Raw genomic sequence first — 70324 nt, 5'->3', positions numbered from 1 at the left:
TTTCCCAGCAAAATCCCTCCCTCGGGATGGAGCTTCCCGGGGTTGTTTTTGGAGCAGGGAATGTTGAGTTGTCCACGTTGGATTTAATTTCATCTCTTTATTCTTTGGAGCACGACCTGGCTTTGAGCTCAGGAAAGTGCCCTGGGCTGGGAATTCCTCCTTGGATCTTCCTGGAGAGTTCACAGGGTTATTCCTTCTGAAAAATAAAATGTTTTGAGGATGGGGATTCTCACTACGAGGAAAAATGTTGAGTTTCAAAAAACAACCTCAGGCCTCTTCCATTGAGCTGCTCCATGCTGGCCCAACACAAAAAATAAATGGGAATAAACACAGGGATTTTATCCCTACACCAAAAAATGGGAATAAAAACATGAATTAAAAAAAAAAAAATAAATGGGAATAAACACAGGGATTTTATCCCTACACCAAAAATGGGAATAAACACAAAATGGGAATAAACACAGGATTTTATTCTTCCACCAAAAAATGGGAATAAGAACATGAATTTAAAAAAAATAAACGGGAATAAACGCAGGGATTTTATGACTCCACCAAAAAAATGGGAATAAACACAGGGATTCTATCCTTCCACCAAAAAATGGGAATACACACACAGATTTTTTTAAAAATAAATGGGAATAAACACACAGATTTTATCCATCCACCAAAAAATGGGAATAAACACACGGATTTAAAAAAAAATAAATGGGAATAAACACAGGGATTTTATCCATCCACCAAAAAATGGGAATAAACACACGGATTTTAAAAAAATAAATGGGAATAAACACAGGGATTTTATCCATCCACCAAAAATTGGGAATAAACACACGGATTTTATTCTTCCACCAAAATATGGGAATGAACACATGGATTTTATCCCTCCACCAAATAAATGGGAATAAACACATGGGTTTGAAAAAAATAAATGGGAATAAACACAGGGATTCTATCTCTCCACCAAAAAATGGGAATAAACCCACGGATTTTATCCCTCCACCAAAATAAATGGGAATAAACACAGGGATTTTATCCCTCCACCAAAAAAAAAAAAAAAAAATGGGAATAAACACAGGGATTTTATCCCTCTACCAAAAAATGGGAATAAACACAAAATGGGAATAAACACAAAATGGGAATAAGCACAGGGATTTTATCCCTTCACCAAATAAATGGGAATAAACACACGGATTTAAAAAAAATAAATGGGAATAAACACACAGATTTTATCCATCTACCAAAAAATGGGAATAAACACATGGATTAAAAAAAAAAAAAAAAAAAAAAAAAAAAAAAAAAAGGAATAAACACACAGATTTAAAAAAATAAAATAAACGGGAATAAACACAGGGATTTTTATCCCTCCACCAAAACCAGCCAGCCCTGACCAGACTGGCTCCCCGGGAGCCTGGAACAGCTTGGAAAGGAGGTGTTGGAGCAGCTGGCGGGCAGCGCTTCCAACGGGCCCGGGATGCAAAACTGCCACTGAGACATAAATGGCCTTTCCCAACAGGTCCTGGGAGCTTGGAAGGAACCTCTGACCATCTGGATTTGGGGCTCCTGGGAGGAAATCAGCCTTCCTGCCTCAGGAGCCGTGTGAGGAGGGCAAGGTTGGGGGTTTGGAGTTTCCTCGGGGTCCCAGGTTTGGGGTGAAAAGGGAGAAAAATGGGATTTTCACCTGAGGGAGGGGAGCAGCCAAAAATCCGTGTGGGAAATGGGATTCCTGTGTTGTGACAGGCCTGAACAGAGCCAGGAATGGCCCCAGAGCCTCTTTCAGGTCGTGTTTATGGGGAAGGAAAAGGGAAAAGGGAAAAGGGAAAAGAGGAAAGGGGAAAGGGGAAAGGGAAAAAAGGGAAAAAGGGAAAAAGGGAAAAGGGAAAAGGGAAAAGGGGAAAGGGAAAAAGGGAAAAGGGAAAAAGGGAAAAAGGGAAAAGGGAAAAAGGGAAAAGGGAAAAAGGGAAAAAAGGAAAAGGGAAAAAGGGAAAAAGGGAAAAAGGGAAAAAGGGAAAAGGGAAAAAGGGAAAAAGGGAAAAGGGGAAAAGGGAAAAAGGGGAAAAGGGAAAAGGGAAAAAGGGAAAATCCTGGGGTGAGCAGGAGCGTCACCTCTAAGTTGCCATCGTCACCACTGAGCTGTCCCCACACACTCCAGGTGGGGAAAAATCCCTTCAGGGAATATTTTGGGACCCTCTGTGTGTGTGTGTGTGTCACCCACCCCTCCTGCTCCACCCCCTTCAGCCCCCTGCTCCTCCTGGGGGGGTGACAGAGGTGTCCCCACTGCAGTGGGGGCAGGAAGGGGAAGGACAGAGCCCTGAGCCACCCGGAGCTGCAGGAGGGAGGGGACAGGCCTGGAGCAGCTCCAGTGTCACAGCCATGGGGGTGGCAGTGGGGACAGGCCAGATTTGGGGTGACAATGGGACAGGCTGGTTTGGGATGGCAGTGAGGACAGACTGATTTTTGGAGTGACAATGAAGACAGGTTGGATTTGGGGTGATAGTGAGGACAGGTTGGTTTTGGAGTGACAATGGGAAAGGCTGATTTTTGGAGTGGCAGCGGGGACAGGATGGATTTTGTGGTGATAATGGGGAGAGGCTGGTTTAGGATGGCAGTGAGGATGAACTGATTTTTGGGGTTGCAGTGGGGACAGGTTGGTTTGGGGTGACAGTGGGGACAGGCTGGATTTGAGGTGACAATTGGGACAAACCGCATTTGAGGTGGCAGTGGGACAGACTGATTTTTGGGGTGGCAGTGGGGACAGACTGATTTTTGCAGTGACAATGACGACGGGATGGATTTGGAGTGACAGTGGGGACAGGCCAGATTTTGAGGTGACAATGGGACAGACTGATTTTTGGAGTGACAGCGAGGACAGGTTGGTTTGGGGTGACAATGGGGACAGGTTGGATTTTGGAGTGGCAGTGGGGACAGGATGGATTTGGGGTGACAATGGGACAGACTGGTTTGGGATGGCAGTGAGGACGGATTGATTTTTGGGGTGACAGTGAGGACAGGCTGGTTTTTGGGGTTGCAGTGGGGACAGACTGGTTTTTTGGGTGACAATGGGGACAGGCTGATTTGGCTCTGTCAGCAGCTCCCAGCAGAGCTCTGAGGGACATTCTGGATCCCACTGGGAATTCCTACAGGGCTGTGCTGTGCCTTCATCCTCCTCAGATCACAACTGGATCATTAATTATCCCCTATTTTCATGGCTCTGGCCATGGGTGCGGTGACCAAATCCCCTTTCCCAGCTGGGATCCAGCCAGGAGCTCTCTCCTGGATGCAGGAGGGATTCCTGGATGGATTCCTGGATGGATTCTCATTTTCCTTGCACCCAGCACCTGCTGCAGGCTCCTCTGGATCCTGGATCCAAAGGCCTCTCCCTTCCCATTTCCTGGAAAATCATCCAGACTCCCCCAGGGACCAGCAGCACCCGAGTTCTCCATCAGGGACATAAATCCCAATGGGAATTTCTGCTGTTATCCCGGATTTTCCCATCTCTTTTCATCTCCCAGCACTTTGCTCTGGAGGAGAAGCAGAGCAGTGCCCGGCCTGGGCAGTGCCAGGCCTCGAGGAGACATTATTTTACCCCCAGGTTAAATAAATAATCCCAAAATAGAAAACATCTCTCCACCAGGCTCTTCCCTTAAAAAAAAAAAAAAAAAAAAGGAAGAAGAAAAAGGAAAAAAAAATTTTTGACATCCCCAATGATTTCCCTTCAAACCCATCCCCTAATATTTGGATTAATTTGCCTTTAATGCCTCCCAGGCTGGGAAACTTGTAGGTGGAGTTCTTTCAGCCCGAGAAATGAATTCAATCAGCCGAGTTGTATCAGCCAAGTCACAAACCCATCAAAACCCGGGGCCAGATCCTGATCTCATCCCCGGGGGGGGCGAATCCAGCACTCGGGGAAGGTTTTTTTGTCACCGAGCCCAGCTCGGGGCTGGACCCCCCGGGTTTCTCATGGAAACACTGAGTGACTTCTGAGCACAAGGCAGAGTCAGGCGTCTGTAAAAAAATCTCTCTCTCTCTCCATTCAAGGGCTAAAAATAGGGGAAGAGCGAGTGGCTGGTGGTGTTTGGGGGTAAATAAACCCCAGAGAGGCTCTGCCGGGGGGGCCTGGAGGGACCAAGGGGCTGGAGATGCTCCTGCAGCTGCTGGAAAAGATTTATGGGATTTTTCCTGCTTTTTTCCCCCCTCTTTCTGCTCATCCCTGAGCTGCTGCACCCAGAGGATTGGATTCCTGCCTGGAATTTGGGATGCCCATGGGAAAAGGTCCCATCATGGTCCCCATGGAGTCCACAGCAATTCCCAGCCTTTCCCCCTCACTCCAAGGCCTTTGGAGACCCCAAAAATATCAATTCCCGCAGCCAGGGAAGTGCTAATTACCCATCCTGGCACTAATGAACCTCGCCAAGCCCATTCCTGCTCCCAATTACTCCAACAGCCCCGTTAATTCCTAATTAAGCAGCTCCTTCATCGGGGGAAAAGGGGCTTGACAGGAGGAGAGGAGGAATTTGGGGATTGGGAGGGATTTTTATATTTTCTTTTTTTGCTTTATGGCTGTAATTAGGAGACGAAATTGTTTGCTCACCTACGGAATTCATCATCAGAGTGTCTGGGGGCCTTTTCCCTTCCCCAATCCCTGAACTGGAATCACAGGAGGGGTTAAATCTATTCAGGGCCCTTTATTAAACCCCCTAAAATTTGTGACAGCTCAGGAGGAGCCTCTGGGCTGAGCATTCCTGGGCAGGATGAGCCTGGGAGCCTTTTCCCTTCCCAATCCCTGAGCTGGGAGCACGACAGGGGTTAAATCTATTAAACCCCCTAAAATTGGCGACAGAGCTCAGGAGGAGCCTCTGGGCTGCTCCTTCCCGAGCATCCCTGGGTGGGATGAGCCTTTTTGGGAAGGGAAGATTTTCCCTTCCCCAATCCCTGAACTGGAATCACAGGAGGGATTAAATCTGTTTAGGGCCTGTTATTAAACCCCCTAAAATTTGGTGACAGAGCTCAGGAGGAGCCTCTGGGCTGCTCCTTCCTGAGCATCCCTGGGGGGGATGAGCTCGGGAGCCTTTTCCCTTCCCAATCCCTGAGCTGGGAGCACGGCAGGGGTTAAATCTATTTAAGGCCCATTATTAAACTCCCCCCAAAATTTGGTGGCAGCTCAGGAGGAGCCTCTGGGCTGAGCATCCCTGGGTGGGATGAGCCTGGGGGCCTTTTCCCTTCCCCAATCCCTGAACTGGATTCAAGCAGGGGTTAAATCTGTTTAGGGCCCCTTATTAAACTCCCCAAAATTTGTGACAGCTCAGGAGGAGCCTCTGGGCTGCTCCTTCTTGAGCATCCCTGGGGGGGATGAGCTCGGGAGCCTTTTCCCTTCCCAATCCCTGAGCTGGAAGCACGACAGGGGTTAAATCTATTTAAGGCCCATTATTAAACTCCCCCCAAAATTTGTGACAATTTAGGAGGAGCCTCTGAGCTGAGCATCCCTGGGGGGGATGAGCCTGGGAGCCTTTTCCCTTCCCAATCCTTGAACTGGATTCAAGCAGGGGTTAAATCTGTTTAGGGCACATTATTAAACTCCCCCCAAAATTTGTGACAGCTCAGGAGGAGCCTCTGGGCTGCTCCTTCCTGAGCATCCCTGGGTGGGATGAGCCTGGGAACCTTTTCCCTTCCCCATCCCTGAGCTGGGAGCATGTCAGGGGTTAAATCTGTTTAGGGCTCATTATTAAACTCCCCCCAAAATTTTGGTGACAGTTCAGGAGCAGCCTCTGGGCTGTTCCTTCTTGAGCATCCCTGGGGAGCCTTTTCCCTTCCCAATCCCTGAACTGGAATCACAGCAGGGGTTAAATCTGTTTAGGGCCCATCATTAAACCCCCTAAAATTTGTGACAGAGCTCAGGAGGAGCCTCTGAGCTGAGCATCCCTGGGTGGGATGAGCCTGGGGGCCTTTTCCCTTCCCAATCCTTGAACTGGAATCACAGGAGGGGTTAAATCTGTTTAGGGCCCATCATTAAACCTCCCCAAAATTTGTGACAACTCAGGAGGAGCCCCTGGGCTGAGCGTCCCTGGGAGGAATTTCAGGATGCTGGATCCGTGTTTTTTTCCCAGGCAATTCCCAAGGAAACAACTCCAGGGAAAATCCCCCCCCGGAGATCCCCCCTCTCTCTCTCTCTCCCCGAAATGAACATTTCTCCCGCAGTCCCGACCCCGTTTCCCCCGGCGCGGGGTGTTTGCGGTGACAGTCGGGGACCCGCCGGGCCCGGGCGGTGACAGCGGTGGGCGGTGCTGGAGGGACCCGGGAGAACTCACTGCGAGGGGGAGAAAAAACACCGCTCTGCCCGTCACTGCCGAGCTGGCAGAGGCGGGGGAGCTCCCCAGCCCTACTTTGAGGCTTTTTTTACATCAAGGGATGAGCGGGGATAAAAATAAAATAAAGTAAAATAAAATAAAATAGAATAAAATAGAATAAACTAGAATAAAATAAAATAAAATAAAATAAAATAAAATAAAATAAAATCACCTGGAAAAAAAAAAAAAGGTGCACCTGGAAAAAATAAAATAGAATAAAATAAAAAATAATAAAATAAAATAAAATAGAATAAAAATAAAATAAAATAGAATAAAATAAAATAGAATAAAATAAAATAGAATAAAATAAAATAGGTGCACCTGGAAAAATAAAATAAATTTTTTTTAAAAAAATTAAAAAAGTGCACCTGGAAAAAATAAAATAAAATAAAATAAAATAAAATGGAATAAAATGGAATAGGTGCACCTGGAAAAAAATAAAATAAAGTAAAATAAAATAAAATAAAAAAGATGCACCTGGAAAAAATAAAATAAAATAAAATAAAATAGAATAGAATAGAATAAAATAAAAAAAAGATGCACCTAGAAAAATAAAATAAAATAATAAAAAATATATGCACCTGGCAAAAATAAATTAAATTAAATTAAATTAAAATAAAATAAAATAAAATAAAAAGTGCACCTGGAAAAAAATAAAATAAAAATTTAAAAAAAGTGCACCTGGAAAAAATAAAATAAATTTTTTTTAAAAAAAGTGCACCTGGAATAAAATAAAATAAAATAAAATAAAATAAAATAAAATAAAATAAAATAAAAAGTGCACCTGGAAAAAAATAAAATAAAAATTTAAAAAAAGTGCACCTGGAAAAAATAAAATAAATTTTTTTAAAAAAGTGCACCTGGAATAAAATAAAATAAAATAAAATAAAATAAAATAAAATAAAATAAAATAAAATAAAATAGGTGCACCTGGATCCCGGTGAGTGAAGGGCTGAAATCCAGGGATGTGTCAGCCAGGACAGGGGTGACCCAGCCAGGCCACCTTTGTCACCTTCCCAGAGTTGTGGGGTCGGGAGGGGCTTTATCCCCAAAATCCACAATTTGGGGGCCAAACCAGCCCAGGGAGTCCCTGCAGAGCCACCCGGAGCCTCCGGACATTCCCAAACTCCGGGATCCTCCTGATCCTCCTGATCCCTGCCCCAGAAAGGTCCATTTCCCCCTAAACCCACCTTGGGGTGCTGGGGGGACAATGGGTGACAACAAGGGGACATTGACGGTGTGGATGTCACAGGGCAACACACAAAAGAGGGGTGAAATACCCCCAAAATGGGATTAAATACCAAAAAAGGGATGAAATACCCCGAAGAGGGGTGAAATACCCAAAAGAGGGATGGAATATCCAAAAAAGGGGATGAAAAACCCAAAAGAGGGGGTGAAATACCCTCCAAAATGGGGGTGAAGTACCTAAAAAAGGGGGTGAAAGACCCAAAAAAGGGAATGAAAGACCCAAAAAAAGGGGGTGAAATATCCAAAAGAGGGGTGAAATACCCAAAGAGGGGGGAATACCCCAAAGAGGGTTAAAATACCTGAAAAAAGGGATGAAATACCCAAAAGAGGAGTGAAATACCCAAAAAAGAGGGTGAAATACCCAAAAGAGGGGTGGAATATCCAAAAGAAGGGTAAAGTACCCAAAAAGGGGATTAAATACCTAAAAGAGGGATTAAATACCCCAAAAAAGGGATGAAATACCCAAAAAAAGGGGGTGAAACACCCAAAAAAGGGTTGAAAATGGGTGGAAAAATCTGACCCCTTCCCAAACCGGGGAGAAAGAGGGAACAGGGCAAAGCAAACCCGTTTCCGAGCTCTTTCCCTGGAAAAACAAACCAGGAACGGCTCCTTTATTGGAATAATAACCATCAATAATGCATCGCTGAGGAGCTGCAGATGAGTGCAATTAAAAAGAAAAAAAAAAAAAAAAATCAGTGCATTCCCCAAGCAAAAAAACCCTAAAAAATAAAATTATTCCTCGCAGCTTTCCCTGAGATTTATGGAAATGAAGCAGTTCCTGGAGCTGGGGAGCCCAGGGTGGAAAACAAGGAAAAAAAGGGGGGAAAAAAAATTAAAATAAGCAGGAAAAAAAATGAAGAAAAGGCCCTTAATGTAGGGATTTATAAATATTTTACAGCCGAGGAGGAGGAGGAGGAGTGGGGAGCCGCAGATAAAGATGGGATTGAGGGCGGCTGTGGTGGGAGGAAGGAATTAATCAGAAAAAAATAAATATAAACCAAAAAAAAAAAAAAAGAGGAGAAACTTTCCTGCGGGAGCTCACTTTCCTCCTGAGAGGCCCCAAAAAATCAGAGTTTGCTCGGGGAGGTGCAGATTGGAGCCGGAGGTGATGCCCTCCCTCTCTCTCCTCTGGCACCGAGAATTCCTTGGGAGTGCAAATATTGACCGGGAAAAGCTCCTGGATAAGGGCTGAGATGGGAATTCCTTGGGAAAGGTGGAGTGCAAATATTGACCGGGAAAAACTCCTGGATAAAGCCACAGGAATTCCTTGGGGAAAGAGCAGTCAAAATATTGAGGGGAAAAAGCTCCTGGAAAAAGGATGAGGAAGGCACAGGAATTCCTTGGGAAAGGTGGAATGTAAATGTTGACCAGGAAAAGCTCCTGGGTAAGGGCTGGGAAAGCCACGGTGAGGTGGGAGGGGGTGACTTTGTGTCACTGTGACTTTGGGGTCACTCAGACACCCCGGAAATTCCCACCTCAGGGTGGTGGGGCAGGAGAAGGGATCCCGGGAGTGGGATAATCCCGGATCCCGTGGCCTGGTATTCCCAACCCCTGCTGGTGTCACTGTCCAGAGGGGCCCAGGAGCAGCAGCTCCCCCTCACCTCCTGCTGGGAAGGGAGCAAGGAATGAGCTCCAGGAATGTCACCTGGGATGGGGACAGCAAACCCCTGCGGCCCTGGCAGGGAGGGGACTGTCACCCGTTCCCTGGAGGACACCAGAGGGGAGCCAAGGACGTTTCATGGGATCCTGGAATGGTTTGGGTGGGGAGGGACCTTAAAGCTCATCCCCGGGGACAGGGACACCTCTCACTGTCCCAGGTTTGCTCCAAGCTGGCCTGGGACACTTCCAGGGATGGGGCAGAGCTCCAGGTTGGTGGAGCTGGAGCTGTTCCCACCTTCCACAAACAGCTCCATCCCTGGAGCCAGGGGGAGGCTCCTCAGCACCTGCAGGGATCCTGCTCAGGCTGCAATATTTTCCTTTTCCCTCCCAGCACTTGGGTTGTGCTTCTCGGGGACTTTGCAGCAGCTGGAACATCCTGTCCTTGCTTCATCCCGGCTGAGAACAATCCTGCACCAGGGTGGGATCCCATTCCCAGCTGCAAACCTGGCTCTGCTGGGTCCTGGTGCTGAGAGCTCCTCCATCCCTCCATCCATCCATGGATCCATCCATCCTTCCATGGATCCATCCATCCATCCATCCATCCGTCCGTCCGTCCGTCCATCCATCCATCCATCCATCCCTCCATCCATCCATGGATCCATCCATCCTTCCATGGATCCATCCATCCATCCATCCATCCATCCCTCCATCCATCCATCCATCCATCCATCCATCCCTCCATCCATCCATCCATCCATCCATCCATCCATCCATCCCTCCATCCATCCATCCCTCCATCCATCCATCCCTCCATCCATCCATGGATCCATCCATCCTTCCATGGATCCATCCATCCATCCATCCATCCATCCCTCCATCCATCCATCCATCCATCCATCCATCCCTCCATCCATCCATCCATCCATCCCTCCCTCCATCCATCCGTCCATCCATCCCTCCATCCATCCATCCATCCATCCCTCCCTCCATCCATCCGTCCATCCATCCGTCCATCCATCCATCCCTCCATCCATCCATCCATCCATCCATCCATCCATCCTTCATCCCTCCATCCATCCCTCCTCCCGTGCCTGTATCCAGCCTGGAAAAGCTCCATGGCACCTGCTGGGAGCCTCTGTAGGTATAAAAACGCTCCCAGGGCTTCTTTAAAAATCCAAGAATTTCTCTTGGCAGGAGAGAAATGAGTCACAGCAGGGAGAGAGGGAGAGGAGAGGGAGAGGAGAGGGAGAGGGAGAGGAGAGGGAGCTCACGGCAGCAGGAGGGAAGGAGAGCCGACAGCAGGGCTTGGAAAAGGGATGGGAATTCAATGGGAAGCAACCACGGCACGGGACACCTGGAGATTTGGGACACAGCCACTGTCACCCCACCACCTTGCTGAGGACAGGATTTTCCCCGCAGGAATTTCCCTGTAGGATTCTCCTTGCAGGATTTTCCCTCAGGAATTTCCCTGTGGGATTCTCCTTGCAGGATTTTCCTTGCAGGATTTTCCCTGCAGCCCTGAGGACTCAGAGCTTCTGGCACCCAGGAGTGCCAGGCTTGGAAAAGCAGATCTCTCTGCCTTGCTTGGGAAGGTGACAGGGACATCTGTCCCCAAACACAGGGTGGGGTCACGTTGGTCACAAGGAGGAATTTTTCCATGGGAAAGGCAGGATTGGGGCTGCCCAGGGAGCTTTGGAGTCCCCAGCCCTGGAGGTGTCCAGGGGAGGCCTGGGTGTGACACTCCGGGTGACACCGTGGGGACTCAGACTCTGCCATCCTGCAGGGACTGTCCATCCCCGCCAAGTCTGGGACTCTGGGAACACGTCGGGCTGCGGGAATCACCTCGGGCTGGGCGGGAGGGTCCGCGCTGCGGCTCTGGCACAGACACACATGTCCCTCCCTCTCTCCTGTGCCTGTGTCGCACATCAGCGGTGACGCCAGCAGCTCCTGTCCCCGCTGGCTGCTGAGACAGCCCATCCCAGCTCGCGGCTCTGACGTGGGAACCTGCCCTTCATTTCCAGTGACACCGAGCTGTTTTCTCCCTTTTTTTTTTTCTTAATTTCTTTTTTTTTTTATCTCCCTGCCGAGCCCCACTTTGCTCGGCACAGGAGGTGACAGGCGGTGATGGAGCACAGGGAGGCCCCAGGCTTGGCACGTCCTGGTTTCCCCAGGAGAAATTAAACTAACGAGGGGCCACGGGCTGGGCTGGCAGCGTCCCTGGTGAACCCGGGTCAGGAATGACACATCTCATCCATAAAGGATGGAGATGGATGAGGCTGAGCTCCTGGGGAGGAGGAAAAAAAATAACCGAGGAAGGGCAGGAGAGGAGGGAGAATCTGTCCCCAAAGGAGAGGGAGAATCTGTCCCCAAAGGCCGGGCAGGGGATGAGGGATGAAGGGGTGAAGGGTCTCTGCAGGGTTGGGGTGCTGTGGGTTGGGAATTGAAGGGGTAAAGATCCAGGGTAGGTGTTGGAGGTGGGGATGCAAACCTGGTCCCAGGTGTGTTCCAGATCCAAACCTCTGTCCAGGTGTGTTCCAGATCCAAACCTGTCCAGGTGTGTTCCAGGATCCAAACCTGAGCCCAGATGTGTTCCAGAGCCAAACCTGAGCCCAGGTGTGTTCCAGGATCCAAACCTGAGTCCAGGTGTGTTCCAGATCCAAACCTGAGCCCAGGTGTGTTCCAGGATCCAAACCTGAGTCCAGGTGTGTTCCAGATCCAAACCTGAGCCCAGGTGTGTTCCAGAGCCAAACCTGTCCAGGTGTGTTCCAGGATCCAAACCTGAGCCCAGGTGTGTTCCAGAGCCAAACCTGAGCCCAGGTGTGTTCCAGGATCCAAACCTGAGTCCAGGTGTGTTCCAGATCCAAACCTGAGCCCAGGTGTGTTCCAGATCCAAACCCCCATCCAAGTGTGTTCCAGAGCCAAACTCTTGTCCAAGTGTGCTCTGAGATCCAAACCTGAGCCCAGGTGTGCTCCACTGGCTGACCCCAGGAAGGACATTTGGCTCTGGAAATGTTTCTGGCAAGAGCCCCCTGTGCAGGGGGGGCTTCAGGGGGTGGCGAAGGGCACCTGGGCTGACCAGGCATCTGGAGGAGGTTTCTGGATGGGAGAGCTTGGAGCTTTTCCAGGGCCTCAAGGGGCTCCAGGAGAGCTGGGGAGGGGCTGGGGACAAGGCCTGGAGGGACAGGACACAGGGAATGGCTTCTCACTGCCCAGAGCAGGGATGGGTGGGAGATGGGAAGGTCCCTCGGGGCACCACGGCTGCAAAGCCAGGCAGGGGGGAATCCAGCAGGGATATGAGGCAGGGAGGAATCCAGTGGGATATGAGGCAGGGGGGAATCCAGTGGGATATGAGGCAGGGGGGAATCCAGTGGGATATGAGGCAGGGGGGAATCCAGCAGGGATATGAGGCAGAGATTCCCATCCAGGAGGGACTGGGAGGGATTGAACCCTCCAGCCCTGCCCAACTCCTCACAGCCCCTCCAGCCTCCTTTGTCCCTGTCCCCCTGTGACAAACATCCTTCCTCTCGTTCTCCCTGAAATCCCAGCCTGTGCTGAGCCAGGATTGGGATCGAGGCTTTCCAGCCCAGATCCTGGGGGAGAACGAGCAGCTCAGAGTCCAGACTGTGGGGACAGATCAGTGTCCAGCCTGTGGGGACATCAGTGTCTGACCTGTGGGGACACATCATTGTCCAGCCTGTGGGGACATCAGTGTCTGACCTGTGGGGACAGATCAGTGTCCAGCCTGTGGGGACATCAGTGTCTGCCTATGGGGACAGATCAGTGTCCAGCCTGTGGGGACATCAGTGTCTGCCTATGGGGACAGATCAGTGTCCAGCCTGTGGGGACATCAGTGTCTGCCTATGGGGACAGATCAGTGTCCAGACTGTGGGGACATCATTGTCCAGCCTGGGGACAGAAAGGCATCCAGACTGTGGGGACAGATCAGTGTCCAGCCTGGGGACAGATCAGAATCCAAACTGTGGGGACATCAGAGTCTGGCCTGGGGACAGATCAGTGTCCAGACTGGGACATCTCAGTGTCCGGCCTGGGGACAGATCAGAATCCAGACTGTGGGGACATCATTGTCCAGCCTGGGGACACCTCAGTGTCCAGACTGTGGGGACAGATCAGTGTCCATCCTCTGGACACCTCAGCTGCTGTTTGTCCCTCGTTATCAGCGCAGCAGCAGCAGCAGCTCCCGGGATCCTCATTCCGGGGGAGTTTTTGGAGGGAAGGGGAGCCTGGGGAAGAGCCCGAGGGCGGCAGCGCTGTGAGCCCTGATGATGATTCTCCCTCCCTCCCTCCCTCCTTCCCTCGCAGGAGCTCTCGGGAAGCAGAAGTTCGCTCCTTCCCTCTCTCCCCACTCAGATTTTCCAGTGACCCAGCGCTGATGGAAACTCAGCCGCTCTCTGGCCCTTTTTTCTTTTTTTTTTTTTTTTTTTCCTCCAGGGCGTTCGGGTGTTGATTTTTTTTTTTTTTTAATTTTTTTTTTTTTTTTTTTTTTTTTTTTTTAATTTCCAGCTTCCCCCCAGCCCTGAGTGACCCTTGGAGGACAAAGCATCACCCCCGGCAGTGGCACAGCCCAGGGCTCGCCCGGCTCTGCTCCGAGCACGGGAAATCTGTGGGGAAAGGGGAAAATTCCCGTCCCCAACAACATTGGGAATCCCAAGGAATGAAGCCCTAAACAGAGCGCACAGGGGCCGGGCCCAGCCTGGCCAGGGACAGGGAGGGGACAGGGATGCAGCATTTCCCTTTTCTTTGGGATTTGGCAGGGAAATCCGGAACAATATCCCCTTTTCTGGGATTTGACAGGAAAAGATGGAGCAGGATCCCCTTTTCTTTGGGATTTGTCTGGGACAGCCAGGAGCAGAATCCCCTTTTCCTTGGGATTTGTCAGGGACAGCTGCACCCCTTTTTTCTTTGGGATTTGTCAGGAAAAGCCAGAACAGTATTCCTTTTTCTTTGGGATTGCTTAGGGAAAGCCTCACCAGTATCCCCCTTTTCTTTGGGATTTGACAGAGAAATCTGAAAGAACATCCCCTTTTCTTTGAGATTTCTCAGGGAAAGCTGCATCCCCCTTTTCCTTTGTTATTTGTCAGAGACAGCCACGAACAGCATCCCTTTTATTTGGGATTTGTCAGGGAAACCTGTAGCAGCATCCTGCTTTTCTTTGGGATTGCTTAGGGAAATCTGCATCCCCTTTTCCTTGGGATTTGTCAGGCCCAGCAGGAGCAGCAGAGGCGAAGCTGCTGCCCAAAGGGGACAGGCAGGGCCCACCCTGGAGCACCCAAACATCCAAAAGGGACATCCCCGTCCCCGCTCCGGGTGACACTGTGATAACACAGCAGACAATTCCCATATTTCAGCCTATTTTTTGGGAATCTGGAAACAATTTTAAAAAGCTTCCCACCCACGGAGAGTCTGGCTGGACCTGGGCACCTTCACACCTCCTTTCCTGGCAGCAAAACCTCTCCCAGCAGGGCTGGATCCCCCCTGGATCCATCTCAATTCCCATCTGGCCTCGCTGACACGAACCCCCAGCTCAGCCTTAATTAACTCCTTAATTATTCATTAAGAGCCCCCCAGGCCGGGATGAGCAGAGGCACCAGAGCCTTCCCAGCTCATTCCCTAAATCTGCTCCTAATTAGGAATGGACTCACCCCTGCAATTAATTGCCGGAGCTCTTCATTAGCGCCTGGATCCCCAGATCTGTTTGGGCCAGGAGGCAGCAGGGTAATTAATTAATCAGGTTGTAATTAATGAAGGAGCGTCCAAAGTGACAAAGTGCCCGTACCTGGCCAGGGACAGCCGGGTGGTTTCCAGCGGAAAGTTGGATTTGGGACAAGTGGGATTTGGGCATTTTCACCTATTTTTTCTCCCCATTTTTCTCCATTTCCCCCTATTTTCACCTATTTTTTTCTCCTATTTTCCCCCATTCCTCCCATTTTTTCTCTGTTTTCCCCCATTTCCTCCCCATTTTCCTCCATTTTCCTCCATTTTCCCCCATTTCCCTCCCATTTTTCTCCATTTTCCCCATTTTTTCCAATTTTTTCCCATTTTACCCCATTTCTCCCCATTTTTCTCCATTTTCCTCAAATTTCCTCCATTTCCCCCCCATTCCCCCCCATCTTCCCCATTTTTCCCCATTCCCACCCATTTTCCCCATTTCCCCACCGTTTTTTCCCCATTTCCCCCCATTTCTCCCCTATTTCCCCCTATTTTTCCCACATTTCCCCCCATTTCCCCCCATTATTCCTATTTTTCCCCTATTTTCCCCCTATTATTTTCTCCTATTTTCCCCTATTTTTCTCCCATTTCCCCACATTTTTCACATTTTTCTCCATTTCCCCCATGATTTTTCCTCGTTTCCTGGGTTTCCTACCAACCTGGGGACTCCTCCCTGGGGAAGGACAGGGAATATTCCCCTTCCCTCCCTCAGGCCAAACTCAGGAGGAGCACAACCCCCTTTTTCCCCCAAAACCTCCTTAAATCCACCTCGGCCCTCCCGTGCCTCAGTTTCCCCCCTCCTCCGAGGGCTGCACGAGGCTCCCGCCGGCTGCTAAAATTAGGATTTTTAGGGAAGTGAGAGTCTTTCTGTGCCTCAGCAACTTTCATATTCCCTCAGAGTGGAAAAAAAAAAAAAAAAAAAAAAAAAAAAAAAAAAAAAAAAAAAAAAGTAAAATTAAAAATAACACCCATAGACCCACCCAGGAAATCACCCCTGAAATCATCTGGGTCATTCCCAAGGCTTTGGAGCAGCTTCCAGAAAGTCGAGGAAGCTCCTGGGGGTTGTTTTTTGGGGTTTTTTTGCAGCAGTTTGACCAAAATTGGGCTGCTGGTGAGGGTCCCCCCCCCAAAAAAAAAAAAAAAAAGCTGTGAGGTTTTTGCTACTGAGGCGATCTTGAGATGTTTAGGGGGGAAAAAAATGGGGGAAAATCAGGAAAAATTAGGGTGAGGAGTGAGGGAGGGGCAGAGGCACATTCTGGGCTGATGGCTGGTGGAATTCCATCAAAAAAGTGGAGCAAAGCAGAGCCTGGAAGGCAGATCGATGCCAGAAAACTGGGACATCTCTGTAGTAACATCCCTGGATGGTGGGGACAAGAACTCTGCAGAGCTGGGATATTCTAGAGCACATGGGTTTATTGCAGGGCCGGGGGTAAAGAGGGATTTGCCTTCAGCCACCAGCCTGGGCTGCAGGGAAACCCCAAAGAGAGAGGGAGAGAACTAAGGGGTAGAAATGGGATAAGAGTGGGGAAGGGATAAGACAGCAGGGGTAAGAGAGAGGGGGCAAGAGGGGTAAAGAGCAAGAGAGGGAGCGGAGAAGAGAGAGCAAGAGAAGAGAGAGCAAGAGCAAGAGAGAGATCACCTTGTTACAATCCACTTATCTCTTTTTGTGCAACACTGGGCTATGGGGACACTGGGACCTGGGGACACTGGGACCTGGGGACACTGGGATCTGGGGGTATTAGGGTCTGGGGACACTGGGTTCTGGGGACACTGGGACCTGGGGACACTGGGAACTGGGGACACTGGGACCTGGGACACTGGGTTATGGGGACATTGGGTTCTGGGGACACTGGGACCTGGGACACTGGGAATTGGGACACTGGGATCTGGGGACACTGGGTTTTGGGGACATTGGGAACTGGGGACACTGAGACCTGGGACACTGGGTTCTGGGGACACGGGGACCTGGGACACTGGGAATTGAGACACTGGGTTATGGGGACATTGGGACCTGGGGACACTGGGACACTGGGGACACTGGGTTCTGGGGACACTGGGACCTGGGGATACTGGGTTATGGGGACACTGGGAGCTGGGACATTGGTCATTGGGACACTGCGAGCTGGGAACACTGGGAACTGAGGACGCTGATCCCCATTCCCAAGGCTGGATGAGGTGTCCCTCTTGCAAGAGCAAGAGAGACCAAGAGAGCGATCACCTTGTCACACCTTGTCACCTTGTTCCAATCCATTCTATCTCTTTTTGTGTTGAATATTCTAATTTACAGTGACCAACCGGCGCGAGACACAAAACCTACAGACTTTGCATGCAGCCCATGAGAACTGCTCTATCACCATATCATTTTATATTCCAAACTCTAAAGATGACTTTTCTTATCTGTTTTCTCCCTGATGTCTCTGGCAGGGTGGAAAGGCAACATTCTTGAGTTTTTTGTTTTCCTGTCTTTTAACCCATCTCCAGCTCATCCCCGTCTTCCTGCCTCCCATACCTACATCTCAAAATTGGATTTCATTTCTATTTCACTCACAAGTTTTCCATCTGGGGTATTTTTTACCATACAATCATGTCCACAAGCCCTCCCTGTCCCACCTTCCCCAGCACATCCCCTGGCCCGGGTGTTTGTGGTGCCCTGACTGGCTCTGGGATGGCCCAAACTGGTCCCGGCTCTCCCAGGACTGGGGGGCTCCGGGCTGTGGGATCAGAGCCCCGGGATGGGCTCTGGGAGAGGATCCTGCTCATAGAGGGGATGGATTTATGTAAATCTTCACAAAAAATTGAATTTTCCCAGAAATATCAGGATTTTCCAGCTGGGCTGGGGTTTAGAAAATTGCCTGGGGTAGGGAGGATCTGCAGGCCGGGCCTGAATCCTCGGGGCGGCTCCTAAGGAGGGATTTTTTATTATTATTTTTAATTTTTATTTTTATTTTTATTTTTATTTTTATTTTTTTATTTTTTTTAATTTTTATTTTTATTTTATTTTTATTTTTATTTTTATTTATTTTATTTATTTTAATTTTTATTTTAATTTATTTTTTATTTTTACTTTATTTTGTTTTGTTTTGTTTTATTTTATTTTATTTTATTTTATTTTATTTATTATTATATTTTATTTTATTTTTATTTTTAATTTTATTATCTTTTTATTATTTTTTATTTCTATTTTTATTTTATTTCTATTTTCATTATTTTAATTTTATTTTTGGGTTTTTTATATTTTATTTATATTTATATTTTTATTATTAGTAGTAATAATGATAATAATATTCATTTATTTATTTATTTATTTATTTATTTTTATTTTATTTATTTTATTTTATTTTTAATTTTTATTTTCTCGTGGTTCCTGCCCGCCCAAGAAGGAGGGTGACCATAACCCCGGAGACCTCAAAAAAAAAAAAAAAACCGGAAAAATCCCCTCCAAGATCCCTTCGAGCCCTGAGGCAACACCCGGGCGGGCGGATGGGAGGAGTGAGAGGGATAAAAGCGGGAAAATCCGGGAATAACGGGCACGGCCGGGCGGGAGGGGACGGGGATGGATGTGGAGGGTGCGGGGGCAGCAGGAGGGGATGATGGTGATGATGGTGATGATGATGATGAGGATGATGATGGTGATGACAATTGTCACACACTCGCAGTGATGACTGTCACCATACCCGTGATGGATGATAACCATGGATGGGGATAATGAACATCCCCGGGGCTCAGGGAACGAGGTCGGGCCGGCCCCTCCCGCTGCCTCCCCCGGCCTGGGGACACCGCGACATGAGTGACACGGGGCCACCCCCGGCCTGGGGACACCGCGACATGAGTGACACGGGGCCACCCCCGGCCTGGGGACACCGCGACAGCCCCGGGGACACCGCGACACGAGTGACAGGGGGCGGCCCCGGCCTGGGGACACCGCGACAGCCCCGGGGACACCGCGACAGCCCCGGGGACACCCCCGGCCTGGGGACACCTCCAGCCTGGGGACACCGCGACAGCCCCGGGGACACCCCCGGCCTGGGGACACCTCCAGCCTGGGGACACCGCAACAGCCCCGGGGCCACCCCCGGCCTGGGGACACCGCGACAGCCCCGGGGACACCCCCGGCCTGGGGACACCTCCAGCCCCGGGGACACGGTGACATTGATGACCCGGAGCGGCCCCGGGGACACGGTGACATTGGTGACACGGAGCGGCCCCAGCGCTCCCGCAGTGCCCGGGCGGGTCCCCATTGTCGCTCCGTGCCCCGCTCGGTGTCACCCGTGTGTCCCTCCCGGCCACCCCGCTGGGAATGGCGCTTTAGGGACATCCTCTCCCCATTGGGCCTTTAGGGACATCCTCTCCCCATTGGGGCTTCAGGGACATCCTCTCCCCATTGGGGCTTCAGGGACATCCTCTCCCCATTGGGGCTTCAGGGACATCCTCTCCCAATGGGGGCTTTAGGGACATCCTCTCCCCATTGGGGCTTTAGGGACATCCTCTCCCAGTTGGGGCCTTAGGGACATCCTCTCCCCATTGGGCCTTTAGGGACATCCTCTCCCCATTGGGCCTTTAGGGACATCCTCTCCCAGTTCGGCCTTTAGGGACATCCTCTCCCAACTGGGGCTTCAGGGACATCCTCTCCCCATTGGGCCTTTAGGGACATCCTCTCCCCATTGGGGCTTCAGGGACATCCTCTCCCAGTTCCTGCCCTCGCTGGAGCTCCGGAGCTCGCCCAGAATTTCCCTTTCCCTGAAATGATTCCGGGCATTTCTTTCCCTCCCCTCCACTTCATTTTCCCCCTGAGATCCCTGAGAGAAGAGGGAACATCCCCCCATCACCCCCGTGCTCCAAGGGGACCCCCCAGTGTCCCCCCCGCCCCAAATCCGGCCTGTTGCTCCTCTCGAGGGGAACTTGGCAGCTCGTCCCGGGTTAATCCCGCTCCCTGCCGGGGCCAAGGGCTCCGACAGGAATAAACACATCCCGAATGCCTTTCCATAAGGGGACAGAACCTGCTGCGCCGAGGTGCCGCTCGCCAGGCGCCTCTCCAGCCCCGGCCCCACCGCGGGACAGGGAATGGGGAAAGGGAAATGGGGAAAGGGGAATGGGAATAGGGAAATGGGGAAAGGGAAAAGGGAAAGGGGAAATGGGAAAAGGGGAATAGGGAAAAGGGAAAAGGGGAAAGGGAATTGGGGAAAGGGAATTGGGAAAAGGGAATAGGGAAAAAGGGAATAGGGAATAGGGAAATGGGGAAAGGGAATAGGGAAAAAGGGAAAGGGAAAAAGGGGAAAGGGAATGGGTAATAGGGAAAAGGGGAATGGGAATAGGGGAAAGGGAATAGGGAATAGGGAAATGGGATAGGGAAAAGGAAAAAGGAAAAGGGGAAAGGGAAAAGGAAAAGGGGAAAGGGAAAAGGGAACATGGAACATGGAATAGGGAAAAGGGAATAGGGAATAGGGAAATGGGGAAAAGAAAAAGGGAAAAGGGAAAAGGGGAAAGGAGAAAGAAAGGAACGGGGAAAGAAAGGGAATAGGGAAAAGGGAATTGGGAATAGGGAAATGGGGAAAGGGGAAAGGAAATAGGGAATAGGGAATAGGGAAAAGGGGAAAGGGAAAAGGGAAAGGGGAAAAGGGAATAGGGAAATGGGGAAAGGGAAAAGGGGAAAGGGAAAAGGGAAAAGGGGAAAGGAAAAGGGGAAAGGGAATAGGGAAAAAGGGAAAGGGGAAAAGGGGAAAGGGAAAAAGGGAATAGGGAAAAGGGCAAAGGGAAAAGCTCCAGCACATCCCGACAAATCCCGGATTTTGGGGATGTTCCCGAACCTCTCCCCACATGGTGCCCACCCCAAACATGGGAAGGACAGACTGGGGACAGCTGTGAACGCCGTGAATTAACGAATGAGTGTTAATTAGCGATAAGGAGACTGGGAGCTGCTTGAGGACCCCCTGGCGCTGCAGTGGGGCCACAGTGGGGACAAAGCCGGGGGTGGCCGTGTCCCCCCGGGTGTCACCGCGGGTGTCACCTCACCCACCCACAGGGATTCCCTGCTCCGAGCAGCTTTTCCCGTCCCGTCTGTTTTCCCTTCCCGCCGCCTCACACAAACCCCGCTGAGCGGGGCGGCCCTTCCACACCTCCTGCTGCCACCGCTGCCACCGCTGCCACCGCTGCTGGTGGCTCCGGGTCACCCGCGGGCCCCTCTGCCCGCCCGGCAGCCGAGCCTGGGGCTGGGTGCCTTGCTGCCATCTCCGTGGGTTTGGGGTGGCAGTGGGGACAGGCCGGGTTTGGGGTGACAATGGGGCAGGCCGGGTTTGGGGTGGCAGTGGGGACAGGCCGGGTTTGGGGTGACAATGGGGCAGGCTGGGTTTGGGGTGAGAGTGGGGACAGACTGGATTTGGGGTGGCAATGGGGACAGACTGAGTTTGAGTGACAATGAGGACAGACTCGTTTGGGATGGCAATGGGGACAGGCTGGATTTAGGATGACAGTGGGGACAGGCTGGATTTGGGGTGGCAGTGGGGACAGGCTGAGTTTGGGTGACAGTGAGGACAGGCTGGATTTAGGGTGACAGTGAGGACAGGCTGGATTTGGGTTGGCAGTGGGGACAGACTGGATTTGGGGTGACAGTGGGGACAAGCTGGATTTGGGATGACAGCAGGGATAGGCTGTTTTGGGGTGGCAGTGGGGACAGGCTGGTCTTGGCGTCATCCCCAGCCCAGCCACCATCCACCAGTTCATCCAACATGGTCCTGTAGGATCCTGGGATGGCTTTGGGGCAGGAATGTGGGATTGGGAATTCAGTGAAATGGCTGAGCCTGTGCCGTGCCCTCCCCAGGGCTGGGGCACAGAGCAGCTGGGGACACTGAGCAGGACTTGGTGGCACTGCCACACTCGGGTGGCTTTTGACCCTCTGTGCTCAGCAAGGAGCCTCCCATCCATCCTCTCGCCCACTTGGGACACCCCAAATTCCCACAACATCCCAAATTCCTGATCTCTTATGGCCACCCTGTCCTGGCTGTCCCCTGCCCAGCCCTGTCACACATCTCTGTCACCAGCAAGGAGGGTAAATTTTTGATGAGCCAGGAATGAAATATTCGTGGCTGTCAATAATTCAGCAGGAAAGGGCAGGCAGGGCTGGGTGTGATGTGACACCGGGGGACACCGGGGGACACCGGGGGACACCAGGGGACACCAGGGGACACCACGTGGGTGTGCCAGGACAGGCTGGGAACCCCGGGCAGAGAGGCCAGAGGGAAAAACCTCCAGGAATGAATCTGCTTCCCTGGAAAACCATGGGAATTCCCAGGAAGGCTCTCCCGGGTGACCAGGGAAAGCCTCACTGGAATGGAGGGAGTGCTGGGACACGATGTAAATCCAACCTGCTCCCTGATTTCCCCCTCACAGCTTCCCTCGGCTCCTTGGATCTGCTGCTGAGGCTGTGGAGTTGCTTCCAGAGTGCCCAAATCCCGAGGTTTGATTTGGGATCTGGGGACACTGGGAGATGGGGACACTGGGAACTGGGGACATTGGGATCTGGGGACACTGTGACCTGGGACACTGGGAACTGGGCCACTGGGCCACTGGGAACTGGGGACACTAATCTCCATTCCCAAAACTGGATAAGGTGAAGGTTTCCATTGCTCCCAATGGGATTTCTGGGGACACCAGGATCTGGGGACACTGGGAGCTGGGGACACTGGGAGAATGGGACACTGGGACCTGGGGACACTGATCTCCGTTCCCAAGGCTGCACGAGGTGAGGATTTCCACGGCTCCCAGGCTTGGCAGGGCTCCTTCCCTTCCCAGAAGGAGGGGACAGACATTGAGGCTCATTCCCCACTTTGGGGAGGTTTGGGAAAGGCAGGAAGAGCAGCTGGATGCTCAGGATACCCAAGGCCCAAAGGTCACACGTGTCCTCTCTGTCCCTCTGCCTCCTTCCTGCCCCTTTGGGACAGGCCCTGGTGTGACACCCCTGTGGCCACTCAGTGTCACCCACCTGGATGTCCTGGGATCACCCCGGGCCACCCTCGTGTTCCTGGCAGCTCTGCTGGCTCCCAGCTGGAATCAAACCCTCAGCACTTGGACCAAAATCCCATTTTCCAGCCCTGGCCTGGCTGTGGGAGCTCCCAGGGCTCTGTTGGGATCCTGATCCATCGGGATCCTGATCCCAAACCTGCCCCTCCTGCTGCTCCCACTCCAGGCTTCTCCATCCTGAGGGAAGCAGCCAAGAGGAATCAAACCCTGCCTGAGCTGGAGCAGCAGCAATTAAACCCAAATGATTAATCACAAACAGAGAGAGGCCATAAAACTTCCCAGTGAAAGCAGGAGAGCAGGAGGAGCAGCTCGGCGGCAGGAGAGGCTCCCAGCAGGATTTGGGATGGTCCCTGCTTGCTGGGTTCCCTCTGGGATTGGAACAAGGATGAGCTTTGGCTGGAGGTGTCTCCTTGGATGGAGCTGGGAATGTTTTCCTCCCTGCAGCCCCCAGGACGACCAGAGCTGCTCTCCTTGAGCTGGGAAAGGGGGAAAGCCGAGACCAGGATTTGCCCAGGGCCTGGATTCCACCTTGGGATGTGTTTGGGATCCTCTCCCACCCCAAACCTGCACTTGTGGTCAGCTCAGAATCCAGGGGGGCACTCAGGGATTGTCCCCATGACGGGAGAGGGGACACGAGTGGGGACCACAAACCAACAACCAGCGATCCCAAAAGGGAGGACAGCCCTTGGAATTCCACACTGGGAATGTGGAGTGGGAGAGCCCTGTGCTCCCAGTCCTCGGGATGGGTTTGGTTTGGAATTTTCCCGGCGTGTTTGGGTGTTTTTGTGTCCCTGAACACGCGTGGGAGTGGCGGCAGCAGAGCCTGAGCTTCCCACCGCGCCGTTCCTGCATTCCTGGAGCATCCCACGGCTCTGATCCCATCGCATCCCATAGTGCTGTTCCCGCATTCCCAGCTCATCCCACAGCTCTGATCCCATCACATCCCATAGTGCCATTCCTGCATTCCCGGCCCATCCCACGGCTCTGATCCCATCACATCCCTTGGTTCCATTCCCGCATTCCCAGCCCATCCCACAGCTCTGATCCCAGGGCATCCCTTGGTGCTGTTCCTGCATTCCCAGCCCATCCCACAGCTCTGATCCCAGGGCATCCCTTGGTGCTGTTCCCACATTCCCGGTGCATCCCACAGCTCTGATCCCATCCCATCCCTTGGTGTTGTTCCTGCATTCCCAGCCCATCCCACTGCTCTGATCCCATCTCATCCCCTGGTTCCATTCCCGCATTCCCATCTCATCCCACAGCTCTGATCCCATCCCATCCCCTGGTTCCATTCCCACATTCCCGGCCCATCCCACAGCTCTGATCCCATCCCATCCCTTGGTTCCATTCCCGCATTCCCGGCTCATCCCACAGCTCTGGTCCCAGCGCGTTCCCGCCCGCGGCCGGGAGCACCAAACTTTCTCCCCTCTGAAGGAAGGAAAGGCGAGGATTATCCCGGCCCTCCCGTTGCCACGGCAACCCGCAAACATCCATCGGGAGAATCCCTCATCCCGCTCCGCTCGGGGCTTTCCCTGCCCCATCCCTTCCCGGCGGTTCCAGGGTGTCAGATCCCGGTGGGAACTCCAGGAGAGGCCAAGGAATGTCCCCGCCACCCTCCTGTCCCCGGGAGAGGCAGGAAAAGGCTCCTGGGGGACAGGGATGCTCTTTCCATTTCCATTTTTAATATCAGGGGTGTCCATCCCCCATTTCTCTGCAGGAACTTGGCGGCACCGCCGGGGTGGGAATGAAAATCCATTCCCAACACTTGATCATTCTTATTAATAAAAATGGTAAAAATTGGCTGGAAGAGGTGCTGCTGACCTTGGCACAAACAGCGTGCAGGGACTCAGCTCCGGGTGGGGTAAATGGGATTTTTGGCCTCATCCCAAATCACTGACTCCTCCCGGAGGCGGTCATTAATCCCAGGAAATGCCCCGTGGCTTGGGTCAGGGATGATTTATGGGTGCAGGCTCCCATCCCCGCCAGCCCGGGCCAATTCCTGAAGTCATTCCCTGCAGGGCTGCCCTTGGCTCAGGGAGCTGCTGCTGCTGCCCGAGCCCGCGGGGGCTGTGGGGCCGGGCTGGGGATCAGGGCTGGGATGGGGGATGTGGGATGTGGGATATCAGCGGTGTGGGGTATCAGTGCTGTGGGGTATCAGTGCTGTGGGGTATCAGTGCTGTGGGGTATCAGTGGTGTGGGATGTGGGATATCAGCGGTGTGGGGTATCAGTGCTGTGGGGTATCAGTGCTGTGGGGTATCAGTGCTGTGGGGTATCAGTGCTGTGGGTTATCAGTGCTGTGGGGTATCAGTGCTGTGGGTTATCAGTGCTGTGGGGTATCAGTGCTGTGGGGTATCAGTGCTGTGGGATATCAGTGCTGTGGGTTATCAGTGCTGTGGGGTATCAGTGCTGTGGGGTATCAGTGCTGTGGGATATCAGTGCTGTGGGTTATCAGTGCTGTGGGATAGCAGTGCTGTGGGATAGCAGTGGTGTGGGATAGCAGTGGTGTGGGATAGCAGTGGTGTGGGATAGCAGTGGTGTGGGATGTGGGTGCTCTGGGATGTGGGGGCTATGGGATATCAGTGCTGTGGGATTTGGGTTCTATGGGACATAGGAATTTTTGGGGTATCAGTGCTTTGGGATGTGGGTGCTCATGATTTGGGTGCTGTGGGATATCAGTGCTGTGGGGTATCAGTGCTGTGGGATGTGGGTGCTGTGGGATGCAGGAATTGTTGGGAGATGGGTGCTGTGGGATATCCGTGGTGTGGGACGTGGGTGCTGTGGGATTTGGGGGCTGTGGCATTTGGGGGCTGTGGGATGTGGGTGCTGTGGGGTATCAGTACTGCAGGATTTGGGTGCTGTGGGTGCTGTGGGATATCCGTGGTGTGGGGCATGGGTGCTGTGGGATGTGGGTGCTCTGAGATATCAGTGCTGTGGGGTATCAGTGCTGTGGGATTGGGTGGTGTAGGATGCAGGAATTGTCAAGATGTGGGTGCTGTGGGGTTTGGGTGCTGTGGGATTTGGGTGGTGTGGGATGCAGGAATTGTTGGGATGCAGGAGCAAGGGGTGAGTGTGCTCAGGATGTGGGTCCCAGGGGATGAAAGTGCTGCAGGATGTGGGTGCTGAGGGATTTGGATGCAACAGGATGGGTCTTGTGGATGCTGGTGTTGTGGGATGTGGATTCTGCAGGATTTGGGTGCTGCAGGATGTGGTTCCTGTGGGATTTGGGTGCCACAGGGCGGGTGCTGCAGGATGTGGATCCTGTGGGATTTAGATCCTGTGGGATTTGGGTGCTGCAGGATGTGGGTGCTGCAGGATTTGGATGCAACAGGATGGGTCTTGTGGATGCTGGTGTTGTGGGATGTGGATTCTGCAGAATTTGGGTTCTGCAGGATGTGGATCCTGTGGGATTTAGATCCTATGGGATTTGGGTTCTGCAGGATGTGGTTCCTGTGGGATTTGGGTTCTGCAGGATTTGGGTGCCACAGGCCGGGTGCTGCAGGATTTGGGTGCTGCAGGATGTGGATCCTGTGGGATTTGGGTGCTGCAGGCCCTGGTGAGCCCAGGGGACAATCACCCCCGGCTGGATCCAAAGATTGCATTTCCCAGTGGATTTGGACCATCCCACAGGGGGCCAGGAAAACCCCTGTGGGGTGAACACCCCTGAGCAGTCAGAACAGCACCCCAAAACCACAGAACCACCTGGAAAACCCTCCCCCTCCCCATATTCCCCCCATCCCTCCCCATCCCCTCTGTTCTCCCCCTCCCTCTCCCACCCCACCAATTTTTCCTGCAAACCCAGCGCCTCCTTTCCCCTCCTCCCTCCCCTGCTCCTTTTTTCCACCCATCCCGCTCCTTAAAAAAAAAAAAAAGCGAAACAAACCCCATTTATCACCGTAACGATTTTAATTTCCCGGCTCTGGGGTGATTTATGGAGCCGCTTTCCCGGAGCTGCTGATGAGAAGTTCAGGGACGGGGCTGGGGGTGGCGAGGGACAGGCGGGGACACACCGTGGGCTCCCACACAGTCCCGTGGCACCACGAGCTGGGAAAAAAAAAAAAAAAAAAAAGGCTTAAAATAAAATAAATCAAGAGGGGGTTGACAGCCAAAGGATATTTCTCCACCCTGGAGTTGCTTGGATGAGGGAAAATCATCCCTGGCTGGTGCCACCCCGGGCTGTCCCCTGGTGTCACCCCCAGCCCTGCTCGGGGTGGAGGGGACAAAGCCACCTCAATAACTCGGAGGGGTTTGAGGGGCAAATCCAGGTGGGAAACGCTCTAAGGAAAGTCACTCTGCCCTGGGTGGGGGTGGGCAAGGGGGATGTGGGGTTAAAGCTAGGGGGGTTTGGGTCAGGGGATCCCAGAGGCTCCACCCCACAGCCCTGAGCCCCCCGGGGCACTGGGAGCCTTTGGAAAAGCCCCTTTGGAGACAATTCCCAATTCCAGACCCTTCCCAGCATCCTCATCCCTCGGTAAATCCAGGCTGCCCAAATGTTTATTTTCCCCTGCATTTATTTGCCCACGTCTCTCTTTTTTTCCTTATATTGTTCCCCTTTTTTCTTATTTTATATCTCTTTTTTCCCTGATTTTATTCCTCTTTCCCCTTTATTTTATTCCCATTTCCCCCCCTATTTTATTCCTCTTTTTTCTTTGTTTTTTCCCCCTTTTTTCCTGATTTTATTCCTCTTTTTCTCTTATTTTATTTTCCCTTTTCCTTATTTTATTCCCTTTTTTCCTTAATTTATTCCCCTTTTTTCCTTATTTTATCCTGCTTTTTTCCTTATTTTATTCCCTTTTTTCCTTAATTTATTCCCCTTTTTTCCTTATTTTATCCTGCTTTTTTCCTTATTTTATTCCCCTTTTTCCTTAATTTAGTCCCCATTTTTCCTTATTCCATTTCCCTTTTTCCTTATTTTATTTCTCTTTTTCTCCTTAATTTATTCCACTTTTTCTTTATTTTATTCCCCATTTCCCTTATTTCACTCCCCTTTTTCCTTATTTTATCTCCCCCTTTTCCTTATTGTATTCCCCTTTTTCCCTATTTTATTCCTCTTTTTTTCCTTATTTTTTCCCCCCTATTTGTCCAAAATCCCATCTCGATTTCAGGACTCACAGAATTTCCTAATAATTTCCTCCAGGCAAATTTCAGAATTTCCAGAGCACAGGACAGGGGCGATTTTCATCCCTCACCATTCCCACTTTATCCCTACAAACCACATCCAGCCTTTCCCGGGAAATTTTGGGCAGAGATTTTGGGCACTGCTGTCCCAGCCAGGACAAACCCCCTGTGGGACTTGGGGACATCCCAGCCCCAATTCCCGACCCCAAAATACCCCCAGGGATCTGATTTTGCGAACGAGACGAACAACAGAGGGAATTCTTGGGGAATTGCCACCTCTGGAACATCCCCAGAGCTGTTTCTGTCTCCCCTTTTAAGGCTCTTGTTGGAGATTTTTTTTGTGGAGCGGCTCCAGGAGGCTGGAATTGTGTTCCAGGGATATCCAGGGTTGTGTTTCCAACTGGGATCACCCTTCCTGAGCACCCCTGGGTGCCCCTTGGGTCAAGCAAATATTCCCCAAAAAAATCCCCGTGTCCAAATCCCTTCCCCTCTCCAAAGTCTCTGTGGGTGCTCCTGGACAATTCCCAGCTGGAAATGTCAATTCCTGATCCCGTCTCTCCTCGGGCAGGGTGTTCCCACAACCCCAATTCCTGGAATTCTGAGGCTCTGTGGGGACCCTCAGAATTTAAACCACGTCTCTTCCACCTCAGCCTTGTGTATCCCAAAAAAAAATAAATTCCCCTTAAATCCCAGGATTTCAAGGTGTCCAGGGATGGCTCCCAGTGTCCCTGACACAGGGAAGACCCAAAACCAACAATATTTGCTGCAAATTCTTTTCCATCCCCTCACTCCTCCCATCCCAAAGAATTCCAGCATCTCCTCCTGCTTAAAACCACAAAAATCCCTGATTTTTCTCCCCCAAAAAACCCCAGGAACACAGGGGAAAGTCAATGCTGTATTTGCTGATTTTTGGTGAATTTTTGACCTTTTTTTTTTTTTTTTTTTTTTTTTTGAGGGAGGGTTAGTTCCTTCTCCTTCTCTCTTTCTGTTCCTGCCGTGGGTGGAAAGTTTTGCTCCAGCTCACCCTTGTGACTGGAAAAAGAGCCGGAGCAGCCTCGGAACAAGGGGATGGTTCTTCTTCCTCAGTTTTTTTTTTTTTTTTTTTGGGTTATTTTTCTGTGGCAAAGTTCTCAGGAAAGTGGTTTTGCAAGGAGGGCGAGGGGGAAAAGTGGGAGTGAAATCCCTGGGGAAAAAAAAAAATTAAAAACCAAAAAAACCGCAGGATTCAGAAAGGATGAGGGTGAAAATGCAAAGGGGATTTAGGGGGAAAAGGGTTTGGGATGGGGACAGAACTGTCATGGAGAGGAGCAGGATCCCAGAGCTGGGAAAAGCTGGGAATGTGTTTGGGAATGATCCCAGGGTTTGGATCGGGGTGTGGAGCTGATCCCCAATGAAATTCCTGGAGGGGTTGGAGGAATCCCTGGGGGTTCGGTTGTGCAAATGGGGCAGGGAATGGGATGGGGTCAATGGGATGGATTCATGGAATGGGATCAATGGGATGGGATCCATGGGATGGGATCAATGGGATGGGATGGGGTCAATGGGATGGGATCCATGGAATGGGATGGCATGGGATTTATGGGATGGGATAGGATGGGATTTATGGGATGAGATGAGATGGGATGGGATCTGTGGGATGGGATCAATGGGATGAGATGGGATGGGATCAATGGGATAGGATGGGATGGGATGGGGTGGGATGGGATCCATGGGATGAGATGGGATCCCTGGGACTGGATCCATGGAACAGGATCCATGGGATGGGATGGGATTTATGGGATAAGATGGGATGAGATGGGATCCATGGGATGGGATCCATGGGATGGGCATTGGTTGGGATGGGATGAAAACTCTCCTAAAAAAGAAAGGGGAGGAAAAGAGGGATATATTTGGAAAACCCCAGAGCCCCGATGGAAGGAGTTAATCCTGGGGATCCTCCCCGGCCATTCCCAGCAGGATTTCAGCTCCTTCCAAGGGGGTTTTGCAACACGTGTTGCAAAATGAGAAAGTCATTTCGGGAGCTGAGGAACAGATTCTGCTCCAGTGGGGACGTGCTTGTCTGGGATCTTCTGGAAGTTTGGGAAGTTTTCCTTTCCCTAAAAACCCCCAAAACCCATTTGGAAGCAGAAATCCATTGAAATCAGTGGGTTTTTTCCATAAATATGGTGGGGTTTCAGAAAATCCTCAGTTTCCCAGAAAAAAAAAAAGATTTTCTATTCCAATCTCTAAAATTGGCTTTCCCTGAGTCTGGTCTCATTCCCATAGTCTGATTTTCCCCCAAAACATTCATGACCTTCCTTGAGCTCCATTGGGCCATTCCCCATTTCTGGAAACACTTCCAGGACTTCCTTATTTTATTCCCCCTTTATCCTTATTTTATTCCCCCTTTTCCCTTTATTTTATTCCCCTTTTTTCTTTATTTTATTCCCCTTTGTTCCTTATTTTATTCCTCTTTTTCCTTATTTTATCCTTTTTTTTCTTTATTTTATTCCTCTTTTTCCTTATTTCATTCCCCTCTTTTTCCTTATTTTATTCCCTTTTTTTTCTTATTTTATTCCCCTTTTTTCCTTATTTTATTCCTTTTTTCCCCTTTATTTTATCCCTCTTTTTTCTTCACTTTTCCCCCCCTGTTTGTCCAAAATCCCAGCTCGATTTCAGGAGTCACAGAACATCCAGCTGGAAAATTTTGGGATTCAAGGTGTTTTTTGCAGTCAGAAGCTGCTGTGGAAAACCACAGAGAGGCAAAACCATCCTGCTCCAGACCCCACAGCTCCTACTTGATTTAAGGAAAAAAAAAAATAATCACATTTTATTTAAAGAAAAATCCTTTATTTCAGGGAAAAATTCCCTACTTTTCACCTGAAAAGTGCTGGCACCATTCCCTTCCCCCAGCCCTGGGATTCTCCATCCGCTCCCGGTGCAGGGAAAAGCAGGAAGAGCGCGGATCGATGTGGCCACGATCATTAATTGATTTTTATTTTTTTCCGCCCTCAATGGCACCAGAGGTCCCCTCCCTCCTGTCCCTGCTACTCTCAATCCCTGCAGGAAAAATCGGGATGGGCCAGAGAGGGAATTTCCCCCTCATCATCTCAATTTTCACGTTTTCTTCCTTTATTTCCACATTTATTTCCTTTTTTTCTTTATTAAGGCGGGATAAACAATTCCCATGAATCTCAACTCTTCTCCCACGTGGAGACAGCACCCAGCACATCCCCAAATTCCCATTAATTTCGGATTCAAAGCCAAATTTCCCAAAGTGTGAGGAGCGGGATGTGATCGATGCGGATCCACGGCGCCGCCATCGCTCCATTCCCACATTTATCCCCCTAATGGGGTTTTTTATCCCAATTCCTGGGCATTTATGGATTGGGATTTCATCAGGGATGTGGGACACGCTGGAGGGTCAGCCCTGTGCCAGCACAGCTGTGGTGACAAAGGACAAAACCCAGCAGGGGACAGCCCGGTGTCCTTGGTGACATCGGTGGCGGGATTCACCCCAAAGGCTGAATTTATTTCCTAAATTTCCCTAATTTCCCAAATTTCCTGAATTTTCCCCAAAGCTGGTGATCAGATCCAGCTCCTGATGGAATTATTTTTTGGGGAAAAAAGGGTTTTAATTGCACAGATAATTCCTGGGAGTGCCACCAAGGGGTTCCATCAGAAATTTGGGATTTCCCAAATCCGCCCTTCCCAAAAAAATGGCGCCCACCGGGATAATCACTCCCAGCAGCTTCAATGCCAAATAAATCCTCTGGAAAGACAAATAAATCCAGGTGCAGGAGGGGCTGGAGTGGCACATTCCCGGCCTTTCCCTCTCTCCATCAGGAATTCAGCGGAAATTGATCACCCACATCGATAATTCCCCAGCACAGGGAATTATCCATTATTATTCCATGGATTTTCCAGCATTTCCCGCGGCGGGGTCGGAGCAGGGAGAGGAGCCCGGGCAGGGCCGGGTGGGGAGGGGCAGGGTGGGATATTCCAGGGGTTCTCCAAACCATTCCAGGGATTTTCTGACCCATTCCAGGGGTTCTCCAAACCATTCCAGGGATTTTCTGACCCATTCCAGGGGTTCTCCAAACTATTCCAGGGGTTCTCTGGTCCGTTCCAGGGGTTCTCTGAGACATTCCAAGGGATTCTCCAAACCATTCCGAGCGTTCTCCAAGCCATTCCAGTGGTTCTCTGAGCTATTCCAGGGGTTCTCCAAGTTATTCCAAGGGTCCTCCAAGGTTTTCCAAGACTTCCCCAAGTCATTCCAGGGATTCTCTGAGCCATTCCAGGGATTTCCCAAACTATTCCAAGCATTCTCCAAGCCATTTGAGGGATTTTCTGAGCCATTCCAAGACTTCCCCAAGCCATTCCAAGGCTTCTTCAAGCCATTCCAGGGATTGTCTAAAACACTCCAAGGGTTCTCCAAGCCATTCAAGAGATTCTCTGAGCCATTCCAGGGATTTTCCAAGCCATTCCAGGGGTTCTCTGAGCCATTCCAGGGTTTTTTTAGTCATTCCAAGGGATTCTTCAAGCCATTCCAAGAGTTCTCCAAGCCATTCCAAGGGTTCTCCGAGCTATTCCACGGATTGTCTGAGCCATTTCAGAGGTTCTCTGACCTGTTCCAGGGATTCTCCAAGCCATTCCCAGGGTTCTCTGAGCCATTCCAGGGGTTCTCCAAACCATTCCAAGGGTTTTTCAAGCCATTCCAGGGATTGTCTAAAACATTCCAAGGGTTCTCCAAGCTATTCCAAGGGATTCTCTGAGCCATTCCAGGTGTTCTCTGAGCTATTCCAGGGATTCTCAAAGCTATTCCAGGGGTTCTCTGACCCATTCCAGGGATTTTCTGAGCTATTTCAAGTGTTCTCCAAGCTATTCCAGGGGTTGTCCAAGGCATTCCAAGGATTGTCTGAGCCATTCCAGGGGTTCTCCAAACCATTCCAAGGGTTTTTCGAGCCATTCCAGGGATTGCCTAAAACATTCCAAGGGTTGTCCAAGCTATTCAAAGGATTCTCTGAGCCATTCCAGGGATTTTCCAAGCCATTCCAGGGGTTCTCTGAGCCATTCCAGGAGTTCTCCAAGACATTCCAGGGTTTTTTTAGTCATTCCAAGGGATTCTTCAAGCCATTCCAAGAGTTCTCCAAGCCATTCCAGGGGTTCTCCAAGCCATTCCAAGGGTTCTCCGAGCTATTCCACGGATTGTCTGAGCCATTTCAGAGGTTCTCTGACCTGTTCCAGGGATTCTCCAAGCCATTCCCAGGGTTCTCTGAGCCATTCCAGGGGTTCTCCAAACCATTCCAAGGGTTTTTCAAGCCATTCCAGGGATTCTCTAAAACATCCCAAGGGTTCTCCAAGCCATTTGAGGGATTTTCTGAGCCATTCCAGGGATTTTCCAAGCCATTTCAAGCGTTCTCCAAGCTATTCCAGGGCTTGTCCGAGGCATTCCAAGGATTCTCTGAACCATTCTAAGGGTTCTCCAAACCATTCCAAGTGTTCTCCGAGCCATTCCAGGCATTCTTCAAGCATAGGGTTCTCCAAGCTATTCCAGGGATTTTCCAAGCCATTCCAAGGGTTCTCCAAGGCATTCCAGGGATTCTCTGAGCAATTCCAGGGATTCTCTGAGCTGTTTCAGGGATTTTCCAAGCCATTCCAAGACTTCTCTGAGCCATTCCAAGTGTTCTCCAAGCTATTCCAAGGGTTCTCTGAGCCATTCCAGGGGATCTCTGAGCCATTCCAAGGGTTTTTCAAGCCATTTCAGGGATTGTCTGAAACATTCCAAGGGTTCTCCGAGCTATTCCAGGTGTTCTCCAAGACATTGCAGGGGTTCTGTGAGTCATTCCAAGGCTTCTCCAAGCCATTCCCAGGGTTCTCTGAGCCATTCCAAGGGTTTTCTGAGTTATTCTAAGGATTCTCCAAACCGTTCCAGGGGTTCTCTGAGCTATTCAAAGGGTTCTCCGAGCCAGTCCAACGATTTTCCAATAATTAGTTTGGCACAGCCAGCTAATGGCCTGCTGGAGCTCAGCTCATCCCGCTTTTCCCTCTCCAAGGGCTGTCCCCATGTCTGTCCCTCTCCAGTGTCCCCAGCCCTCGGCACCTTTGGCAGACCCCGGACACTCTGGATGCAGGAAGGGAAACGGGAGAGTTCGTGTTTGAGGAGAAAAAAGAGGATTTAAGGTGCTGTCGTGGTTTGAAAGCAAAACAAGTGAGAGGCTCCAAGTCAGAAATATAATTTAATTTAAAAAAAAGGTAAAAATGTAAAAATAAAATAAAATCAATGCAATAAGACAAAGGAGCACTGCCAGAGTCAGAACACACCCTGAGCAGGGTGGGGGGAGCAGTCCAGGTGAGGGGCTCTTCCTGAAGCAGTGATCCCACAGAAAGGTCTGGGAGCTCTGCTCCTCTGGGAATCCAGTGGCTCAGGGCTGCTTGTCCTGTCCCAAATCCCAGATTCTCTCCAGGTGGGAATGCTTGGCTCCTCCCCCTGGGCATTGGGAGCATCTCCCAATGGGATGAGGAGTCGTGCAGTGGCTCCTTGATGGCCCATTAAACAGAGAGAGCTCCTGGAGGGAGTTCCCTGTGAGTCCTGGGCAAGGCATTGATGGGCCATGAGCAGAAGAGCCCAAAGGAGGGGCCTGGGAAAACACTGCCCCACCTGGTTCCAACAGCTCATGGGGATGGGGATGGAATAAATACTGTGTGCACATCCTACACTGCAACCCAGGACAGGTGCGGAGTGAGATCCTGACCCAAATCATCCCATGGAGAGCCCCAAATCCTCCCCATCCCTGTGGGACTGTGAGTGAAGCTGGGGGAAACTGAGGCACGGAGGGCTGGGGGGGATTGGTCTCCTCTTCCATGGGAAGTGCCCCTTTGGCCCCGTGCCTCAGTTTCCCTCCCCTGCAGGGGCCTCACCCCCTCTGTGCCACGAGCCCTCAGAGCTGGGCTGGTCCCAGGTAAAACCCCAGAGATCTGGAATTCCAATCTGGTAAAATCTGGCAGCTCTCGGGGTCTGAGCTGATTAGAGCTTTCATTAATTGATTTTAGAGCTGATCATCCTTTCATGAATTCATTAATAATCAGTATAACCACGGAGCTGCAGGAAAACAAACAAACAAACAAACCCACTTGGGGCTGTCCCGTGGCCCAAATCCACCCTGCCACCCCTCCCGGTGCTGCCACCTCCCCTCTGTGTCACCTCAGGGGGGTGACAGTCCCCGAATCTCACGGGAGGGGCCGTGGGGAGTTTTATCCTGGAAGCCACTTGGGATGAGGATGCTCCTGCCGGGTCATTTGTCACTTGTCATTTGTCATTTATCCTCAGCTCTCGGTTGGCCTTTGTCACCCTCTGGGGACAGCGGAGGGGACAGAGCCCCTTCCCTGGTCACCCCGGGAGGGAGGGGACAGGCATGGGGACAGCAGGGACAGGAGGAGGGAGCGATTCCCCCCCGGCTCCCAAAAAAACCCCTCATCACCTCATGGTCCTCGCGGGGACAGCGACAGAGGGGTCACAGCTCAGGGGTGTCACCAGAGGGTCACACACACCCCAGGAGAAGAGGAAAAAAAAAAAAAAAAAAAAAAAAAAAAAAAAAAAAAAAAAAAAAAAAAAAAAAAAAAAAAAGAAAATCAATGCCCTGGAGATCCCAAAAGAAAACTCCTCTGGGATGTGGGGAAGTCAAATTTCAAATTTCTGCTCTGGGTGTGCAAAGGAACATCCCCAAAAAAACTCCAAAAGGGGGATTAGTGGGGCTGGCAGTGCCCCCCAAAATCCTCACAGGGCCAGAAAAAGCTCCCGGTGCAGCTGGAAGCACCAGGGGAGGGGAAAGGCGGGCAGGAACAATCCCTCGAGCGGCAATTCCGGCTGAGCGCGCTCTGCCTCCCCACAATTTTCCCTGCGGGAAAAGCCTTTTTTCCCCGGAGAAAACAGATTTCTCCTTCCCCCCGCAGCCTCCCCAAACTCCAACACTTGTCTCTGATCATAAATTAGCGATTCCTCGCGCTCGGAGCTGTTTCTCTCTTCCCCCTCGGCAGGTTTTTCCACATCCCACGGGAAGGGAAGATCCAGGCTCCGCGTGGTTATTTTAAAAGGCGCCGATCAATCAGCGCTCCCTCCTCCTCCTCCTCCTCCTCCTCCTCCTCCTGTTCGCATCCTCGGCTCCCCCGGCACCCCAAACCCTTCCCGGGCAGAGCATCCCCTCCAAACCAACCCAAGAGCTCGGATTTAGGTCAAATTAAAATAAATAAATAAATAAATAAATAAAATAAAATAAATAAATGGGGCAATGCTGAATTCCCAGTGAGAGCCTCGTGCCCATCGGGGTGTTGGATGTGGCCCTTGGAAAAGCCGGGAATGAGGGATGGAAAATAAATCCTGCTGATGTTTTCCTGCATTTCATCATCTCTCCATGCTCATCCCCCTGGGAATGGGCTGGAGGGAGTTTTCCCTGTGCCAGGACCCCCAGGAGTGGGAGAACATCCCCAATTTTGGGCTGTCCCCCCCCATAGGAGGTGACACTGTCACAGGGCCACCACCTCCCCCTCTGGGACACCCCCACCTCCCCCTCTGGGACACCCCCACCTCACCCCACACCCCCAAACCCCAAACCCCAACCCCTGGAGTTTCCCTGAGCAGGAATCGGGTTCACCCGGGGCTCCCCTTCCCGGGAATTCACGTTTCCCATCCCGGAGCCTTTCCCAGGCGTCGGGAGCTCCTGTTGACAGCACCCAACGCGTCGCTGCTATAAATAAAAGATGTCGGGTCACATCTCCCGGGCCGGAGGGGGAGCGGGATCCCAGCCCAGGGAAAGGCAGGAAAGCCCCGGGATGCTGCAGGAACCCCCCAATCCCCTGGGAATGATGCAGGGAGGGGGCTGAGCAGGAGAAATCTGAATTTCTACCGATTATTTTTATACAATTCGAGGGGGAGGGGGATGTGAAAAATAAAATAAAATAAAACAACCTAAGGAATGTGTTTTCTCTTTTTTTTTTTTTTTTTTTTTTTTTTTTTTTTTTTTTTTTTTTTTTTTTGTGGGTTTTTGCTGTTGTTTTTCAAGTGGTGAAGGGGAAAATGGGGAGAAGAAAAGCTCAGGGTTCTCCCCCCCCATCCCCTTCCCATTCCCATTGTTGAGTTTCCCTGCAGGGACCCCAGAGCTGTCCACACCTCTGGGATAATTCATGGGCGGCCCTTTCATCCCCAGCTCCCACCTAATCGATCCCAGAGCTGGGAGATTCTGGGGAAAAAAAATGGGGAAAAAATCCGGAATTGGTGCAGCACCATTAATGATCAGAATTATCTGTTATCTCCCAGCAAAACCCCAAAGCTCTCCACATCTTGGGGATAATTCATGGGATAATTTTATCCCCAACTCCCACCTAATCAATCCCAGAGCTGGGAGATTCTGGGGGAAAAAAATGGGGGGAAAAAAATCCGGAATTGGTGCAGCACCATTAATGATCAGAATTATCTGTTATCTCCCAGCAACGACCCCAAAGCTGGAGGGACCCCAGAACTCTCCACATCTTGGGGATAATTCATGGGATAATTTTAGCCCCAGCTCCCACCTAATCGATCCTAGAGCTGGGATATTCTGGGGAAAAAAATGGGGAAAAATCCGGAATTGGAGCAGCACCATTAATGATCAAAATAATCTGTTATCTCCCAGCAACAACCCTGGAATCCCAAAGCTGGAGGGACCCCAGAGCTGTCCACACCTCTGGGATAATTCATGGGGCGGCCCTTTCATGCCCAGCTCCCACCTGATCAATCCCAGAGCTGGGAGATTCTGGGAAAAAAAAAAGGGAAAAAAATCCGGAATTGGAGCAGCACCATTAATAATCTGTTAACTCCCATCAATGACCCCAAAATCCCCATTGGGATTGAGGCAGGAAAATGAGGTTTTGGTCATTCTGAGGGATCTTTCCAGGGCCCAAGAAGCTGAAAACTTCCATCCCTGTTCCCTGATTGTGAATGTGGAGTTGGAGGTGGAAATTCCTGGGCAAGGGAGGATGGAGGGAACTCCTGGACACACACAGGGACACCCAGGGGTGTCACATAGGGTCACCCAGGGGTGTCACATTGGGTCACTCAGGGGTGTCACACAGGGACACTCAGGGGTGTCACACAGGGTCATTCAAGGGTGTCACATTGGGTCACTCAGGGGTGTCACACAGGGTCACCCAGGGGTGTCACATAGAGTCCCTTAGGGGTGTCATATAGAATCACTCAGGGATGTCATACACTGTCCCCCAGGGATGTCCCACAGAGCCCCCAGGGGTGTCACACACTGTCCCCCAGGGATGTCACACAGAGCCCCCAGGGGTGTCACACACTGTCCCCCAGGGATGTCACACAGAGCCCCCAGGGGTGTCACACACTGTCCCCCAGGGATGTCACACACTGTCCCCCAGGGATGTCCCACAGAGCCCCCAGGGGTGTCACACACTGTCCCCCAGGGGTGTCACATGCTGTGCTCCAGGGATGTCACACACTGTCCCCCAGAGAAGTCATACAGAACCCCTCAGGGATGTCACACAGAATCCCTCAGGGATGCTGTGTCCCCGGGGATGTCACACAGAGTCCCCCAGAAATGTCACATGCTGTCCCCAGCGAGGTCACACACAGAGCCCCCCAGGGCTGTCACACAGAGTCCCTTAGGGGTGTCACACACAGCCCCCCAGGGATGTCACACAGCCCCCAGGGCTGTCACCCGCTGTCCCAGCCCCCCTGACCCCCCAAGGGAAGGGCCGTGCTGGTTCCTCACCCTCCCAGGAGGCAGAGGGGGCGCGGGGCCGCTCTGCAGGGCCCGGGAAACTGGGAGAATTCCCCGTGTGTGCTTTGGTGCGGGAGGGCGGGTGGGAGAGGAGAGGAGGAGGAGGAGGGGGATGAGGAGGGGGAGGAGGAGGGGGAGGAGGCCCATCTGGAGCAGCCGAGAGCCGCAGGATGCTGGGCTGAGCTGAGCTGAGCTGAGCCGGGTTGGGCTGTGCTGTGCTGAGCTGAGCTGAGCTGGGCTGATCAATATGTGACAGCGCGGCCCCGCCGAGGGAAAGGTGACCTTGAGCGGCACAGACAGGCGGGAGGAGAGAGGCAGAGCCGGGAATTCCACACGGAAACGCTCCCCGGGCGAGGGAGGAGGGATGGAGGGGAGGACAGGGATGCAGAGCCCCTGGGGAGGGCTCTGTGCCCTCCTGGCTGATCCTGACAGGATCCCGCGGCTCGAGGAGCTCCCTGGGGACAGTCCCTGCCCAGGAGGGGACGAGGGGCAGGAGGAGGGGGCTGTTCCCAGCGAGGCCTTGATCAGTAACTGCCCCAATAATCAATAACCGAGCCCCAGAACAGCTCCAGCTCAGGCATGATCAATAACTGCCCAAATAATCAATAACCGAGCCCCAGAACAGCCCCAGTGAGGCTGTGATCAATAACTACCCCAATAATCAATAACCGAGCCCCAGAACAGCCCCAGCTCAGGCATGATCAATAACTGCCCCAATAATCAATAACCGAGCCCCAGAACAGCCCCAGTGAGGCTGTGATCAATAACTGCCCCAATAATCAATAACCAAGCCCCAGAACAGCCCCAGCTCAGGCATGATCAATAACTGCCCAAATAACCGAGCCCCAAAACAGCCCCAGCGAGGCCATGATCAATAACTGCCCCAATAATCAATAACCGAGCTCCAGAACAGCCCCAGTGAGGCTGTGATCAATAACTGCCCCAATAATCAATAACTACCCCAATAATCAATAACTGCCCCAATAATCAATAAGCGAGCCCCAGAACAGCCCAGGGACCCCTCCAGGGTCCCTCCTGCCCCACCCCGGGGGGTGACAGGGACACACAAACCCCACCCAAGGCAGAATCTCAAACTCTGTCCCACTGCTCTTTTCTCCCAGAAAAACCCGGGATTTCTGTAAATCCGGGAGCCATCGCAGCCTCCTGCTCATTCCCCTGATAATTCCCGGGCTGTTCCCGATCCCGGGGCATTCCCGGGACCCCCGGGGCCGCAGGAGGGAGAGGGGCGGGTCCCGCAGTCCCCCCGCCCCGCCTTTGCCTCTAGCGGGGCCCAGGCGAAGGACCCGGCCCGGGAAATCCGGCCAATTCCGTCCCCTGGAGCCTGATTTGTTGAAATCCCAATTTTCCCAAAAGAAAAGAATTTTCCCAAAAGAATGGGGTGGATTTGGGGTCCCTTCAGCCCCAGGGAGGAGGGGACAGGGAGGGGACAGGAGGGACAGGAGGGGTCAGGAGGGGACAGGGGGGGACAGGAGGGACAGGAGGGGACAGGGGCGGACAGGGAGGGGATGAGGGGGGACAGGAGGGGACAGGGAGGGACAGGAGGGACAGGAGGGGACAGGAGGGGACAGGAGGGACAGGAGGGGACAGGGGCGGACAGGGAGGGGATGGGGGGGGACAGGAGGGGACAGGGAGGGACAGGAGGGACGGGGGGGACAGGAGGGGACAGGGAGGGGATGGGGGGGGACAGGAGGGGATAGGAGGGGACAGGGGGGACAGGGAGGGGATGGGGGGGGACAGGAGGGGACAGGAGGGGACAGGGGGGGACAGGAGGGACAGGAGGGGACAGGGGCGGACAGGGAGGGGATGGGGGGGACAGGAGGGGACAGGAGGGGACAGGGGGGACAGGAGGGACAGGAGGGGACAGGAGGGGACAGGGGGGTTCCCAGCTTTCCCAGAGCTCTGGAGAGGCAGAAGTGGGGCTGGATTTGGGGAAGGGGGCGCTGGGGGCTCCATCCCGCGGGCTCAGCGGGATAAAGGCCGGTGGGGAGGTGCTGGAGGGTGGGTGGGCACGGAGGAGGACGCGGGGACAGCGGAGCCACAGGCGGAGCTGCCTCAAGGGTGACACCACAACAAATCCTGGAACTTCAGCTGGAACACCTCCAAATTCCCATTCCCCAAGGATTTTGGGGCCAATAATTCAATAATCCAAGCTGGGTTTTGCATGGAAGGAGGTGCCCACACCCCTCTCTGTGCTCTGACAGCGCTTCGGGGTCCCCAGGGATGAGGAGCCGCATCCTCTTCCCAGGTTTTCTCCAGCCGCCTTCGGACGCCTCCCCGGGCTCCCGGGATGTGGGCAGAGCTCCTGCTTTCGGTTCAGGGCTCTGGATTCTCCGCGGATGTGTCATCCCCCTCGCGGTGTTGGTTACATGTGGATAAAAATATAAGGGATGAATACATCGCCTGGAAAATATCCCACACCGCTGGGCAGCTCCTCTCGGCTGCTCAAAGCCGGGATGAGCCCGGAGATTTTTAACTCCATCCCAGTGATTTTCCTGCTGCTCCTGGCAGGGGACTCAGAGATTTCCAGGTTTCTCTGCAGTTCCAAATCCAGGGGTGCTGGAGATCCCTCCCAGTGCCAGGACAGCTCCCAGTCCCTGTTCCTGGCACTGCAGTGGGTTTGGGATGAGGGGATGGAAGATTCCAGGTGTCCTGGGTGGGGTTTTCCCCTTTGGGAGCACACGGGGACAGCCCAGCTGTGCCCAGAGGTCACACCTGGATGTGCCACAGCTGGAGCTGGGGACAGCCCAGGGGACAGATCACACCTGAGATGGTGGCAGTGTCACCTCCCTGGAGCAATGCAGCTCCTGATCCCTGGTGGGACACCCTGAACGGGATCCCAGGATCTTCCCTGGGAGGGAATGGAGGAACAAACAGGACACAGGGAAATCCCATCTTTGCCAATCCAAGCAAAGCCGCTGTGTTGGGGCTGGGTGAGGCCTTCCCTCTGCTCTCACCATCCAGAACAAAACTCCGAATGCATTAAAAACCTTTCTTTTATTTTTATTTCATCACTCCCTGCTGCGTTTGCCCCGAGCTCACCCTGGGGTGAAACCCCTCCACTCCAACCACATTTTCCCAGGGAGCAGCAGGGTCCAAGTGGTCTGGGATGGGATCTGGGAATCCTCTCCTGCAGTCCCAGCCCCGGGGGCTCAGGAGAAGCGGCCGGTGGGCAGGCGGGGCAGGCAGAAGAAGGCGTTGGGGAAGAGGCTGAGGTTGATGGGGTTCCCGTCCAGGCGGATGTCCTCCAGCCCCCGGCGGATCTGCCCCTGGTCCTGGCTGTCACAGAACGTGTCCTCGTGCATCGTCTGGATCTTGTTGTTCTGGCAGGGGCAGGAAGGGAGAACCGAGGTCAGGGGGAGTGGGGAGAGGGACAGCAGGAGCAGGAGCAGGAAAAGGACCAGGACCAGGACCAGGGCCAGGACCAGCACCAGCATCAGCACCAGGAAAAAGACCAGGACCAGGGCAAGGACTGGGAAAAGGACAAGGAATAGAACCAGGATCAGGACGAGGACCAGGATAAGAACCAAGACCAGGACCAGGGCCAGGAAAACGACCAAGACCAGGACCAGGACCAGGATCAGCACCAGGAAAAAGACCAGGACCAGGGCAAGGACTGGGAAAAGGACAAGGACTAGAACCAGGACAAGGACCAGGAAAAGGACCAAAACCAGGATCAGGGCCAGGACAAGGACTAGAACCAGGACCAAGACCAGGATCAGGACCAGTGCCATGAAGAGGAGGAGAAGAAGGAGGAGGAGGAGAAGGTGGGATCTGCTAAACTCAGGTAAACCTCATCCCACCTGGAGGTGCAGGGAAAGGGACAAATCTGAGACAAAGGAATGAGGAGGAGGACCAGGCCCAGGCCTAGGCCCAGGATAAGGAGGACAAGGACAAGGACAAGGACAAGGACAAGGACAAGGAAGAAGAGGATGAGGAAGAAGAGGAGGAGGATGAGGAGGATGAGGAGGAGGGGGAGGAGGGCTCTGCTCAGGTACAGGCCAACCTGTCCCACCTGGAGGTGCAGTGAGCGCAGGCTCTCGGGAAGGGGCACTGGGATAAAATCCAGCTGGTTATCGGAGAGGTGGAGGAACTGCAGCTGCTTCAGGTCCTGCAGGAGAGGGCAGAGATGAACCCCGGAAAGATGAACCCCAATAGAGATAAACCCCAACAGAGATGAACTCTTTAGAGATGAACTCCCTAAAGATGAACCTTCCTAGACAGGATCCTTCCTAGATATGAACCCCACAAGAGATGAACCCCTTAGAGATGAACCCCACTAGAGATGAACCAATGAATGCCCTAGAGATTAACGCCCCAAAGACGAACCCCCTAGAGATGAATCCTCTAAAGACAACCCCCACTAGAGATGAAACCTCAACAGAGATGAACCCCCTAGAGATGAAACCTCAACAGAGATCAACAGCCTAAAGATGAACTCCATAGAGATGAACCCCCCAAGAGATGAACCTCCCTAGAGATGAACCCCCTAAAGATGAATCCTCTAGAGACGAACCCCACTAGAGATGAAGCAATGAATCCCGCAGAGATGAACGCCTTAAAGATGAACCCTCTGAAGGTGAACCCACTAAAGATAAGTCCCCCTAGAGATGAAACCCCAATAGAGATGAACCAATGAACCCCCTAGAGATCAACGCCCTAGAGATGAACCAAAGACTCCCCTAGAGGCGAACCCTCTAGAGATGAACCCTCTAAAGACGAATCCCCCTAGAGATGAAACCCCAACAGAGATGAACCAATGAACCCCCTAAAGATCAACACCCTAGAGATGAAACAAAGAATCCCCTAGAGATGAACCCCACTAGAGATGAAGCAATGAATCCCCCTAGAGATGACTCCACTAGAGACGACCCCCCCTAGAGATGAAACCCCAATAGAGATTAACCTTTCTAGACATGAACCCCCCAAGAGATGACCCCACTAGAGATGAACCCTCCTAGAGATGAACCAATGAATCCCCTAGAGATGAACCCCCTAAAGACGAATCCCCCTAGAGATGAAACACCCCAAGAGATGAAACTTCACTAGAGATGAATCCCCTAAAGGTGAACCCCCTAAATATGAATCTCCCTAGAGATTAAACCCCAACAGAGATGAACCAATGAACCTCCTTAGAGATCAACACCCTAGAGATGAACCCCTTAGGGATGAACATCTTAGAGATAAATCCCCTTAAGATGAACCCCCTAAAGATGAACCCACTAAAGAAAAGTCCCCCTAGAGATGAAACCTCAATAGAGGTGAACCAATGAATCCCCTAGAGATTAACCCCCTAGAGATGAACCCCACTAGAGATGAAACCCCACTAGAGATGTAGCAATGCATCCCCAGAGATGAATGCCCTAAAGATGAACCCCCTAAAGCTGAATACCCTTAGAGATGAAACCCCACTAGAGATGACCCCCCTAGAGATGAAACCCCAATAGAGATTAACCCCCTAAAGATGAACCCACTAAAGGTGAACTCACTAGAGATAAGTCCCCCTAGAGATGAACCCCACAGAGATGAACCTCCCAAGAAATGAACCAATGAACCCTCTAGAGATCAACGCCCTAGAGATGAACCAAAGACTCCCCTAGAGGCGAACGCTCTAGAGATGAACCCCCTAAAGACGAATCCCCCTAGAGATGAAACCCCAACAGAGATGAACCAATGAATCCCCTAGAGATGAACACCCTAAAGATGAACTCCATAGAGATGAACCCCCCAAGAGATGAACCAATGAACCCCCCTAGAGATGAACCCCCTAAAGATGAATCCCCTTAGAGATGAAATCCCAACAGAGATGAGCCCCTAGAGCTGCCCCCCGTGCTCCCACCCCCCTGTCCCCCTGTCCCCTGTCCCCTGTCCCCTGTCCCCCTGTCCCCTGTCCCCCTGTCCCCCTGTCCCCTGTCCCCCTGTCCCCTGTCCCCTCGTCCCCCTGTCCCCTATCCCCCCTGTCCCCCTGTCCCCCTGTCCCCTTGTCCCCCTGTCCCCTCGTCCCCCTGTCCCCTATCCCCCCTGTCCCCTGTCCCCCCTGTCCCCCTGTCCCCCTGTCCCCTATCCCCCCTGTCCCCTGTCCCCGCTGCCCCCCTGTCCCCTATCCCCCCTATCCCCCCTGTCCCCTGTCCCCCCTGTCCCCTGTCCCCCCTGTCCCGCTGTCCCCTGTCCCCCTGTCCCCTTGTCCCCCTGTCCCCCTATCCCCCCTGTCCCCCTGTCCCCCTGTCCCCTATCCCCCCTGTCCCCCTGTCCCCTGTCCCCTGTCCCGGCAGACCCGGAACGCCTCGGGGCTCAGGCCGGCGCTGCCGATGCGGTTGAGGCGCGCGTCCAGGCGCACCAGGCTGCGGGGCAGCTCGGGCAGCGCGGGCAGCAGGTTCTCGGGCAGCAGCAGCTCCTGCAGCCTGGGCAGGCCCCGGAACGCCCCCGCCTCCGCCCACGAGATGGAATTGCTGCTCAGGTCGATGCGCTTCAGCTTCTCTGAGGGGAGGAGGAGAAGAGATTCGGTTTATTAAAACCAGGGAGGTTTATTTCATTCCCCATCCAAATTCTGGTGGTTTTTTTTTTTTTTTTTTTTTTTTTTTTTTTTTTTTTTTTTTTTTTGTGTGTGTGTTTGTTGTTGTTGTTGTTGTTGTTGTTGTTGTTGTTGTTGTTGTTGTTTTGGTTTTGTTTTTTTTTTTTCCCTTGTCCCAATGATGATTTTTGCTTTTTTTAAACGCATTTTTCATATATTCAGACAAAATTGCTGAATAGTTCTGCAGACTGCTCTTGTACAGCTCCTTGACCAGCTCTGGTACTTTTCCCACCCTTCCTCTCAGATTCCAGGACAGTCAGCTGAGCTTCCAGACACATTCCTGAAATCTTATTTGGTGCTATTCCAAGGAGGGGACCTACAATAAGAAGTGTGGCACAGTGGGGCTGATGCACACACAGAACAACTGAATCCCCTGTTGGATGCACCTGTTAAACATCCCAATTAATTATCCCTATAAAACTGTAGAAATATAAATGTACCTGTTAAATATCCTAATTAATTAACCTTATAAAACTGTAGGAATACAAATGCACAACTTAAATATCCTACTCAATTAACCTGACAAAACCATAGGAATTCAATCCCAGGTGTGCCAATCTCCACCACCAAGAAGCTCCCAATAAAATTCTGCTTTTCAACTTTACTATTCTAAGGCTGCTGCCAGGAGTCTTGGGTTGCAATGGATGGATTCTATTCCCAATCTGTTAAAACCAGCTCCAGAGGTGTTTTTATCTCATAACTCGGGGCTGGAGGGGGCAGGTTTCTTCTGTCAATGGGCACCTGCTAAACCAGCTGGGGCAGTTCTTTATCCCTCCCAGGCCCTTTATCCCCCCCCAGGGGGTCTCTGCTGTCCAGGGCCCATCCAGGTCACTGCAGGGCTGAGACAATTCCATCACCCCACGGGGAGAGGCCCCACCCAGGGGGAGGAGCCCGGAATTCCCACCTGGATCAAACCTGGCATTGGGAGCCCCAGCACGGCCTGTTTGGATTCCCAGAGGGAGCCCAGACCCAGCTCAGCCCCACTGGGCCCTTCACAGGATCATCTCTGCCCCACCAGAGCCACGTCTGCACTGCAGGAGGGTTTGTTTGGACTGTGCCCAACACCCTGAGCAACAACAGGGGGTCAGGAGTGGTCTGACTCTGTCAGGGTTTCTAGAATTTTTTTTTGTTTTGTTTTGTTTTGTTTTGTTTTGTTTTGTTTGTATCATCGCCTTTGTGGTGTTCGTTACATGTGGATAAAAATATAAGGGATGAAACATCACCCCACACCACTGGGCAGCTCCTCTCGGCTCCTCAAAGCCGGGATGATCCCAGAGATTTTTAACTCCATCCCAGTGATTTTCCTGATGTTCTTGGCGGGGATTCAGAGATTTCCAGGCTTCCCTGCAGTTCCAAATCCAGGGATGCGCTCCCAAATCTGGGGATGCCCTCCCAAACCCAGGGGTGCTGGAGATCCCTCCCAGTGCCAGGACATTTACTTGGGTTTTTTTGGACCACTACATTTGTATTTTTAATATTCCTAGCAAAGAACTTAAAGAGTAAAGTAGGAATAGAATATTCCCATTCCCATATCTTTTCCTGAAAGCCCCTTAATTTCAAAACTACAATCATTCAGAAGGAGGGGATTTACATTCTCCATTCCAAGTGAATCTCCAGCTTTTCCCTGGCAGACTCCTGTCATCCCAAACCATGACACCAGGATTTTTCCCCCTGGGTTCTGGGTGCCCTCCCAAATCCAGGGATGACCTCCTAATCCAGGGGTGCCCTCCCAAATCCAGGGGTGCTGGAGATCCCTCTCAATGCCAGGACATTTACTTGAGTTTTTTGGACCACTACATTTGTATTTTTAATATTCCTAGCAAAGAACTTAAAGAGTAGAATAGGAATAGAATAGGAATAGAATATTCCCATTCCCATATCTTTGCCTGCAAGCCCCTCATTTCAAAACTACAATAATTCGGAGGGAGAGGGTTTACATTCTCCATTCCAAGGGACTCTCCAGCTTTTCCCTGGCAGACTCCTGTCATTCCAAACCTAGACAATGGGGATTTTTCTCCCTGGGTTCTGGGTGCCCTCCCAAATCCAGGGATGACCTCCTAATCCAGGGGTGCTGGAGATCCCTTCCAATGCCAGGGCATTTACTTGGGGTTTTTTGGACTACTACATTTGTATTTTTAATATTCCTAGCAAAGAACTTAAAGAATAGAATAGTAATAGAATAGGAATAGAATAGGAATAGAATATAGGAATATAGTAGAATAGGAATAGAATATTCCTATTCCCATATCTTTGCCTGCAAGCCCCTCATTTCAAAACTACAATAATTCAGAGAGAGGGGGGTTTACATTCTCCCTTCCAAGGGAATCTCCAGCTTTTCCCTGCCATCCCAAACCATGTCAGCAGGGATTTTTCCGCCTGGGTTCTGGATGACCTCCCAAATCCAGGGGTGCTGGAGATCCCTTCCAATGCCAGGGCATTTACTTGGGGTTTTTTGGACTACTACATTTGTATTTTTAATATTCCTAGCAAAGAACTTAAAGAATAGAATAGGAATAGAATAGGAATAGAATATTCCCATTCCCATATCTTTGCCTGCAAGCCCCTCATTTCAAAACTACAATAATTCGGAGGGAGAGGGTTTACATTCTCCATTCCAAGGGACTCTCCAGCTTTTCCCTGGCAGACTCCTGTCATTCCAAACCTAGACAATGGGGATTTTTCTCCTTGGGTTCTGGGTGCCCTCCCAAATCCAGGGATGACCTCCTAATCCAGGGGTGCTGGAGATCCCTTCCAATGCCAGGGCATTTACTTGGGGTTTTTTGGACTACTACATTTGTATTTTTAATATTCCTAGCAAAGAACTTAAAGACTAGAATAGGAATAGAATAGGAATAGAATATTCCCATTCCCATATCCTTGCCTGAAAGCCCCTTAATTCCAAAACCACAATAATTCAGAGGGATGGGAGTTTACATTCTCCCTTCCAAGGGAATCTCCAGCTTCTCCCTGCCACCCCAAACCCTGTCACCAGAGATTCCCCCTGGGCTCCCCGGTGACGCACCGAGGCCAGCGAAGTCCCCGTTGCGCAGGGCCGCGATGCGGTTGAAGCGCGCGTACAGGTACGTGGTGTCCGCGGGCAGCGCCGGGATCCGCTCCAGCCCCGCGTCGTCGCAGTACACCGAGGTGCCGAGGCACAGGCACGGCTGGCAGCTGGGCAGCCCTGGGGGGACAGAGACACCCTGGGCATGGAAACCAGCCCTGACCCTATAAAATACCCCAGAACAGTGGGATCTGCCATGGGGATATGGATCTGTGAGACATGGAGCTGTCACAGCTGCCTGACCCCATAAAATACCCCAGAACAGCACAGGGACATGCCCACACTGTGGGGACACAGAATCCAGGATACCGGAGCTGTCACAGCTCCCTGACCCCATAAAAATACCCCAGGACAGCAGAACAGCAAAGGGACATGTCCACCCTGCTGTGGGGACATGGATCTGTGATACACGGATATGTCACAGCTGCCTGACCCCAGAAAATACCCCATGAAATACCCCAGAACACCACACGGACATGCCCACACTCTGGGGACACAGAATCCATGACACCTGAGCTGTCACAGCTCCCTGGCCCCATGAAATACCCCAGAAAAGCGGGAGGAGCCCACCCCACTATGGGGACATGGATCTGTGACACACAGAGCTGTCACAGTCCCCTGACCCCACAAAATACCCCAGAACAGCAGGAGGATGTGCCCACCCTCCCACACTCTGGGGACAGGGAGTTTGTGACACCCAGAACTCTCACAGCCCCAGCACCATCCAGGGAAGGACCAGAAACTCCCAGAAAAAAAAACAAAACAAAAAAAAAAAAAAAAAAAAAAAAAAAAAAACAAAAAAAAAAAAAACAAAAAAAACCCACACCCAAACCCATGAAATGCCGAGGGTGAAATCCCCCCTGCAGGAGAAGGGGAGTTTAAAGCTCCCAAATTCAACTTTTCTACACCCAAAGCTCTCCTGGCCCCCTTAATTCTCCCACCAGAGGAAGCAGAACTCCAGAAAATTATTTAGGATCAGGGAAAATCTGTCCCAGCTGCCCCAAAGGCCCCAGCACAGGGGGCAGGAGGGGTAAAACCCAGCCCAACCCCACACCTGATCCTTTTCCTCTCTCCCAGCTCCATCCCTGAGGTTCCCCATCCCTTCAAGGGGAGGCTCAAAGCAGCTCAGCACCAATTTCCTTCCTCCTCCCACTTAATTTCTCCCGATCTGGAGTGACAGAGAAGGAATACAGATATTTATGCCTCACCCCAGGATGTTAATTGTCACTAATCTAATTGCCACCGTCGCGAAGCCTCTGCTCATTAAAGCCTCATTGCTTTGCTGGAGCTCATTATTTTATTTTTTTTTTCCCAGAAATTTCTCTCTCTCTGCAGCTCTCCTGCCTCGCTGCGTGAGCAGACTCAACCCCAAAACCCTGCAAAGAGCTGCTGGCAGCAAAAAAATCCTTTTTTTTCCCCCCAAAACTCCTCCCCTGTGCTGTAGGGATGGATCCCAAGGGAACACAACTCACCCTGCCCGGGGATGGGCGCTGGGGGCACAGGGCCAGCCCCACCTGGGGGCTGCAGTTTTGGGGTTCCAGCCGTGGTTTCACCCAGCTCCGGGAGGGTTTTGGGGTCCTTGGGGCGAGGAGCCAAGGTGCCAACCTCGATCTGTGAAAACACAGCTGGGGGTGAGGGTGTGATGAGTGTGAGGGGCACTTGTCCCCCCGCGGGGTGGGTGGCACCGGTTGGAGGTCACAGTGTGGTTAAATTTGGCACAAAAGGGTCAAGTTTACAGAGCTAAGGGTGTCTAATTATTTATGTTTAAAAGATGCCTCGGGAAGGTGAGGAACCCACCAGGCCCTTTTTGCATCTACAAAAATCCCATGTGGCTGATTCTCTGAGTGTACCTTGAATGGTTCTGTGTCAATTCCTTGTGGAATTGGCCAAGCATCCGCTGCTGTGCTGAACTAAATAGGTGGAAAATCTCTTGTCTGGGATTGTATAGGAAATACAGAAGATATTCAAACTTGGTGCATTAGCTAAAGCCACCCAGACATTTGTTTGGCTTGACCAACTGGCAAATTTGGGTCGGGGTTGTTAATTCCTTCTTGGAAAGCTCTCCAAGGAACTCCCCCCTGGTCCTTGGGGCGAGGAGCCAAGGTGCCACCCTCGATCTGTGAAAACACAGCTGGGGGTGAGGGTGTGATGAGTGTGAGGGACCCTTGTCCCCCCATGGGGTGGGTGGCACCGGTTGGGGGTCACAGTGTGGTTAAATTTGGGACAGAAGCTTACAGAGCTAAGAGTGTCTAATTATTTATGATTAAAAGATGCCTTGAGGAGGTGAGGAACCCACCAGTCCCTTTTTGCATCTACAAAAATCCCATGTGGATGATTCTGTGAGTGCACCTTGAATTCCTTCTGGAATTGGCCAAGCATCCACTGCTGCGCTGAACTAAACAGGTGGAAAAACCTCTTTTCTGGGATTGTATAGGAGATACAGAGGGTATTCAAACTCAGTCCATTGGCTAAAGCCACCCAGACATTTGTTTGGCTTGACTAACTGGCAAATTTGGGTCGGGGTTGTTAATTCCTTCTTGGAAAGCTCTCCAAGGAACTCCCCCCCTGCCCCTCCTGGCCCAGAGGGATGAAGGAATCCTCACTGGCAGGGGACAAGGAGCTGGCAGGGGACAAGGAGCTGGCAGGGGACAAACAAAGAGCTGGCAGAGGTTTGGCTCGGGTAAAACCTCCCCCAGCACCGGGAGAGCTGCCAGGGCTGTGGCTGCCACTGCTCCTCCTGCGGTGCCACATCCGTCCCTGGCTCCACATCCCTGTCCCATCCCAGGGGGCACCCAGGGCTCTCCTGTGTCCCCCCTCACCTTGGGGACAAGGTCCCCGTAGTCGTAGAGCTCCTCGTAGTTGCTCAGGTCCAGGATCTCGCCGTAGTTATCCAAGGTCAGGTCGTAGTTGTCCAAATCCAGGTTCTCATAGAGGTTCAGGTCGGCCTTGGGCTTGTCCGCCTTCCTCCTCTCCTTGGCGGGGACAGCCCAAAGTGTCCCCAGGCACAGGGTGGCCACTGCCAGCCAGCCCAGGGGACACATCCTGAGCCCGGCCGGGGTCACAGCGCCGAGGGACAGAGCCTGGAACAATCACCGAGGGCTGGATGGTGGGCCGGGATGTGGGTGAGCCCAGCCCTGGGGGGACAGGGAGCCCACAGCCTCAATAGGGCACAGGCAGCTCCGGGGAGGGGACAGGCAGCCCCCAGCCCCGGGAGGGGAGGACAGGCAGCCCCCAGCCCCAAAGGGGGACAGGCAGCCCCAAGGGGGGACAGGCAGCCCCCAGCCCCAGGAGGGGACAGGCAGCCCCCAGCCCCAAAAGGGGGCATGTAGCCCCCAGCCCCAAAGGGGGACAGGCAGCCCCCAGCCCCAAAGGGGGACAGGCAGCCCCAAGGGGGGACAGGCAGCCCCAGGAGGGCACAGGCAGCCCCCAGCCCCGGGGACGTTTGGTGACCCTGCTGGCCCATTTCACGCTCGGCTGTGCAGGAGGGGCCCCGCGGGGCTGCCGGGGCTTCCCGGCCTTCCCAGCCCCGGGGGGAGCGCGGGGGGCCGGGAGGGGATGAGGGGACCGGGAAGGGGGTCGAGAGGGGATGAGGGGATCTGGAGGGGGGGAGAGGGTCAGAAGGTGATATGGGGATCCGGAAGGGATGAGGGGGTCAGGAAGGAACGAGGGGATCTGGAGGGGAATAGGGCGTTGGGAAGTGTGGAGGGGGTCGGGAGGTGGTGAGGAAGTCGGGAGGGGATGAGGGGGTCATGAAGGGATGAGGGATTCGGGAGGTGATGAGGGCTCAGGGCACCCGTGGCCATGGGTAGAACCGGTCACAGCCCCCCAGCCCCGCAGCCGAGGAGATCCAGCCCCTGGCACTGCTGCTCCCCCTTTGCTCCCACACCCAGCTCTACATCCCGGGATTCTGCTTTCCCAACATCCCGGCGGGGCAGAGGCCGCAGGATCCACCCGTGTGACAGCACAGGAACACCCCCAGTCCTGACAGCTCCACACCCAAACCCTCCAGCGCCCATTCCCACAGAATTCCCTCCCGGGGGACACCCACGGCAGGGCGGAGGGAGGATTTCGGGTTCCCCAGGCTCTCCCAACCCCAACCCCAACCCCACCACCCACCCTAGAGTTTTTGGTTGTTTTTTTTTTTTTTTTTTTTTTTTTTTTTCACTCCATCCTGAGGATGCTGCTCCCAAATTCTCTCTGTTTCCCCCCAAATCCTCCCTTTCCCGTGTGCTGAGCCCCCGGCACCCCCACAAACCCTCCCAGCCGGGTGGGGAGGGGGCTCTGGAGGAGCCGGGCACGGACATACCCCTGTCCCTCCTCCTCCTCCTCCTCCTCCTCCTCCTCGGCGTGCAGAGCCCCGCTCGGCTGCGGGGGCTGGGGAAGGGCTGCCGGCCTTTGAGGGAGAGGAGAGGAGGAGGAGGAGGAGGAGGGGAGGGGGCTGCTCTGGGGGTCTGGCCGAGGGGACACGCAGGATGCGGCCAATCAAACCAGCGGTCCCCCGCTGTGACCTCATTGTCCCCAGGGCCAGGCGGGCCCGGCGGTGGCTCCGCTCCAACAGCCCGAGCTGGGGCCGGGAGGGGCGGGACTGGGGGGAATGAGACCCCCGATGTCCCTGGTGTCCCTTGGTCTGTCCCTGCTGTCCCCCAATCTGTCCCTGGTGTCCCCTGGTCTGTCCCTGCTGTCCCCTGATCTGTCCCTGGTGTCCCCCGGTCTGTCCCTGGTGTCCTCTGGTCTGTCCCTGGTGTCCCTTGATCTGTCCCTGCTGTCCCCATGTCTGTCCCTGCTGTCCTCTGCTGTCCCCTGATCTGTCCCTTGTGTCCCCCGGTCTGTCCCTGGTGTCCCCTGATCTGTCCCTTGTGTCCCCCGGTCTGTCCCTGGTGTCCCCCGGTCTGTCCCTCGTGTCCCCTGGTCTCCACTGCTGTCCCCTGGTCTGTCCCTGGTGTCCCCTGGTGTCCCCTGCTCTGTCCCTGGTGTCCCCAGGCACTGGGCAGGGGGACAGGCAGCCCCAGGGCCACCCCAGGTGGTGTCCCCAGGCAGGGACTGCCCGCTGGGGGTGCTGAGGAGGGTCCCCTCCTGCACCCAAATCTGCCTCCCTTCCCCAAAAACCCCAGTGTGGTGTAGGGGGGAGCTCAGCACCCCAAACCTTCACCCTCTGAGAATTTTAGGGGTTTTTTGGGGGGAGGGGAGCAGATGTGGGTGCAGGAGTGGCTCAGCATCCCCAAAAGTTCACACTCTGAAAGGTTTTGGAGTTTTTGGGGAATGGGAGCAGGTGTAGGTGCAGGGAGGGGGCTCAGCACCCCCATCCTTTGCACAGTGAGAGGTTTTTGGGGATTTCTGGGGAGGGGACGCCGATGTGGCTACAGGAGGGGCTCAGCACCGCTCCCCTCGCTGGGGCAGGGTGAGAAACACCCCCCAACTCCCCCCTGTGCGCCCCCAGCCCGGGGACAGGGCTGAGCTCGGGGGGCCACCCCCCTCCTGGGCGATGTCACCGCGGGGCTGGGCCACCCACGGCCGCCAAAATGTCCCTGTCGCCCACCCGCGCACCCATCTGCTCGGGGACACCCCCGCAGCCCCTCCAGCCCCTCGTGGGCACAGGTGACACCCGCAGCCCCCAGCCCACGGAGCGCCCCCCGGCCCCGGCCCCGCTCAGCACGGAGCGGCCGCTAATTAATCTTCATTAAGCCCCTCATTAGGCGGCTCGGTGGGCGCCGTGACGGAGGAGAGGTGGCAGCTGGTGGGGCGGGGAGGGGGGGATGCTGCGGTGGGAAAGGAGGGGCTGGCAGGGGGGTCCCCCAGGGGTGAAGAGTCCCAAAGGACAGGGGGGTCCCCCAGGGGTGAAGGGTCCCAAAGGACAGGGGGGTCCCCGGGGGTGAGAGGCTCCCGAGAGCTGAAAGATCCTCAAGGGCATTGGGGTCCCACAGGGGTGAAGAGTCCCGGGGGCTGAAGGGGTTTTAGGGGTGAAAGGATCACAGGGGTGAAGGGTTTTTAGGGGTGAGGAGTCCCTGAGAGGTGAAGGGTCCCCCAGGGGTAAAGGGTCCCAAAGGACAGTGGGGCCCCAGGAGTGAAGGGTCCCCAGGGGTAAAGGGTTTTTAGGGGTGAGGGGTCCCCAGGGATGAAGAAGTCCCTGGGATTGAAGGGTCCCCAGGACAGTGGAGTCCCCATGGCAGTTGGGTCGCCGGAGCTGAAGGATCCCAAAGGACAGTGGGGTCCCCAGGGGTGAAGGGTCCCCAAGGGTAGTGGGGTCCCCCAGGAGTGAAGGATCCCCGAGAGGTGGAGGGTTTTTAGGGGTGAAAGATTTTTAGGGTTGAAGGGTTCCCAGGGATGATGAGGTCCCCAGGGGTGATGAGGTTCCCAGGGGTGAAGGGTTTTTAAGGATTAAGGGTTTTTAGGGGTGAAGGGTTTTTAGGGGTGAAGGGTTTTTAAGGGTGAGGGATCCCCAGGGCAATGGGGTCTTTGGGGTCTTTGCTTTTCTGTCCTGGCCCCACGAATGATGTCCTGTCCTTGTCCCCCCTCATCATTCCCTGCATGGACGGTGTCACCTGGAAGGTCCCTGCACCCCTGTGCCCATCCCAAATGTCCCTGAGGGCCCAGGATCCCCCAGGGGGTCGGGGGTCCCTCTCAGAGCGGGACAGGGTGCCAGCCCTGCTCAGCACCCACAAATGGGGTCGGCTGGGGGGTCACCAGCTGCAAGGGGGATTAATTTGAGCCAGAATCCCCCCTGATCCCAAATCCCTGGGGGCTCCAGACCCTTCCCAGCCCTGGGAACAGCAGCCGAGGGACCCCCTCCCCTCTAACCCCAGTAACGGGGGGCTCCCCGCGACCCCACAGCCAGGGACTGTGATTCCCACACCCCAAACCCCAATTCCAACCCCACGGGGACAGCGAGGCTTTGCAGGGAGCAGATTTGGGGCCGCTCAGCTCCCTTTGGGGGGGGGGGATCAGCTCTGACTCCCCCAGGGGAGGGGAAAACCCCCCTGGGAGTGGGGGATTCACACTCCGGTTATGAAACAGCGGGATCGGTGCCTGCGCCTGCTCCTCACCCCCCCAAACCCCCCCAAACCCCCCCGGGAGCGGCCCCCGGGCTCAGCCCACGTCCTCACACCTTCTCCCACAGCGCTCGGTGTTCACGCGGCAGCGGGAGCGGCTCTGGGGACGCGCAGGGGACGCGCAGGAGGAGCAGCCGCTGCCGCCGCCCACCCGCCTCGTGGGGGAACACGAGCGGCCCCGGGCCCGCCGCCGAGCCCAGGGAGGGGACACGGGGATGGAGAGGGGACACGGGGATGGCTGGGGGACAGGGCATGGGCTCCCTTATCACGGATTTTACCGGGAAGGATGTGGGGTGCTGGGATGGGGCTGTGACCCCATGGATGGGGATGCAGGATTTTGGGATGGGGCTGTGACCTCACAGACGGGGATGTAGGATTTTGGGGTCCCATAGATGTGGCCCTTGACCCCAGATTTTACAGGGAAGGATGCAGGATTTTGGGATAGGGCTGTGACCCCATAGATGTGGCCCTAAGTCCCGGATTTTACCGGGAAGGATGTGGGATGCTGGGATGGGGCTGTGACCCCACAGATCTGGATACAGGATATTGAAATGGGCCTGTGACCCCACGGATGTGGTCCTTCATCCCGGATTTTACAGGGAAGGATGTGAGATATTAGGATAGGGCTCTGATCCCATGAATATGGATTCAGGAGGCTGGGATGGGGCTGTGACCCCCGCAGATGTAGCCCTGGACCTCAGATTTTACAGGGAATGATGCAGGATTTTGGGATGGGACTGTGGCCCCATGGATGTGGCCTTTAATCCCAGATTTTACAGGGAAGGGTGCACGATGCTGGGATGGGGCTGTGGCCCCGTGGATGGGAATGCAGGATTTTGGGATGGGGCTGTGACCCCATAGATGTGGTCCTAAATCCCAGATTTTACAGGGAAGGATATGGGACGCTGGGATGGGGCTGTGACCCTATAGATGTGGCCCTAAATCTCAGATTTTACAGAGAAGGGTGCAGGATGCTGGGATGGGGTTGTGGCCCCATAGATGGGGATGTAGGATTTTGGGACCCCATGGATGTGGCCCTGGACCTCAGATTTTACAGGGAATGATGTAGGATTTTGGGATGGGACTGTGGCCCCATGGATGTGGCCTTTAATCCCAGATTTTACAGGGAATGATGCAGGATTTTGGTTTGGGGCTGTGACTCCATGGATGCATCCCTGCATCCCAGATTTTAGAGCCCTCTGATGGATCCCAGCTGCTGCCAGGGGTATTGGGGGATCCCCATGCTACTCCCACCAGGAAAACCACCCCGGGGAGGTTTGTAGGGTCCCCCTGGTGCCGTGGGGGCAGCTCAGGGTTGTCACCCACCCCAATGCTCGGTGTCACCTCCTGCTGCTGTGACAGCGACACCCACAGCCCTGGGAGCTGCAGCCAAGGTGAGGCTCCCCTAATTAGCAGGGATTAGATAATTAACTCATTAGGGAAAACACATGGGGCCTGGCCTTTGACCCCAGGACTGTGACCCCCAACCCTGGTTTGGGGTCAAAGCACCTTAAACCCCATCCCATTCCCATCCCACCACCCCAGGGTGCTCCAGCCTGGCCCTGGACATTTCCAGAGATCCAGGAGCAACCACAGGTTCTCTGGGAATTCCATCCCAGCCGAGAATTCCTTCCCAAATTCCAGCCAAAACCCCAAACCCACCAACTCCCCCAAAATATTGGGAAAGTTCAACCCCCTAAAAATATTGGAAAAGTTCCTCCCCCCCGACAAGGAATTTTTGCTGCTGGATGAAGGATCAAGGAGAGGCTCAGGGTCCCTTGTGAATGATTTTATTTCCACTGCTGCGGGGAGTGGGAGTGAAAAAAAAAAAAAATAAAAATCCCATAAAGTCGCCGGGCCGGGAGCTACACGTGGCTCTAGAGGATATCTGTACATTCTACCAGTCTATATACACACATCAGATATAAATATATATAAATCCAGGGCGGGGCTCCGTCCGGGTTTAGGGCTGAGACCTGTCCCACTCAACTGCAGGGAGAGCTGGAAAAGGAGATTTTTATCATCAGGGAAAAAAAAATAATCCTCTTTAATTAGAGGTTTTAATGAGTGGGGGGAAAATAAAAAGGGAGCATCCCCTGTGCCATCAGCAGGGACAAGGACACGGTGCCCGTCCGTGGCCATCCCCAGGAAGGGTCATTTCTGCTGCCTGGACACAAAAGGAGCTTTTCTTTGGTTTATTTAATGCTCGTTGCAGTTGGATTTTGATTTTTTTTTCTTTTTTTTTTTTTTTTTTTTTTTTTTTTTCTTCTCTAATGCTCGGCCTTTAAATCCAAATCCTGAGACTCAGGGAGAAAAGAAGAGAATAATCCCCCCCTAAACCCGGACACCCTATAAATGCAGGTACAGCTATGGGAGGGGGGAAGCGATACATGTGAGGGCAGGGAAGAGAAGGGATAAAAATAACTCTTCCAAAGGATATAATTCTTCCCTTTTCTTTTCCCTTTCCTTTCATTTCTAATGAAAAAAAAAAAAAAAAAAAAAAAAAAAGGCAAAACCCACAATGCGTGATTGGCTCCAGAGAGAAACTGAGCCCTGGATTTGGGGCTGAATCCTCAGATCTCAGAGGGAAAGGTGCAGGATTTGGGGATGGGGCTGTGACCCCACAGATGTGGCCCTGCATTCTGAGATTTTACAAAGAAAAGTGCAGGATTTTGTGGTGAGGCTGTGGCCCATGGATGTGTCCCTGCATCCCCAGATTTTACAGGGAATGATGCAGGATTTGGGGATGGGGCTGTGACCCCATGGATATGTCCCTGCATCCTCAGATTTTACAAGGAAAAGTACAGGATTTTGGGATGGGGCTATGACCCCATGGATGTGTCCCTGTACCCCCCAGCTCAGAGGGAAGGATTCAGGATTTTGAATATGTCTCCATGGATGTGTCCCTTGATCCCAGATTTTAAAGGAGAAGGTGCAGAATTTTGGGATAGGGCTGTGACCCCATGGATGTGTCCCTTGATCACAGATTTTACAGGGAATGATGCAGGATTTTGGGATGGGGCTGTGACCCCATGGATCAGGGCTGGGATGGGGGATTTGAGGCTGGGAAGGGGCGGGTCTTGCCCAGGGGGGTGTGGGGAGGTGTGACCCACACAGGGTGCAGGATCCAGGGGCGGGACACCCTCCCTGCTCCTTCCCGCCAAACACACAGCTCCAGGAGGGACTGGGATCCTCCTCCTCCAGGGAAATGTGGGGACAAAGCTCTCCAGAAGGTGACAGGAGTGTCCCCATCCTTTGAATGGCCACATTATCCATCCCCAGGTGACAGGAGTGTCCCCATCCCCGGGATGGCCACATTATCCATCCTCCCTCCACCTCCACGGATCACACCCTCCCTCAAGGCCAGCCCAGCTCCAAAAATCCACCAGGAATAGTTTCCCTGAGCCCTCAGCTCCATCCGAACCGGATCCAAACCCCCCCGGGAATTCTGCTGGGTGCAAAGGGACAGACGGAGCCGGCTCCGGGCATGGCCTGGGGGACAGGGACAGGGAGCTGTGACCTGGGGTGACACCTGGGACACGGCGCTGTCCCTGCAGGGGAGGAAAAACTGGGGAGAGGGATGGAGGGATGGAGGGATGGAGGGATGGATGGATGGATGGATGGATGGATGGATGGATGGATGGATGGATGGAGGGATGGATGGATGGATGGATGGATGGATGGATGGATGGATGGATGGAGGGATGGATGGATGGATGGATGGATGGATGGATGGATGGATGGATGGATGGGTGGATGGATGGATGGATGGATGGATGGATGGATGGAGGGATGGATGGATGGATGGAGGGATGGATGGATGGATGGATGGATGGATGGAGGGATGGATGGATGGATGGATGGATGGATGGATGGATGGATGGATGAGGGATGGAGGGATGGATGGAGGGATGGATGGATGGAGGGATGGATGGAGGGATGGATGGATGGATGGATGGATGGATGGATGGGTGGATGGAGGCGGGGAGCGAGCAGGGGGACAGGGAGCAGAGGGTCCCATGTATCAAACGCCGCCAAAGGAGGGGAAATGTCCGAGCAAAGCCGGGCCTGGGAGAGGCGGGGCAGCGCTAAAACACCACGGACTGCAGCAGGCGGAAACACAGCATCAGGTCCAGAGGGATGGGCGGCTTGAGCAGGTTCCCGTCCAGCCGCAGGTAGCGCAGCCGGGGCACCCCGTCCAGGTCGGAGGGAGACACGTCCTGGATGGACATCAGCGATGTGGGGCAGATCTGGGTGCCGTTGATCTCTGCGGGGACACGGGGGACACGGGGAGGGAGGTTAGGGAGAAGGGAATGCAGGTTTGGGAAAAGGGAATGTGGGCAGGAGGGGAAAAGGGAATTTGGGCAGGAGGGGAAAAAGGAAATGTGGACAGGAGGAATAGAGGGAGGCAGGTGAGGAAAAAGGGGAATGTGGATAGGAGAAACAGCGGATGGAGGTTAGGGAAAGGGGAGTGTGGACAGGAGGGCAAAAGGGAATGTGGGCAGCAGGAACAGTGGGATGGAGGTTAGGGGAAAGGGAATGTGGACAGGAGGGGAAAAAAGAATGTGGACAGGAGGAATAGAGGGAGGCAGGTGAGGGAAAAGGGGAGTGTGGGCAGGAGGAACAGTGGGATGGAGGGGAGGGAAAGGGGAATGTGGAGAGGAGGGGAAAAGGGGAGCATGGGCAGGAGGAACCACAGGATGGATGGGAAAATGGAATTTGGACAGGGATTTTTGAACCCCCCTCTGTTATTGAACCCCAAATTGGGATTGTTTTGCCACCAAAAGGGACAATCTCAGGCTGTTCCCAAGGCCCCAGTGAGAGGGAAAATCCAGCTTTTGATCAGGAGGGAAGTAGGTCACATTCCTCTGGAGGATGCGGTGGCATTCCAGGGAGAAAAGGGATCATCCTGCTCCCAGAACCTGCCAAGCTTCCCAAAAAAACATCAAGGAATCTGCTCCAGCCCTGTCAGGCCGGAGATAACGTCTGGAGATAACGTCTGGAGATAACATCTGGAGATAAGGTCAGCACCCAGCTCAGTGCTCACCTCTGGAATTCCGCGTGTCCCTGCCCTGCGTTATGGAAAATAAACCCTGGGATTCTGATCAGACCCTGGGATTCTGATCAGCCCCTGGCTCCGGGGATGGGAACCTTCTAAAAACCGAGGGAAATAGGAGAGGATAGCCTGGGTCAGGGCGTGCACAGGATTTGTCTCCAGGACCCGGATGCTGGGGGTGTGGGAAGCCAGCAGGAGTCACCTCCTGCACCCCAAGGTCCTCCCCCAGCTCGGATTTGGTGGTGTTTGATTAAAAATGCAGATTAATGAGAATTGGAGCCAGATGTGATTGCAGCAGGGAGCTCCAACAGCGGAAACATCTGGGGAGAGCAGGAATCCTGGAATGGTTTGGGTTGGAAGGGACTGTAAGGATCACCCAGGGACACCTTTCACTATCCCAGGCTGCTCCCAGCCCTGTCCAGCCTGGCCTTGGGCACTGCCAGGATGGGGCAGCCACAGCTGCTCTGAGAATTCCATCCCAGCCCCTCACCTCTCTCCCAGGGAAAAATTCCTCCCCAATATCCCATCCAGCCCTGCCCTGTGGCAGTGGGGAGCCATTCCCTGTGTCCTGTTCCTCCATCCCTCATCCCAAATCCATCTCCAGCTCTCCTGGAGCCCCTTTAGGTGCTGGGAAGCTGAATGGGAATGCAGTGGGGTTCTGTGTCCTCTGTTTCCACACATCCCAGGTTCCTCTCCCATGGGATTGCAGCTGGATTTTGATTTCCCTGGAATGGTGTGAGACAGCCCTGGCTGCTCAGCCTTGTTCTCCCATTCCTTCCCCACATGGAGCAGAACTGGGATATTTCCTCACCATCCTGAGCCGTGTGTTTGGCATCTATTCCTAAAATATCCAGCCTCTCCTCGTTGAATATCCCAATTTTTACCAGGGAAAGAGCCCTCACAAGGGCAGGTGGCCCCCAAAACAACCAGGAAAAGTCCTGCAGCGCCAGCAGGGGATTTCCCTCTGCTCCTCCCCTTCCACCCAGACCCTCCCATCCCACCCCCTCTTCCCTTTTGGATGGGATCACATCCCACCAGGTGACAAACCACCTCCCCAAGGTCTTCCTCCCCAAAAAACAACCCTCCCCAACCAACCCGGGGGACTCACTCTCGATGGAGTTGTTGTTCAGGTAGAGGTGCTCCAGCTTGGGGCTGATGAAGGGCACGTTGGTGAGCTTGTTGTGGGCCAGGTGCAGCACCAGCAGGTTGGTGAGGTTGAAGGAGTTTTTGGGCAGCCCCTTATCTGAGATCTGGTTGTAGTTGAGCCGGATGAAGGCCAGGTTGGGGAACTCCTTGAAATAATCGCTGGGGATGTCCTCGATGTTGTTCCTGTCCAGGAAGAGCTGGTGGATGGCGCTGGGCACGCCGGGGGGCATCTTCCTCAGGATGTTGTGCGCCAGGTTGAGCTGCATGAGGTTCTTGAGCCCCTTGAAGGTGTTCTTGTTGAAGACGCCGTCGCTCAGCTTGTTGTGGTGCAGGTCCAGCAGCACCAGGTTCTCCAGCTTGTTGAAGACGCCGGCGGGGATTTTGGAGATCTGGTTCCTGCTGAGCCGCAACTGCTCCAGGTTGGGCGGCAGGAAGGCGGGCACCTCCTTCAGCTGGTTCCTCTCCATGTAGAGGAAGATGAGGTTCTCCAGCTTCTCCAGCACCTTCCTGTCCACCTTGCGGATGCGGTTGTTGTCCAGGTTGACCCACTTGAGGCCGGTGGCGTTGCGGAAGGACTCCTCGGGCAGGTCGGCGATGAAGTTGTTCTGCAGGTACAGGTAGTGGATGCGCGGCGGGATCACCGGCACCGTGCGCAGGTTGCGGCTGTCGCAGTACAGCGCCGATGGGAAGTCCGGCGGGCAGTAACACTCCCGGGGGCAGTCGGGGAACACCGAGGGAGGGCCCGGAGGGAGGGGAGGGGGCAGCTCCGTGGGCTCCACGGGCTCCTCGAAGGGCGCGGGCGGCCGGGTGGGCCTGCGGGGGGGTTTGCGGCGCTGAGCGCTCACGGCCGCCGGCGCCAGCGCCAGAGCCAGCGGGAGGAGGAAGGCCAGGGTCGCCTTCATGGTCCGCGTGTTTTTCCTGCAGGGACACGAGGAGAGAGGGGGGTTGGTGGAGGGATTGTCACCTCCCCGCCACTGGCACGTGGGGGTTTGTGCTTTGTCTGCACTGCCTGCGATCCTCTCTCCTTCCTGTTGGGACTTGTCTTCAAATCCAGCTGTTCTCCCAGAGCAGGAGCTGCTGATGTCCCTATCCCTGGCTCAGTGTTAGCCATGGAATTCTGGAATTCCTCTCCCTGGGTCACCGTTAGCCATGGGATTCCTCTCCCTGGCTTACTGTAATCCATGGCTCAGTGTTATCCATGAGATCCCTCTGCCTCACCATTATCCATGGAATTCCTCTCCTTGGCTCAGTGTTATCCATGGGATTCCTCTACCTCAGTGCTATCCATGGAATTTCTCTCCCTGGCTCCACTATCCATGGAATTCCTCTCCCTGGCTCACTGTTAGCCATGGAATTCGCCTGCCTGGCTCACCACTATCCATGGAATTCCTCTCCTCTGCTCAGTGTTATCCATGGAATTCCTCTGCCTCACCACTATCCATAGAATTTCTCTCCCTGGCTCACTGTTATCCATGGAATTCCTCTCCCCGGCTCACCACTATCCATGGAACTCTTTTCCCTTGCTCAGCATTATCCATGGGATTCTTCTCCCTGCCCCACCATTATCCATGGGATCCCACTGGCTCACCGTTATCCATGGGATCCCTCTCTCATTCTCCATGGAATTCCTCTCTCATTCACCATTATCCGTGGGATCCTTTTGCCTCACCATCATCCATGGAATTCCTTTCTCATTCTCTGTTACCTGTATGATTCCTCTCCCTGCCTCCCCTCGGGATGGGACATTCCCGAGTTATCCATGGATAACCTGCTCCCCACAGACCTGCCCGGGCAGGCAGCGATGGCAGGGGCAGCCTGGGCATTGGGATTTACTGGGAATCTCCCTCAGTCTCCTCCAAGGGCTGGATGAGCAGCACACCCCCGGCAGCCAGCCGTGTTTTCCTGCCCCACAGTGGCCAGGGAAGCCCCATCTCGTTGTCAGGAGAGCGAGCTGTGAAATGGTGTTGAAAATCAAGGCTGGATTCATCAGAGCTGAGCTGGAGGCCGGGCAGGGCAGAGGGAGGGCGGGAAGGAGCAGGGGGACAGAGGAGAGGGAGGGACAGGAGGGAAACCTGAGGAAGGAGGGGAATGGAAGGGAAAGTGCTGCTGAGGTGGGAGAAGCCTCTGGTGGTGCTGGAGCTGCTGGTGCCAAGTTTGGAGGGAAATCCGGCACTTCCAGCTCTCCCATCCAGCACAGCAGGGTGGGATTCTCTACCCATCCTCAGCTCATTTCCAGCTCTCCTCACACCTGGAACCCACAATTTCCATCACATCTGAAGGGGGAAAAGCCCCTTCTCAACCCGGGAACTGCAGGGATTGGGCCACACCAACCCCCTGCTGCTTCCCAGCAGGACCTGCATCCCACCCTGCAATGACCCACCCTCTTCTAGAGCCACCTCTGCCAGCCCTGGCTGCCTTGGAAGCGATCCCAGGCTTTTCCTGGAGCTCCAAGGAATTGACTTTCTCCAGGAAAAGATCCTGTTTTCGCCCCCCTCCCCTGCAGGCCCGGGCCGTTCCTGCCCATCTGGCTCTGGTTAACCCCGCACGCCTCCCGGGCCGGCTGCTTTCCATCAGGGCTCTGGCATCTGGCTGGGGGAAGGGAGGAGTGGGGAAAGAGCCCAGAGCTGCCGGATCCTGAGCCCAGTAGAGCTGCGGCAGGTCCTGCCTGGGGATGGACCCTGTGATCCTGTCCCCACATTCCGGATTCAGCGTCTGGAAAAATGGGAAAATCCGTGACAGGGATGTGCCGCTCCCATTCCGTCAGCATCCTGCTCCTTCCCCACCCACAGCTCATGGGTCTCCATCTGTGCTGTCACAGAGCTTTCTGTGGGGTCCCAGAGCTTTCCATGGGGTTTTTCCATGGGGATTTTAACCCCCAAAAACACCCAAGGGAGCAGCCGGGGGCTGAGGTGTGAGCTTGGCCTGGGGCTGAGGGGAGGAAGCAGCTGGGACGAGAAATTCCAGCTGGGAGGTGATCTTCCATCCAGGACACGATATTCCAGCTGGGAGATGATCTTCCATCCAGGACACAACATTCCAGCTGGGAGATGATCTTCCAGCTGGGACACAACATTCCAGCTGGGACAAGAAATTCCAGCTGGGAGATGATCTTCCACCCAGGACACAACATTCCAGCTGGGACACGCCGTGATCCAGGTGTTGGACCCACTCAGGCCACCCAGCGATGTCCCAGCAGGGTGGAGAGGACAGGGCAGTGCTGTCACCCCCTCTGAGCCTGCCCTGTGCCCTCCACACCAGGATTTGACATCCCAGATGTTTGAGACAGAGCAGGAACAGCCGCCCGAGCCAGGAATCCCGGCTGGAGAGTGACAACATCCTCTGGAATTTTGTCAGCGGTGGCGGGAGGCGGAGGCGGCCCCTTTAATCCACCCCACACCCCCGTGGGGACTGTCCCAGCCCTGGTGGCACTGCCACCACCCTCCCCTGACACTGGTCCCCAGCCTGCCTGGGGAAAGCAGGACCCATTTCTGAGCAAACTGCAGGAAAGCTGTGCCATTCCCAAAAAAAAAAAAAAACCCACCAGGGACGCAACAAGCCCGAGGCTCGTCACTGGAAGATTCCAAGCCAGCTCTCCCTGGATCTGGAAAAGCTGGGAGTCTGTTCTCCATCCAGTCGGGTTTAGTGGCGTGAATTCCAGGAGCTGAATTCCCAAATTCCCTGATCCCAGCAGAGCCCCAGCACAGCCCCAGCTCCATTCCAGCTGCCCACAAGGAATCCATGCCACAGGAACAGGGTTAAGTCATGGAGCAACGCAGGAATTCAGGAAACCGACGGCCTGGCGCGGAGAAAAAGCTCAATTCATGGATAAAACCAGTCCTGACACCTCCCGAGCTCAGCCTGGCTGCAAATCCCAGCCACCCAACAGATCTCGGGGTTTTTCCCAGAAGGAGGCAGCTGCTTCCTCAACCGTTACAACGGACAAAGAAAGAAAGAAAAAATAAAGAAAAAAATCGGCGCAACAGCTGGAAATTCCAGCCCCGAATGCCGCTGGGGTTTGCTTTGCACATATTTTCTCTTCCCTCCATCCCAGTAACCCCCAGGTCCCAGCGGCGCCTCCTGCCAGCCCCGGGACGGGCGCCAAGGGCAGGGAGAAGCCGAGGGGGAGCAAAGGTCACCCTTGGCCCGGGATGTGTCGCGGGGTGAAGTCCCCACACTGTCCCCCCGGTGCCTCCCGCGGCGCTGAGGGCAGAGGGAGCAGCTGGATGGTCCCGCAGAGGGATAAAAAGGGAATTTTTAACTCTGGGAGAGGCAGGAAAGGCCTGGATGGGCTGGAGCAGGGCCCCTCTCCAGCTCGGTGTGAGCTCCTCTCGCACATTCCCGCAATTCCCCTCATCCCTGGTGGGGGAAAAGCCCCGCTCCAGCCTGGGAACGGGAATGGAGGAGCAAAACAGGGAGAGCAAGATAAAAATAACCACAAGGACCGGGCAAAGCTCCTTCCTTGGCCTCCCTCGCGTCCAGCACGGCTCGTGTCTCTGCGAGGGCCCGGCCCAGACAGGGAGCTCCGTATCCAGCGGCTCTGGAGCCCTGGGAATCCTGGAAAAAGGGGGAGGACAGCCGGGCTGTCACCTGGGCGTGCCGGGGTCTCTTGGGAAGTGCAGCCTTGATGCAACAGCCCCGCGGTTCTCGCCCTTTCCCAGCGAGCAGCAGAGCCGCGCCAGAGCCGGGGCTCAGGCCGGGAATTCCCAGGACAATTCCCACTGGGAAAGGCGCTGTGTCCCTGCAGGGATTGGTGACACCGGCCAGGGCTCGGCTGGGACATGGCGACAACAGCGCGGGGCTCCTGCGTGCCGGGATTGCCAAAGTCCCCGGGTCCATCCCAAAGGCTCATCCATCCTGTTCTTCCTAAAGGCTCATCCCGTCCTCTGCTCCCAGGAGTGTCCCCATAGTTCCTGGGATCCATCCCAAAGCTCATCCATCCTATCCTTCCCAAACACTCATCCCGTCCTTTTCTCCTGAATTCCCCAAAGTCCCTCGGTCCATCCCAAAGACTCATCCCATCCTCTGCTCCCGGGTTCCCAACAGTCCCCAGGATCCATCCCAAAAACTCATCTCATCCTCTCCTCCCTGGTCCCCATAGTCCCCGGGTTCATCCCAAAGGCTCATCCCGTCCTCTGCTCCCGGGAACGTCCCCAAAGTCCCTGGGATCCATCCCAAAGCTCATCCATCCTGTGCTTCCCAAAGGCTCATCCCGTCCTCTGCTCCCAGGAGTGTCCCCAGAGTCCCCAGGTCCTTCCCAAAGGCTCATCCCGTCCTCTGTTCCCAAGTTCCAAAAGTCCCTGGGTCCATCCCAAAGGCTCATCCCGCCCTCGGCTCTCCCGGAGTCAGCAATTCCTGCCCTCGCTGCGTGTCCCGGCCCTTTCCCAGCGCTGGGCTGGCGCTGCCGCACGCAGCGGGAAGGGCTGGCCGGGGACAAAAGCGGATCCCGGCAGGAGCCGCTGCCAAAGCGCCGCCGGCCCCGGCCCCACACAGGCCCCGCTGGCCCCGGCCCCACACAGGCCCCGCCGGCCCCGGCCCCACACAGGCCCCGCTGCCCCCCCAGCAGCCGCCTCTCTCCTCTCCTCGCCCCGCTCCGCTTCCCCCGGGGCCGGGAAACGGCTCCGACACCTCCTTCCCTCCTCTGCAGCCTCCTCCAAGGGCAGGGGAACCTCCCGGGGCTGCGCTTTGATCCCTGCCCGGGCTGGGAAACGCCGGGCCCGCATTCCCCGGGGAGCGGGACAGCATTCCCTGTCCTGTGTGCCGGGAGGGGAGCTGACACTCCCGGGGGGCAGGTTTGGGATGTCCTGGGCACGGCCGGGATCGGAGAATCCCAGGTTCCCCAAATCCCAGGATGGCAGGATCCCAGGTTCCCAAATCCCAGGATCGGAGGATCCCAGGTTCCCCAAATCCCAGGATCACAGGATCCCAGGTTCCCCAAATCCCAGGATGGCAGGATCCCAGATTCCCAAATCCCAGGATCACAGGATCCCAGGTTCCCCAAATCCCAGGATCACAGGATCCCAGGTTCCCCAAATCCCAGGATGGCAGGATCCCAGGTTCCCCAAATCCCAGGATCACAGGATCCCAGGTTCCCCAAATCCCAGGATGGCAGGATCCCAGATTCCCAAATCCCAGGATCACAGGATCCCAGATTCCCAAATCCCAGGATCACAGGATCCCAGGTTCCCCAAATCCCAGGATCACAGGATCCCAGATTCCCAAATCCCAGGATCACAGGATCCCAGGTTCCCCAAATCCCAGGATGGCAGGATCCCAGGGAAGTTTCCAAGCCCTCCCGGGCAGGGATGAATTCCCATGTTTTCACTCTAAATCTGCTTTTCCCTAAACCTCTCCAGCCGGCGGGGAAGGGCAGGTTTGGGATGAGCCTCTTCCAAGCAACAAAACCTTTTTTTTTTTTTTTTTTTTTTTTCTTTTTTCTTTTTCCCAGGATTTCAGCGAATTTTCAGCTGGTTCCTCCCCATGGTCTCCTGGAGGAGCGGGGGACAAAGAACCGGCTCCAAACCGGGACCCCCGCGGGTCCTCCCCGCCCGCCTGGGGCTGGGCTGGCCCGGGCAGGGAAAATGGGATTAATTCCATACCCTGGGAATGTTCACTGCGATCCAGGCAGGAAAAGTGGGATTAATTCCCTGCCCTGGGAATGTTCAGAGAGATCCAAGCAGGAAAAGCGGGATTGATCCCCTGCCTGGGAATGCTCAGCCCGATCCAAGCGGGAAAAATGGGATTGATTCCCTGCCCTGGGAATGTTCTGGGCGATCCAGGGAGGAAAAATGGGATTGATTCCCTGCTCTGGGAATGTTCAGTCCTATCCAGGCAGGAAAAGTGGGATTGGCTCCCTGCCCAGGGAATGTTCACTGGGATCCGGGCAGGAAAAGCGGGATTGATCCCCTGCCTGGGAATGCTCAGTCCTATCCAGGCAGGAAAAGTGGGATTGATTCCCTGCCCTGGGAATGTTCTGGGCGATCCAGGGAGGAAAAGTGGGATTGATCCCCTGCCCTGGGAATGTTCACTGGGATCTGGACAGGAAAAATGGGATTGATCCCCTGCCCTGGGAATGTTCAGCGCGATCCAGGCAGGAAAAGTGGGATTAATTCCACACCCTGGGAATGCTCAGCGAGATACAGGCAGGAAAAGCGGGATTGATTCCCTGCCCTGGGAATGCTCAGCGCGCTCCAGGCAGGAAGGCAGGGCTTTACCACCAACATTTTGGGCAGCAAAGCGGCCCCTGGAGCTGCCGGGCTGCCCCTCTCCCACCTCGCTCCCGAAATTCCGGCACGGGGAGGTGGAAACAGCCCCCCAGGACCCCCCAGCCCCGTCCCAGGCTCAGCCCCTGCCCCAGGCAGGACAAGGCGCCCCGGTGTCCCCAAAGGTGCCATTCCTGGCTCCGGAGGGGTCCCTCCTCCTCCTCTCAGCCTCTCCCTCTCCTCGCTTGTTTTCCCAGGGCGGGGGATTGTCCCGGGCCGGCTCCCCCATTTCTCCCCCCAGTTTGGGCTCCGCGGTCCCCAGAGCCGAACGTGTTGGGGTTTGGGGTGTGGGGGCACCCCAGTGTCCCCCAAAAGGCGCCTGTCACACCCCCCTGTGACCCCCCAAATCCCCCCTGCTCCGCCCCAGGGCCAGAGAAACTCCTGCAGAGAACAAAGACCCCGGGGCGCTGCGGGACAGAAGAACCAAGAGCAGAGAGGGGAAAAGAGGAAGAGCGGATGTTTTGGGGGTGGGAGGGAGGCCGGAGAGGGCAGAGCGCCGTCCTGGGGGTGCTGGGGGAGGCTCAGGCGAGGCGAGAAGAGCCTGGAGAGGGGGAAACACCGGCCCAGAGCTTACCTGTGTGCACCTCTCCCTCCTCCTGCCTCCTACTAATCCCCAGGACAAGTTTCTCTCTGGCTTCTCTCTCTCTCTCCCTCCTCCTCCACCTCCTCCTCCTCCTTCTCTCCCTCCTCCTCCTCCTCCTCCCCCCGTTGCTCCGCCACGAGCGAGCCCGCCCGGGGCGCGGGGGTTTTGTTTGCGGGGAGAGATGGGAGCGCGGGGGGCGGAGGGCTGGGAGGGCTGGGAGGGGTGGGAGCATTGGGAGGACTGGAAGAGCACTGGGAGGGAGGGCTGAGAGCACTGGGAGGGGTGGGAGCACTGGGAGGGAGCACTGGGAGGGCTGGGAGCACTGTGAAGGCTGGAAGCATTGGGAGGATTGGAAGAGCACTGGGATGGAGCACTGGGATGGAGCACTGGGAGCACTGGGAGGGAGCACTGGGAGAGCACTGGGAGTGAGGGCTGGGAGGGAGGGCTGGGATAGCACTGGGAGGGAGCACTGGGATAGCACTGGGAGCACTGGGAAGGAGCACTGGAAGCACTGGGAGAGCACTGGGAACACTGGGAGGGAGCACTGGGAGGGCGGGCTGGGATAGCACTGGGAGGGAGCACTGGGATAGCACTGGGAGCACTGGGAGGGAGCACTGGGAGGGCGGGCTGGGATAGCACTGGGAGGGAGCACTAGGGATAGCACTGGGAGCACTGGGAGCACTGGGAGCACTGGGAGGGCACTGGGAGCACTGGGAGGCCGGCAGCACTGGGAGCACTGGGAGGGAGCACTGGGAGGGAGCACTGGGAGGGAGCACTGGGAGCACT

At 54.0% G+C, this 70324-nt stretch overlaps 2 protein-coding genes across 2 annotated transcripts; both read right to left on the bottom strand.

Annotated features, from left to right (window-relative positions):
* Positions 1 to 41968: 41968 nt before the first annotated feature.
* Positions 41969 to 51489, bottom strand: OPTC (opticin; the record flags this gene model as incomplete). Its single annotated transcript, XM_083878582.1, has 6 exons — positions 41969 to 42139; positions 42832 to 42927; positions 45091 to 45293; positions 48410 to 48568; positions 49921 to 50059; positions 51268 to 51489. The coding sequence occupies 6 exons, from the start codon at positions 51487 to 51489 to the stop codon at positions 41969 to 41971; spliced, it is 990 nt and encodes a 329-aa protein (XP_083734708.1).
* Positions 51490 to 57714: 6225 nt separating this feature from the next.
* PRELP (proline and arginine rich end leucine rich repeat protein) lies at positions 57715 to 69692 on the bottom strand. Its single transcript, XM_083878523.1, has 3 exons — positions 69530 to 69692; positions 61659 to 62614; positions 57715 to 59761 (listed from the first exon to the last, which is right to left on the bottom strand). The coding sequence occupies exons 2-3, from the start codon at positions 62596 to 62598 to the stop codon at positions 59583 to 59585; spliced, it is 1119 nt and encodes a 372-aa protein (XP_083734649.1). The 5' UTR covers positions 62599 to 62614; positions 69530 to 69692; the 3' UTR covers positions 57715 to 59582.
* Between the last annotated feature and the right edge of the window lie 632 nt (positions 69693 to 70324).

This window comes from Zosterops lateralis, assembly GCF_965231275.1.
Source record: "Zosterops lateralis genome assembly, chromosome: 26".
In the NCBI taxonomy this organism is placed as follows: Eukaryota; Metazoa; Chordata; class Aves; order Passeriformes; family Zosteropidae; genus Zosterops; species Zosterops lateralis.
Note: the sequence above shows the minus strand (reverse complement) of the source record. Positions and strands in the feature narration are given on the sequence as shown.

What these genes read in the sequence shown, in the direction of transcription:
- PRELP (XM_083878523.1), bottom strand. Translation starts at nt 62,598, where the DNA reads ATGAAGGCGACCCTGGCCTTCCTCCTCCCGCTGGCTCTGGCGCTGGCG. An exon ending in GAACAACAACTCCATCGAGA is followed by an intron (nt 59,762 to 61,658) that starts GTGAGTCCCCCG and finishes GTGTCCCCGCAG; the next exon opens with AGATCAACGGCACCCAGATC.